General features: G+C 39.5%; 4 protein-coding genes and 1 long non-coding RNA gene across 5 annotated transcripts; 1 reads left to right on the top strand and 4 right to left on the bottom strand.

Moving 5' to 3' along the window:
- Positions 1–15060: 15060 nt before the first annotated feature.
- LOC125107632 (taste receptor type 2 member 43-like) lies at positions 15061–16371 on the bottom strand. Its single transcript, XM_047742911.1, is given in 4 exon segments — positions 15061–15393; positions 15396–15737; positions 15740–16137; positions 16139–16371. Coding segments are annotated over 4 exon segments (909 nt in total). The 5' UTR covers positions 16177–16371; the 3' UTR covers positions 15061–15262.
- Positions 16372–39643: 23272 nt separating this feature from the next.
- Positions 39644–51639, bottom strand: LOC125107279 (uncharacterized). The gene is made up of 3 exons (XR_007129500.1): positions 51507–51639; positions 40769–40771; positions 39644–39655 (listed from the first exon to the last, which is right to left on the bottom strand). It is a non-coding gene; the product is annotated as an uncharacterized LOC125107279 (long non-coding RNA).
- Positions 49618–51277, top strand: SMIM10L1 (small integral membrane protein 10 like 1). Its single transcript, XM_047742228.1, has one exon. It carries the CDS (start codon positions 49887–49889, stop codon positions 50091–50093), a length of 207 nt encoding a protein of 68 aa, XP_047598184.1. The 5' UTR covers positions 49618–49886; the 3' UTR covers positions 50094–51277.
- A 7151-nt stretch (positions 51640–58790) lies between the features above and the next one.
- Positions 58791–59726, bottom strand: LOC125107045 (taste receptor type 2 member 42-like). Its single transcript, XM_047741650.1, has one exon. The coding sequence runs from the start codon at positions 59724–59726 to the stop codon at positions 58791–58793; it is 936 nt and encodes a 311-aa protein (XP_047597606.1).
- Positions 59727–67661: 7935 nt separating this feature from the next.
- Positions 67662–68633, bottom strand: LOC125107516 (taste receptor type 2 member 42-like). The gene has a single exon (XM_047742683.1). The coding sequence runs from the start codon at positions 68631–68633 to the stop codon at positions 67662–67664; it is 972 nt and encodes a 323-aa protein (XP_047598639.1).
- Between the last annotated feature and the right edge of the window lie 3456 nt (positions 68634–72089).

The raw sequence follows: 72089 nt of genomic DNA, 5'->3' as shown, positions 1-72089 counted from the left end.
CCTGTTACTGTGTGTAAGAAATTTTTGCCTATAGAACAGATTACAAAGTCTCTTATATGAAGTGGCTGCAGCAGAGAGGAACGCTGTTTGGAGGTTTTGCTAGACCCCTATAGGAGGATCATAGTGTAAGCCCTTGGGATTTTGGAGCAAAGCCTTGCCATCTTCCACAGCTCACTACTCTCCTTTTGGGAAACAGTTTTTGGCCTGCTACTGGGACTTAGTAGAGACTGAATGCTTAACTATGGCAACCAAGTTATCATGTGACTGAGATTTCCATCACATATGGGTATTATCTGACCCTCTAAACCATAAATTTGGCCAAGGACAGTGACATTCATCATCAAATGGAAGTGATATATATGTGATTGGGCCTGAGCAGGCCCTAAAGGCACAAGTAAGTTACACAAAGAAGTGGCAAATATCTGTGCCCCCCACCCCCACTCTGCTGCACTCCTTCTCTCTCCTGTCTGCACCTATAGCCTCACAGGGAGTTGTCTTCAATCAGTTGCCAGAGGAAGAAAGGACTTGGGCCTGGTTTACAGACAATTCTATCCAATATGCAGATATCACCCCAAAGTGGACAACTGTGGCACTACAACCCCTTTCTAGAACATCCCTGAAGGACTGCAGTGAAAAGAAATCCTTCCAGTGGGCAGAATTCCAAGCAATGTACCTGATTGTATATACCTTTGCTTAGGAGGAGAAATGGACAGATATTCAATTATATACTCATTCATGCATTTTGGCCAGGCGTTTGGCTGGGTAGTCAAGGGCTTGGAAGGAACATGATTAGAAAACTAATGACAAGAAGATATGAGGAAGATGTGTATGGACAGACTTCTCTGAATAGGCACAAAATGTGAAGGTATTTGTGTCCCATGTGAAAGTCCACCAAAGGGTGACCTGAAAGAGGAGGATTTTAAGAATTAAGTGGATAAGATGACACGGTCTATGAATATATCAGTCTCTTTTCTCAGCCACTCTGTTCTTGCCCAATGAGCTCATGAACAATGTGGCCATGGTGGCAGGAGTGGAGATTATACATAGGCTCAGTAACAGGAACTTCTGCTCACAACGGCCACTGTTTAATGTTCAATCTACCAGCAAGAGAGATCAACACTGAGTCCCAGACATGGCATTATTCCCCAGAGTGATCTCCAGAGTAATGCCAGTTATCTGGTGGCATTTTGATTATACTGAACTGCTTCCACCAAGGAAGAGACAATGTCTTGTTCTTACTGGAATAGACAGCTACTCTGGATATGGATTTGCCTTCACTGTACACAATACTTCTGCCAAAACTATGATCTACGCACTTACAGAATGTCTTTTCTACCATCAAGTTATTCCACACTGCATTTCTTCTGATAAAGGAACTTGCATTCATGAAAGGCTTGCATTCATGAATCCCACAGGACCGTAGCAAACAAAGAAGCTGTTGTTAACTGGGTGCACAACCACCTCCTGTGGCCATCCTCCCTGAGCTTTGCACAGAGGGGACAACTCGTCTCCTAGTGATTCCCTAAGAGATTTAATTGCATACTTTCCCAGCTGCTGCCTGATAGGTCAGCTTTTTTTTTTTTTTTAAGATTTTATTTGTTTGTCAGAGAGAGAGAGAGCACAAGCAGGGAGCAGCAGGCAGAGGGAGAGGGAGAAGCAGGCTTCCTGCTGATCAAGAAGGATCCCAGGGCTCTGGGATCATGACCTGAGCCGAAGGCAGACACCTAACTGACTGAGCCACCCAGGCATCCCTGATAGGTCAGCTTCTGTGGTATCTAGAAGGTGTCTAGCTATCTATCTAGTATCTAGGTGCTGAGTGGGATCATCCCAGGATACCAAAAGAGCTGGTGATATTTCCCTGGCATTCCCGTCCCCCCCCCCCCCCCCCACCGCTTGCTCCAACAATAAAAATAAATGGCCAACTTCTCCCTGGAAGGAGTTTGTACACACATCTAGAACTGCAACTTTCGCAACTGCCATCTAAGGAGTTAGCCCTCAAATCATTTAGCTCTGAGAACTAACGGCACCCAGCATTCATGAGTCTCTCAGGATTGCGCAAAACACAGAGATGGATATATTTGGGTGCACAGTCGCTCACAGTAATTATTCCCTCTGGTTCAGCCAGAGTGAGTAGGCAAAAACACCTGGCTTGCAGTTTCTCCCTGATCAGAGTTGGACTGCATATCTCATGTCCTGATGTTCACAGCTGCATATAAAAGTTGGGTTTCCAATTAGCCTGTATTAGGGAGCTAAAGGGGCAAACAATAAGCACTCACCTGGGAACCTAAACAGCCATATGGGTATTTCTCAAGCTTTTGGGACACTGGCAGGTGTTGACACACCCTCATCTACAGGGAGCCCCTATAAAGAAAAGCAACAGCTTGGGCAATCACACAGGTTTGAGAGGCAAAGAGGTTCTCATGCCAGGCTGAGCATGAGTTTCATCTCCTACATGAGGCTCATCTGTCAAAAGTAGGAGAGGTGGCTGTTTTATCTTCTGTGTAAAAACCAACACAGTCAAAGAAAATGAAGAAACAGAGAGTATGTTCCTAAGAAAAGAACAAGATAAATCTCCAGAAACTAACATTAATGAAATGGAGATAAGTGATTTACTACATAGAGAGTTCAAACTCATATTTGTAAAGAGGTTTACTGAGGTCAGGAGCACAATGCAAAAAATAAGAATTAGAACAAAGAGATAGAAAATAATAAAAAGTACCAAAGAGAAATTTAGGAGCAGAAGAATAAAAATCATTGAACTAAAAACTTCAAATAGTTCAATAAGACAAGTAAAGAGGAAGAAAGAGTAGTGAACTCAAACTTCAACAGAGCAGTTGGAGATTCAATCAGAAAAGCAAAGAGAGGGCACCTGGGTAGCTCAGTTGGTTAAGCAACTGCCTTTGGCTCAGGTCATGATCCTGGAGTCCCGGGATCTAGTCCTGCATGGGGGCATTGGGCTCCCAGCTCCACAGGGAGTCTGCTTCTCCCTTTGCCCTTCTCCCCTCTCATGCTCTCTCTTACTATCTCTTTATCTCAAATAAATAAATAAAATCTTTTAAAAAAGAGAGAGAGAAAGAATGAAAAAGAGTGAAGGTAGATGAAGAATCTTAAAGCAAACATAAGAGTAGACAAAAAAGATCATTATATACTGATAAAGATGTAAATTCCTTAAGAACAAATAATAGTTAATATATCTGCACTAAACATCAAAGCATCCAATTCATCACACATCTAGCTAACACAACACATTGTACATCTCAAACTTATACAATGTCATATGTCAGTTATATCTCAATTTTTAAAAAAGGAGCATTACCATGATATATATATGTAAATCCTCAGATGGAAGGGTGGTTTAACATTTGCAAATCAATAAATGTGACATACTACACTAATAGAATGAAAGATAAAAATCATATTATCATCCCAATAGGTGCAAAAACTGCATTTGACAAAATGAAACATTCCTTCACATTAAAAACTCTCAACAAATTAAGTATAAAATGCACAGACCTCAAAATATTAAAGGCCATATATCATAAACCTGTAGTTAATGTCATGTCCAGTGGCAGTTAAAAGCTTTTCCTCTAAGATCAAGAATAAGGCAAGGGACACCTGGGTGGCTCAGTTGGTTAAGCCGCTGCCTTCGGCTCAGGTCATGTCATGATCCCAGTGTCCTGGGATCGAGTCCCACATGGGGTTCCTTGCTCAGCAGGGAGCCTGCTTCTCTCTCTCTCTCTGCCTCTCCCGCTGCTTGTGTGCTCTCCCTCTCTCTTTCTCTCTGACAAATAAATCAATAAAATATTTTAAAAAAAAAAAGAATAAGGCAAGAGTGCCCACTCTTACCAGTCATATTCAAAATTATACTAGAAGCCCCTGCCAGAACAGTTATGCAAGAAAGAAATTTAAAAACATCCAAATAAGAAAGAAAGAAGTAAAATTTCCCATTTGCAAATGACATAATATTATATAGAGAAAATCATAAATAATTCACAAAAAAAGATAGAACTAATAAATTCAGTAAAAATGCAGGAGACCTAATCAATATAGAAAAGTCAGTTATGTTTCTATATTTTAAAAACAAGTTATTGGTCAGGGGGATTAAGAAAAAATCCCAATAATAACAACATCAGAAAGAATAAAATATTTAGGTATAAATTTAACCAAGGAGGTAAAAAAATCTATACTTTAAAGCTATAAACTGATGAAAGATATTAAAGAAACAAATAAATGGAAGAATAGTCTATGTTCATGGATTGGAGGGATCAATAATGTTAAAATGTCCATACCATCATAAAAATCTACAGATTTAATGCAATTCTTTGAAAATTCCAATGGTATTCTTTGCAGAAATAGAAAAAACAATCTTAAATTTTGTATGGAACCACAAAAGACCCTGAAAAGCCAAAACTCTCTGGAGAAAGAAAAATAGAGCGGGAGTCATCACACTTTATTTCAAACTATATTACAAAGTTATAGTAATCAAAACAGAATGATATTGGCATGAAAACAGACACATAGATCAATAGAATAGAGTAGTAAGTGCCGAAATAAACCCATGTATGTATGGAAAAGTAATTTTGGACAATGACACCAAGAACATACCATGGGGCCAGGAAAATCTCTTCAATAAACAGTGCTGGAGAGGTGCCTGGGTGGCTCAGTGGGTTAAAGCCTCTGCCTTCGGCTCAGGTCATGATCCCAGGGTCCTGGGATCGAGCCCCACATCGGGCTCTCTTCTCCGCAGGGAGCCTGCTTCCTCCCCTCTCTCTCTCTGCCTGCCTCTCTGCCTACTTGTGATCTCTCTCTCTCTCTCTGACAAATAAATAAAATCTTTATAAAAAATAAATAAATAAAATAAAATAAACAGTGCTGGAAAAATAGGATATTTACATGCAAAGAATTAAATTAGATTCCAGTCTAACACCATACACAAAAATTAATTCAAAATGGACTAAAGATTGAACATAACTCTGAAGCCATAAACTTCTAGAAAAAAAAATGATAAGCTCCTTGATACTGGTGTTGGCAAAGTGATTTTTTAGATTTAATACCAAACAAAGGCAACAGACACAAAGATAAGCAAATGAGACTATCTCAAACTAAAAATCTTCTGCAAAACAAAGGAATCCATCAACAAATGAAAAGACAACCTATGAAATGAGAGAAAATCACAGATCTGATGAGAGGTTAATATACAAAATATACAAGGCACTCATACAGATTAATAAAAAATAATAATAATCTGGCTTTAAAATGAGCAAAGTTTTTAAATAACATTTTTTTCAAAGAAGACATACAAATAGCTAACAGGTACATGAAAAGGTGTTCAACATCATTGATCAATAGGGAAATACAAATCAAAATCACAATGAGATACCACCTCACACCTGTTAGAATTTCTATTACCAAAATGACAAGAGATAAGTTTTGGGAAGAATGTAGAGAAAAGGGAACCCTTGTACACTTAGTGGAAATGTAAGTGGATAGAGCCACTATGGAAAACAGAATGGAGGTTCCTCAAGAAGTTAAAAAGACAACTACCATGTAATTCAGCATTCCCATTTCTGGGTATTGATCCAAAGGAAACAAAACCATTATCTCAAAGAGATATGTGTACTCCCATGTTCACTGCAACATTATTCACAAGAACCAAAGTATGGAAATAACCTAAGTGTCTGTTAAAAGATCAGTGAATAAAGAAAATGTGGCAAGTATATATACAATGGAATATTATTCTGCATTTAGAAAGAAAGAAATCCTATCAATTGTGACAACACAAATGGACCTTGAGGGCATTACCCTAAGTGAAATAAACCAGACAGAGAAGATAAGTAATGCATGCTATCACTTATATGTGGAATCTAAAAAGAAAAGTTAGGCCCTTTGAAACAGGAAGTAGAAAAGTGGTTGCCAGGAGCTGGAGGTGGGGGAAATGAGGAGAGGTTGCTACAATGGTAGAAACTTCCAGTTACGAGATGAATAACTTCCAAGGATGGAGGATATAGCATGGAGACTACAGTTAATAATACAGTATTGTAAAATTGATTTTCCTAAAAGAGTGGATCCTAAGCTTTTTCATCAAAAAAAAAAGGTAACCATTTGAAGTGATAAATGTACTAATTTACTTGATTGTGGGAATTCTTTCATATAAAAAAAGATCATGTTATACACTTTAAATATATTACAATTTTCTTTTTTTTTAAAGATTTTATTTATTTATTTATTTATTTGTCAGAAAGAGAAAGCACACAAGCAGGCAGAGGCGGAGAGAGAGGCAGGCTCCCTGCTGAGCAAGGAGCCCGATGCGGGACTCAATCTCAGGACCCTGGGATCATGACCTGAGCCGATGGCAGCGGCTTAACCCACTGAGCCACCCAGGCATCCCTACAATTTTATTTCTCAATTTTATTTTAATAAAGCTGAAAAATTTTTAAATAAATAATTTTTAAAAGTCAAAGTAAAGGGTCATGAAAATACTTTCCACACATGATTTCAGAAGGTCTGTGAGCCATAATTGCAATATGTTTTGTGGGAGGCCATGGTAAGGCTTGAGACGAGGACCAAACCAGGCCCTGACTTGTGCCTCCTTTAAAGGCTGAATAGCCGAACAAAAGGCTTAGGTCGATAAAGTCGAATAGCACTGAGAAAGGGTCTGTGCTATGTGTTGTGTGCTCACCTACGTGACTTCCCACATGTTTGCTAGTCAGATAGAAATGATTTGGTCGGGGTCATGAATTCTTGGCTGGTCCTTGCCGTCCTTGCATGGGCTATAGATTACACCATTGTAAGATTGTGCTGTGCTTACATAAACTATGTCTTGAGTGGCCTTGAAGTCAGTACATCTGGCGCTGGAGGGTCTGCTATTGGTGCTTGGGAAATAGATAATGGGAAAGCTTGAAGGATTTTCTGTGCATGTTGCAAACTCTTTAGTAATCAGCTAAAAATAGATGCTTTCTTATGATTGTTTCTGTTAGCTATATAATGCCTCACAGCCTTGAATAAAATTGGCACTATTGGACATCCTCCTTGGTGCTCCTCCTGCCCCCATCTCTTTGTCTCTTAATTTCTTTTCACCATCCTCTTACCCTCACGTTCCTGATCGATTTGTCGCGCCGGCCGCGACAATGTTTCTATTATTCCTCTATTTGAGTGGTACTGTTTGTTATAGTTATCCCTCATTTCAACCCTACATACCACATCTTTGCCAGGAAAACAACTTGTCTTTTAAATTTCTTGATTACCAGATTGAGAAGAGACATAACCAAAGGATGTAGATCATAAGATCCTGGAATTCAAGAATAATGCTGTAACAATAAGACTCTGGTAGATGCTCGGATAGGAATGAGTATATTTCGTTATGTGGGAGGAGCCTGAATCATTTAACAAAGAAAGTAAACTAGGATGGATTGCCTCATTTTCCTGAAATTATTTAATCCTCACTGTAGCTATACCCTTTGGATAGTAATCTTCCAGTAACCTCTACCATGGGCAAAGTGACGGCCTTGTCCCTTGGCTTTGAGTTCAATCATGTAAGATTGCTTTGATGAATTGAGGATTAATAGATGGGACACAGTAAAGGTTTGAAATGCCTCCTCCACACTGGGGTCAGCCCCATCTCGCTCTTCTTCAATCACCATGAGAACATGTCCAGGCTAGTGCACTGCTCCCAGAAGGAAAATGACACTAATGGAGTCAAATTTTCCCAGGAATATCCAACCTAAACTGACAACTACCCAAACTGTACCTGGCTTCCAGATATATACAGAGTTCATTTTTTAAATCATTGAAACAAGGTTCTGGGTGGTTCAGTTGGTTAAGCATCTGTCTTTGGCTCAGGTGATGATCCCAGGGTCCTGGGATTGAGACCTGCATCGAGTTCCCTGTTCAGTGGGAGTCTACTTCTCCTTCTCCTCCTGTGCTCACTCTCTCTCTCTCTTTCTCAAGTAAACAATTAAAATCTTTTTTAAAAAATTTAAATCATTGATGGGGGGTGGGAGGTTGGGGGCACCAGGTGGTGGGTATTGTAGAGGGCACGGATTGCATGGAGCACTGGGTGTGGTGCAAAAATAATGAATACTGTTATGCTGAAAAAAATAAAAAAATTAAAAAAAAAAAAAAAAAAAAAAAAAAAAAAATTTAAATCATTGAAACAGCTATTTCTTTTCATATAATCTGTTTTTCTTGGGCTATTTATAAGATTTTCTCTTGATCTTTGGATTCTTGTAGCATTTAAAGTTAAATTGTTTTTGTTATATTGTCTGAGGTTCAGTGGTTTCTTAATCAAAGGACTGAAACATTTTATTAGTTTTGGGAAAATCTCAGTAATTTCCCACCCATTTTTCTCTCTTCTCATTCTAGAACTCCAGACTGTGTTAGACTCTCACTATAATCTTCATGTCTCTTACCTGTGAGCCTGTATTTTTCCATTTATTTGGTTCTTTATGCTTCATATTGGATAGTTCTCTTCCATTTCCCTAATTCTCTAGCCCATGGTGTCTACTTGGTTATTAAATATTTATATTGAATTTGTCATCTTGATTGCTCATTTTCTTGGTCTTATTGTTTCTGTGATAAGTATAATCACTTGCTCTGCTTCTAAAAGCATCTTTTATTGGGAAACTGAATAAAATACTCATAATACTGTGATCTTAAAGAAAGCTTTTTCCCTTTTATTACTGTTGAGAAGAAAAATGGTAGCAATTACCTTCTTACCCCAAACTTTGACCACAAAATAGAAAATGGCAGTCTAGTCATTCTCCAAGTTGAAAGGAATATGATGTGAGTAGCTTTTCTTGGATGGCAGCTTATCTATTGCTGGATCATCTCCAGAGGCTCTCATTATGGGGAAATTCAAGGAGCAGAACTTGGACCTCCAGATTCTATCAAATAGCAAAATATAATGCATCATCAGAGAGACACCATCCTATTCCAAGACTTAATTTCTCAATAGTCCTTTTACTTCTAGTGTTAGAAATAGGTCTCTGTGTATTTACTTTGTGGTTTTAAAATCAACTGTAAATAATTTGCTCAAGTGAAACACTTAAAGAACACCCAGTTTATAAATGTATTCAGCTTGATTTCAACTTTGCTATTTACTAAAGTAAGTTACCCACAATGATCTTTAGGAAATGACTTAGACATCATCCAACTTACATGTGTAAACATTTCAAATATAAGTCATTAAATGAGATATATAATGATGATGTTGGTGGTGTTGATGGTGGCAGTGGTAGTGGTAGGGGTGAGTGAATGGGAGAATTCTGACAGGTGTTTCTTTATCCAGTTTTCTAAGTGGCAGAGTTCACCGTGATAGGAAAATGTTACCAGTCTTCTCCATGGTCTTATGATACTTACATCATTCTCAAAATCAAGCCTTGTTTGAAAAAAAATCTTACCGACTCCTTAATCAAGAGTAACTTAAAACCAACATATTTATGGTAATTTACTTGCTAGGTTTTCCTTTACTCTTTAAAAAAATTATGGCAAAATGACTTCATGTAAAACAAACATTGCACTTTCCTATGGAGATGTATATAACTTCTATATAATAATAGGGAATCTTTCCTTCATAGTTTTCTAAAGATGTTTATTTATTTATTTGAGAGAGAGAGAGGGCATGAGCTGGCAGGGGATGGGGTAGAGGGGAGAGGGAAAGGGAGAAGCAGACTCCGGCTGAGCAGGAAGCCCAACTCAGGGCTTGGTCCCAAGATCATGACCTGAGCAGAAGGCAGAGGATGTTTAACCAGCTGAGCCACCCAGGCTCCCCTCTTTATATTTTGACAGCATCATTAGCAAACAAAATTCTCCCACCTGCTTATTTGCGTTTCTAGCTACTGTGATTAAATCTGGGTTATTGTATTACAGTAGTCAAAGTCAAAGCACTATATATACACACACATATCCAAACACTACACTGAATATGTATTATGCTTTACAAATTTACCTTTCCATATCCATATCTTTTTTTCTCCAACAAAGAACAAAAAAGAATTATACATTCAATTTGTACATTTTCATCATTTCATAGTATTCTATTGTATCAGGATGCCATAATCTGTTTATCCACTTTATCATAATGAACATTTGTATGACTTCTCAATTTCAACTATTAAGAAAAGTAGTAATGTGCACATTTTTGCATATATATATATATATACCAATGCCCAAGTACCAAACATTCTCCAGTGAATATAAATAGGATTGCAATGAATATGTCTCAGGATACGCATCTTTACCTTCATTACAAAATGCCATACTGTTGCACAAAGTTGTTTTTCCAGGGTTTTTTTTTTTAAGATTTTATTTATTTATTTGACAGACAGAGATCACAGGTAGGTAGAGAGGCAGGCAGAGAGAGAGGGGAAGCAGGCTCCCCACTGAGCAGAGAGCCCGATGTAGGGCTCAAACCCAGGACCCTGAGATCATGACCTGAGCCGAAGGCAGAGGCTTAACCCACTGAGCCACCCAGACGCCCCTGTTTTTCCAGGTTTTAATCCTAGGAGTATCCTATGAAAAATCCCATTGCTTCAGATCCTTGCCAAAATTAGTAACATCAGACTGTTTACACCTTTATATTTATTAAACTATTATTACATGTAATATAATCCTTTTTCTATTATAATTGTGAATTTATCTTAAGTTGGAAAAATTTTGTTATTCTTTTCCCTTCCTATGATGATGACTACAATATTTCTACATATTGCATTTTATATTTATACATTTACTATTATTCTACTGTATAGTTTTATGTCCTTTCTTCTTCATGTCTCAAATAATCTGCTGCTGTCAGCAAGTGTTAGCATAGAGAGAGAGTTCCTTTTTTAGTCACATTGTATCAGGTCACGTTGAGGAAATTGATTAGGTAACAGCATGGGGTAAGGAAAATTTCAGAGCTGTTCAACACCTAAAAGGACCTGATGAAAGGAATGTTGAAATTGAAAATGAACCTACAAGGTCTTCAGTTAAGGTATTTTCCCTTAGAATACAGAAACTTTTGTCAAATTCTATCTATGAAGCTAAATGTATTTGTTTTCTCAGAGAGAATTTAAGCAGCTATAGTAGTCTCAGGTAGCCCTCCCATCTTGTTGTTTCCCAAAACTAGAGAGCAGCCTGAGTGAAAAGTAGCTGAACTCACCATGACAAACATCTTGGCCTGATTGTTATCTCTGTATCTTAAGGAAGATCCAACTTGCTATTGGAGTGGAAATAAGTAAATGGTGAAGAGGAGGAGGAAGGATGTCACCATTTTCATGGCCCTTGTATGGGTCTCTACTGGAGTCCCTCAAGCCCATCAGGTTGAGCTGCAAATTCCTGGTGTCTCACCAAGAACAGAAACAAAAAGAGCAAAGTGGTCAGGAACAGGAGAAAAAGGGAATACATAGGTCAAGGTAGGAAGTAGAAGACCTTTTAAGACCAAAAATTTTACTTATGTCTAAATGCAAAGTCATGTGTCTCTCATGTACTCCATAGGTACTCCTCCACAAGTCACCTTCATTCAGAAGTTAACAGACTATAAGAACAAAGGCCCCAGGGAGAGCACGAGACCCATTCTGTTCTCTCTCCACTTCAGGCTGATGAAAAACAAGTGGGAGAACTTGGCTTTCTCAAGGAAGCAGAAAATGTTAGGCAGGTGGCAAACCAGGGAGTCAGTGACTAGTTACTACCAATGAATAGTAACCACTTTTGCTATTCATTTACCAGTGGCATAGGGATGTGGAGACAGTCCATCATAAATCAGTCAGTCAAATAGTGTTACTCACTGTTGAGTGACTCTGGCCATAGCCAAGCTGGTTAAGGATGAAATCAGTTGATGAGACTTTCCCATTCTTGACCTTTCAATGCAGTTTGCCAGTCCAATGAACCCATTTCCCTACATTCCTGAGATGGCTTCTCCTGCTGCCACTACCACAAAGAGATCTTCAGTCCAGCTCACAGTTCCATGAAAATATTTCCGATGTGGTGCCTCAGTGATGGCTCCATAGCTAAACAGTCGCAGGTTGACATCCACTTGGAGATGTTTGCATCCTAATTCCAGAAAGGACAACCCAAATTCTGCTATGTCATATAGTCTCAGAGACCTTCACAAAAGAATAGTTCATTCTATTGATACTGTGATTCCAGGGCTAAACCAAACAGTTCTGGGAAGAGATATGAAGCTTCATGAATACCCCTCTTATGACTTAGTCAGCTACTACCTAATTTCCAGAGTAAATGCTAATCAATCCCCACTGATCCTTGCACCAGCTGAAAATGTCCATTTGTGCTAATGATTCAAGGGATGAAATCAGGTATGAAAACATGCAAGTATGAGAGATTATTTCCCCCTAAGTTCTACTTTCATATTCCCTGAGTCATTCATTTGAATGCAAAATGTTTTAGAGTTTGAATAGAAATTGCTAGAAAAAATTTCATGTAATTGTTGTCATTGTCACTCATTCTACCTATGAAGGATTTTTATGGATTCAATGTGACTTGTAGGAATAATTTAAATAGTTCAAATAGCACACTCAAGTTCTAGAGCAAATAAGTATAAATAATTAGTTGCATAATATTGTAAGAGCTAAATCAGAAGTTATAAGCAACAAATGCTGGGAATATACATGAGGAAGCTACAGATGCTACAGTGCCGAATCAGCTATGCTTTTATGTGGATAGGAACACTCAGGGGGAACCTGAGTTCTTTAGAGTTTATGAGGAAAGAGAAAAAAAGAGCTGATATTCAAGACAGATACAGTGCTGGTATAAATTATCAAAGTGGCACAAACGAGCTAGACCATGCTTCTAAAGGCAGAAACTGTTTTACAATAACTTATTGGCTATTTTGATTGTAATGGTGCTAAGTGCTCTCCGACAGCCATGTCCTCAACTGCATCTCGTTTTCGTCTGGGCCGAGAGGCTGTACTTCCCAGCTTCCCTTACAGGTGGTTGTGGCCATGTGGCTGAAATCTGAACAAGGACATATGAGTGAAAATTATGTGCATCATTTACAGGTCCATCCCCCCAAAAATCTCCCCATGAACACTCCTCCATATACCTTCTCCTTCACTGCTGGCAGGAATGGGTATGACCCCAAGTCAATCTTAGAAGCTACATGTTAAAGAGGGAATACATTCACTCAGACTGATTCCCAGGAACTGTATGGAGAAGACTCCTTGAACACTACAGTACTGTGAAAAGAGCACTTCCAGTCTATGCTATGTATGAGTCATTTTATGTTTTGGAGCCTATTTGTGACAACTTCTTGTCCACCCAGTCTAATGCCGAAATTGGAATTGAGAGTATGCAGCTTTGTGTAGGTGCATTTGAATAGTGAAGAAACAGAACCAAGAATCCATGCAACCTGCTGATTTTGTGATGGGTTTTGTTTTCAACGGTTTTTCCGCCAAAATATAGTTTATTTATCCATTTCTTTAGTCATTAGCATATCATTTGGACTAACTATTCCATGGGCTGGCTCTATGTCCTTAGGAGTCAGCAGGAAGCAACATAGACATGATCTCCACATTACATTGTTTATATTCTGCTTGGGCAGACAGATGATTAAAAACAAATGAATCAATCCAATGTAGGAATAACTTACCTAAGGTTTCAGTAATGTTAAAATTTCATAATGTAAAGAATTAACATAGATATGTAAATTCAGTTGTTGAATCAGGTAACACATTTCTTTCTTAAAATAGAATTTGTTATTAATAATACATCAACACACTATACCATTATTTTCACAAGATTATAATAAAACAGATGATGAAGACATTCCTTATAATCATTATATAAACAGAACACATACTATTTTAATGTGCAGAAAGGTCATTATGTACCATAATTTTTCTAAAGATTTTATTTATTTATTTGTGAGAGAGAGAGCACACAAGCAGGGGGAGAAGCAGTGTCCCTACTGAGCAGGGATCTGAATGCAGGGCTCAATCCCAGGACCCTGGGATCGTGACCTGAACCAAAGGCAGATGTTTAACTGACTGAGTCATCCAGGCATCCCAACACCATAAATTTTTACTATTTTTACAATGAACATATTCTTAAGACAAAGAAGATGTAAGTCTTGTTATCTGATTAAAAGAAACTTTCGGTAGCAAGAGGGAAAAAATGATGGACAATTCAGAGGTTCAAAGATGAGAATGTTTTAAACAATTTGACTTCAGATCTCAACTTCCGAAAAGGTCTTCTTTCTTCAAAAACTATAATAAACGACTCTCCTAGCTGCATACGGGAACATAGAAGCATTGAAAGCAAGTCATGCTAATTTTTTTCTTCCTTATTCGTATCATAGAACTTGATTTTTTATCCAAGATTTTACCTACTTGTATTAAATCTCATACTCTTTAGCACTGTTTATTGTACACACACATTAAATGTCTCCTAAATATATTTGTCATTCTTGAATTTTATCATGTGCATCTTTTTCTTTTTTTTTTTAAGATTTTATGTATTTATTTGACAGAGATCACAAGTAGACAGAGAGGCAGGCCGAGCGAGGAAGAAGCAGGCTCCCTGCCGAGCAGAGAGCCTGATGCGGGGCTTGATCCCAGGACCCTGGGATCACGACCTGGGCTGAAGGCAGAGGCTTTAATCCACTGAGCCACCCAGGCACCTCATCTTTTTCTTTTTTTTAAATTTCATTTCATTTAATTTTTTTTCAGTGTTCCAAAAATCATTACTTATGTACCACACCCATGGCTCTCTGTTAACCAAAAAGAATTCATGTCGGAATAATATCTACCCAAAACATTCATCCTCAATGTGTGATTTACAATTGAATATCATTACCACCCAAAAGATTGAAAATACAAACAATAAAATCTAAATAATGTGGTATGTATGTGTGGTACTGATTACAATAGGAAATAGCAATGATTTCCTGAGATGAAGTTGTTAGTTCTGAAAAATGCATAAATATAGATCATAAATTTGGAAGACAATACATAGAATGTGTATATGAAATATACACTGCTTCATAATCTTGAGGCATCTCTTACAATATTTTGTATAATTACATTCTTACCTGCAAAAGGTAGGATCTACAGTGCTATGGACTTATTATTACCTTTCTAAGGTATAATCTTTCTTATATTTTTCATAAATACACACACATATACTTTTTGTGACACGCCTAGGTAAAAGACTTTTCTAGATAAAACTTTGGAAATTACTCAATTATATACTCATTAGAAAGAGAGGTAGGAAGTATAAAATGTTATAGATGCCATCAGCTTGTTTTCTCCTGGAAGACATGATGCTCCTCTTACATCCTTTCCTTCAGCCAGTACCTCAGCGGCCACAGAAATGATAGAAAGGCCTCTCTCAGCTTCTTGTTTCCCCAAATCAGGATAAATGAGTGGCTTAAAGGATACAAGATTCCCATAGCCTTGCAAACAGGAGGACTGACTTGTTCGGCAGCCACTTAGAAGTCCAGATTGTGACAGTTAGAGTCAGGAAGTAACCTACTAATAGCAAGAGAAAGGAGATCACAGTCTGCATGGCTCTTATATGGACCTTGGTGCTGGGATCTTGGCATCTGTTACCACCGGATTGCATCTTCTGGAGATGTTTCCACAGGGAAAAGATTAACAGCAGAAAAGATGTCAGGGATATAGCAAAGGGCACAAAGTTTGCTAACATGAATACAGTCATATTTGAAAGGCGTGCAATGTTCACCAATCTGGATTGTCTAGTGATGTTTCCTTCATATTCCTTCATCAGCATTTTCTCATATATGCTACCGCCACAACATGAAAAACCAAAAAGAACAAAGACCCCAACAGTATCACAAGAATTACACTTTTAACTCTCCACTTGAGGTGAAGAAAAATGAAGCTAGAGAAATTGGCTATTTTGAACAAATAAAATATGCTGAGGCAAGTAGCAAGCCAGACACTAAAATGATTGTTTGCCGTCCACACAATATTAACCAGAAGTCTTGTTTCCAATCTAAATAAATCTGGATTCAATACAGCTACATACCAATTTATTAACATTACACAGAGCAAACCGATTCTGGAGATTGCCAGAGCCGTGAGAATTTGATCAGCTGAGGACATCTTTTGTCTCTTGACCCAGTCAATGCAGTTCACCACCACTATGAAGCTATTGGCAAAATTTCCTAGAACAAATTCTGTTTACGAAGATGGAGAAAATGTCAGGTAGCAAAGTCACCATGTCTAGAAAGGAAAACAAACCAAAAGGCCAAGTCTAATGTCACTGGTTGTGGTTCCTTGAATATTCTGACCTTATATTCTATAGGCTGCTGATCTCTGAATGTGCAGGAAAGTTCTTGTTTCTTTTAAATTCTGTGAGCAGGGAGGAGTCAAGATGGCAGAGAAGTAGCAGGCTGAGACTACTTCAGGTAGTAGGAGATCAGCTAGATACCTTATCTAAACACGCAAACACCTACAAATCCAACGGAAGATCGAAGAGAAGAAGAACAGCAATTCTAGAAAGAGAAAATCAACCACTTTCTGAAAGGTAGGACTGGCAGAGAAGTGAATCCAAGAATCCAAAGCGATGGAAAGATAGACCGCAGGGGGAGGGGCCGGCTCCCGGCAAGCGGCAGAGCAACGGAACACAAAATCAGGACTTTTAAAAGACTGTTCCTCTGAGGGACATCGCTCCAGAGGCTAAACCGGGGTGAAGACCATGTGGGGTCAGCGTGGCCTCAGGTCCTGCAGGGTCACAGAAGGATCGGGGGTGGCTGAGTGTCGCAGAGCTTGCAGGTATTAGAACGGGGGAGCCGGCTACAGAGACAGAGCTGAGGAGTGAACTCACAGCTCGGGGTTACCTTGAACCGGTCGCAGGCTTGGTGAGCTCAGAACACAGCCGGAGGCCAGGCAGACAGGAGTAAATGGGTGCTGTTCTCTGAGGGCGCACTGAGGAGTGGGGCCCCGAGCTCTCGGCTTCTCTGGGCCGGAGACTGGGAGGCCGCCATTTTCATTCCCGTCCTCCAGAACACTACAGAAAGCGCTCAAGGAGAAAAAGCTCCCGAAAGCAAACCCGAGCAGATTACTCAGCCCGGCCCCTGGTAAGGGCGGTGCAATTCCGCCTGGGGCAAAGACACTTGAGAATCACTACAACAGGCCCCTCCCCCAGAAGATCAACAAGAAATCCAGCCAGGACCAAGTTCACCTACCAAGGAGTGCAGGTTCAATATCAAGGAGAGCATCGAAATTCCGGAGGAGGAGAAAGCAAAGCACGGAACTCATGGCTTTCTCCCCATGATTCTTTAGTCTTGCAGTTAATTTAATTTTTTTTCTTTTTCAATTGTTTTTTTTCTCTCTCTTCTGCTAAATTTTTTTTAACTTTTACCCTTTTCTTTTTTAAAGTTTTTAACTAGTTTATCTAATATATACATATATATTCTTTTTTATATTTTTTCTTTATTCGTTTTCTTTTTTTAATTGTTTCTTTTTTTTTTTTTTTTCTTTCTGGACCTCTTTTTATCCCCTTTCTCCCCCCTCACGATTTGGGATCTCTTCTGATTTGGTTAAAGCATATTTTCCTGGGGTCTTTGCCACCCTTTTAGTATTTTACTTGCTCCTTCATATACTCTTATTTGGACAAAATGACAAGGCGGAAAAATTCACCACAAAAAAAAGAACAAGAGGCAGTACCGAAGGCTAGGGACCTAATCACTACAGACATTGGTAATATGTCAGATCTAGAGTTCAGAATGACGATTCTCAAGGTTCTAACCGGGCTCGAAAAAGGCATGGAAGATATTAGAGAAACCCTCTCGGGAGATATAAGAGCCCTTTCTGGAGAAATAAAAGAACTAAAATCTAACCAAGTTGAAATAAAAAAAGCTATTAATGAGGTGCAATAAAAAATGGAGGCTCTCACTGCTAGGATAAATGAGGCAGAAGAAAGAATTAGCGATATAGAAGATCAAATGACAGAGAATAATGAAGCTGAGCAAAAGAGGGACAAATGGCTACTGGACCACAAGGACAGAATTCGAGAGATAAGTGACACCATAAGACGAAACAATATTAGAATAATTGGGATTCCAGAAGAAGAAGAAAGAGAGAGGAGAGCAGAAGGTATATTGGAGAGAATTATTGAAGAGAATTTCCCCAATATGGCAAAGGGAACAAGCATCAAAATCCAGGAGGTGCAGAGAACCCCCCTCAAAATCAATAAGAATAGGTCCACACCCTGTCACCTAATAGTAAAATTTACAAGTCTTAGTGACAAAGAGAAAATCCTGAAAGTAGCCCGGGAAAAGAAGTCTGTAACATACAATGGTAAAAATATTAGATTGGCAGCAGATTTATCCACAGAGACATGGCAGGCCAGAAAGAGCTGGCATGATATATTCAGAGCACTAAACGAGAAAAACATGCAGCCAAGAATACTATATCCTGCTACACTATCATTGAAAATAGAAGGAGAGATTAAAAGCTTCCAGGACAAACAAAAACTGAAAGAATTTGCAAACACCAAACCAGCTCTACAGGAAATATTGAAAGGGGTCCTCTAAGCAAAGAAAGAGCCTAAAAGTAGTAGATCAGAAAGGAACAGAGACAACATACAGTAACAGTCACCTTACAGGCAATACAATGGCACTAAATTCATATCTCTCAATAGTTACCCTGAATGTTAATGGGCTAAATGCCCCAATCAAAAGACACAGGGTATCAGAATGGATAAAAAAACAAAACCCGGGACGCCTGGGTGGCTCAGTTGGTTAAGCGGCTGCCTTCGGCTCAGGTCATGATCCCGGCGTCCTGGGATCGAGTCCCACATCGGGCTCCTTGCTTGGCGGGGAGCCTGCTTCTCCCTCTGCCTCTGCCTGCCATTCTGTCTGCCTGTGCTCGCTCTCTCTCCCTCTCTCTCTGACAAATAAATAAAATCTTTAAAAAAAAGAAAAAAACATCTATATGTTGCCTATATGAAACTCATTTTAAACCCAAAGTCACCTCCAGATTTAAAGTGAGGGGGTGGAAAACAATTTACCATGCTAATGGACATCAGAAAAAAGCAGGAGTGGCAATCCTTATATCAGATCAATTAGATTTTAAGCCAAAGACTATAATAAGAGATGAGGAAGGACACTATATTATACTCAAAGGATCTGTCCAACAAGAAGATCTAACAATTTTAAATATCTATGCCCCTAACGTGGGAGCAGCCAACTATATAAACCAATTAATAACAAAATCAAAGAAACACATCAACAATAATACAATAATAGTAGGGGACTTTAACACTCCCCTCACTGAAATGGACAGATCATCCAAGCAAAAGATCAACAAGGAAATAAAGGCCTTGAATGGCACACTGGACCAGATGGTCATCACAGATATATTCAGAACATTTCATCCCAAAGCCACAGAATACACATTCTTCTCTAGTGCATATGGAACATTCTCCAGAATAGATCACATCCTGGGTCCTAAGTCAGGTCTCAACCAGTATCAAAAGATTGGGATCATTCCCTGCATATCTTCAGACCACAATGCTCTGAAGCTAGAACTCAATCACAAGAGGAAATTTGGAAAGAACCCAAATACATGGAGACTAAACAGCATCCTTCTAAAGAATGAATGGGTCAACCAGGAAATTAAACAAGAATTGAAAAAATTCATGGAAACAAATGATAATGAAAATACAACAGTTCACAATCTGTGGGACACAGCAAAGGCAGTCTTGAGAGGAAAATACATAGCAGTACAAGCCTTTCTCAAGAAACAAGAAAGGTCTCAATTACACAACCTAACCCTACAACTAAAGGAGCTGGAGAAAGAACAAGAAAGAAACCCTAAACCCAGCAGGAGAAGAGAAATCATAAAGATCGGAGCAGAAATCAATGAAATAGAAACCAAAAAAACAATAGAACAAATCAATGAAACTAGGAGCTGGTTCTTTGAAAGAATTAATAAGATTGATAAACCCCTGGCCAGACTTATCAAAAAGAAAAGAAAAGGACCCAAATAAATAAAATCATGAATGAAAGAGGAGAGATCACAACTAACACCAAAGAAATACAATTATAAGAACATACTATGAGCAACTCTACTCCAACAAATTTGACAATCTGGAAGAAATGAAAGCATTCCTAGAGACATATAAACTACCACAACTGAACCAGGAAGAAATAGAAAACCTGAACAGACCCATAACCAGTAAGGAGATTGAAACAGTCATCAAAAATCTCCAAACAAACAAAAGCCCAGGGCCAGACGGTTTCCCGGGGGAATTCTACCAAACATTTATAAAAGAACTAATTCCTATTCTCCTGAAACTGTTCCAGAAAATAGAAATGGCAGGAAAACTTCCAAACTCATTTTATGAGGCCAGCATCACCTTGATCCCAAAACCAGACAAGGATGCCATCAAAAAAGAGAACTACAAACCAATATCCTTGATGAACACAGATGTGAAAATTCTCACCAAAATACTAGCCAATAGGATTCAACAGTACATTAAAAGGATTACTCACCACGACCTGGTGGGATTTATTCCAGGGCTGCAAGGTTGGTTCAACATCCACAAATCAATCAATGTGATACAACACGTTAATAAAAGAAAGAACAAGAACCATATGATACTCTCCATAGATGCTGAAAAAGCATTTGACAAAGGAGAGCATCCCTTCCTGATCAAAACTCTTCAAAGTGTAGGGATAGAGGGCATATACCTCAATATTATCAAAGCCATCTATGAAAAACCCACTGCAAATATCATTCTCAATGGAGAAAAACTGAAAGCTTTTCCACTAAGGTCAGGAACACAGCAGGGATGTCCATTATCACCACTGCTATTCAACATAGTACTAGAAGTCCTAGCCTCAGCAATCAGACAACAAAAAGAAATTAAAGGCATCCAAATTGGCAAAGAAGAAGTCAAACTATCACTCTTTGCAGATGATATGATACTCTATGTGGAAAACCCAAAAGACTCCACTCCAAAACTGCTAGAACTTGTACAAGAATTCAGTAAAGTGTCAGGATATAAAATCAATGCACAGAAATCAGTTGCATTTCTCTACACCAACAACAAGACAGAAGAGAGAGAAATGAAGGAGTCAATCCCATTTACAATTGCACCCAAAACTATAAGATACCTAGGAATAAACCTAACAAAGAGGCTAAGAATCTATACTCAGAAAACTATAAAGTACTTATGAAAGAAATTGAGGAAGACACAAAGAAATGGAAAAATGTTCCATGTTCCTGGGTTAGAAGAATAAATATTGTGAAAATGTCTATGCTACCTAAAGCAATCTACACGTTAATGCAATTCCTATCAAAATACCATCCTTTTTTTTCAAAGAGATGGAACAAATAATCCTAAAATTTATATGGACCCAAAAAAGACCTCGAATAGCCAAAGGAATATTGAAAAAGAAAGCCAAAGTCAGTGGCATCACAATTCCGGACTTCAAGCTCTATTACAAAGCTGTCATCATCAAGACAGCATGGTACTGGCACAAAAACAGACACATAGATCAATGGAACAGAATAGAGAGCCCAGAAATAGACCTTCAAGTCTATGGTCAACTAATCTTCGACAAAGCAGGAAAGAATGTCCAATGGAAAAAAGACAGCCTCTTCAATAAATGGTGTTGGGAAAATTGGACAGCCACATGCAGAAAAATGAAATTGGATCATTTCCTTACACCACACACGAAAATAGACTCAAAATGGAGGAAGGACCTCAACGTGAGAAAGGAATCCATCAAAATCCTTGAGGAGAACACAGGCAGCAACCTCTTCGACCTCAGCCGCAGCAACGTCTTCCTAGGAACATCGCCAAAGGCAAGGGAAGCAAGGGCAAAAATGAACTATTGGGATTTTATCAAGATCAAAAGCTTTTGCACAGCAAAGGAAACAGTTAACAAAACCAAAAAACAACTGACAGAATGGGAGAAGATATTTGCAAACGACATATCAGATAAAGGGCTAGTGTCCAAAATCTATAAAGAACTTAGCAAACTCAACACCCAAAGAACAAATAATCCAATCAAGAAATGGGCAGAAGATATGAACAGACATTTCTGCAAAGAAGACATCCAGATGGCCAACAGACACATGAAAAAGTGCTCCATATCACTTGGCATCGGGGAAATACAAATCAAAACCACAATGAGATATCACCTCACACCAGTCAGAATGGCTAAAATTCACAAGTCAGGAAATGACAGATGCTGGCGAGGATGCGGAGAAAGGGGAACCCTCCTACACTGTTGGTGGGAATGCAAGCTGGTGCAACCACTCTGGAAAACAGCATGGAGGTTCCTCAAAATGTTGAAAATAGAACTACCCTATGACCCAGCAATTGCACTGCTGGGTATTTACCCTAAAGATACAAACGTAGTGATCCGAAGGGGCACGTGCACCCGAATGTTTATAGCGGCAATGTCTACAATAGCCAAACTATGGAAAGAACCTAGATGTCCATCAACAGATGAATGGATAAAGAAGATGTGGTATATATACACAATGGAATACTATGCAGCCATCAAAAGAAATGAAATCTTGCCATTTGTGACGACGTAAATGGAACTAGAGGGTATCATGCTTAGCGAAATAAGTCAATCAGAGAAAGACAACTATCATATGATCTCCCTGATATGAGGAAGTGGAGATGCAACATGGGGGGTTAAGGGGGTAAGAGAAGAATAAATGAAACAAGATGGGATTGGGAGGGAGACAAACCATAAGTGACTCTTAATCTCACAAAACAAACTGAGGGATGCTGGGGGGAGGGGGGTTGAGGGGTGGGGTTACGGACATTGGGGAGGGTATGTGCCATGGTGAGTGTTGTGAAGTGTGTAAACTTGGCAATTCACAGACCTGTACCCCTGGGGATAAAAATATATTATATGTTTATAAAAAATTTTTAAAAAATTTAAAATAAAATTCTGTGACCAATGTCAAGGAGGAAAGCACCAGGGTATGCTAATAAATGAGCTCAATGCTGTCTTGATGAAAACCATTGTTATTCCCAAATGGCTAAATTGACGTCCAACCATACACTCTGTGTCCTTGCCATGGTCTGGATTATTTCATAACCGGTGTGGTAGTGAAAGCTGGGGTTACATTTGCTAACATGCAAATAAGGACATATTGTTTTGCAATTTTTTTCCTTGTTTAACCTTTCCATAATTTGCATTCACCAACTTTAGTTGTGAGGTAGTAAAATTTTAAATACCCAATACATAAACAGTGAATGTCCAAACTATTTCATGAAGCTTGGTCATAGCTAGGATCTATAACGCTATGGACTTATTATTATTTTCTTAATGCCAGATTTACATAGGAAGAATTTTACTTTTTCTTTCAAAACATCCAGAAAAGACAATTCTCTCTAAAAACTAGTTGCTGATAACTAATACTTAAAATTTCTTTTATTTACAAGCTCATAAACACACACACACACACAAACTCACACAAATACATATGCATCTCATGAATGGAATTACTGTCCTATAATTTCCAAAATGTAAAATCAGTGTCAGGAGATCATCCCAGTTTAAATCCTACCTTTCTCCCATACAGGCTTCTCAAGCCATTATTAATGGTTATCAGATGTAGCTCTCATGCTTAGGCCCTTGATAAAGTTCTTTTCTGAGTCTATTTTATACTTAAATATTGATATATAATTAAAATATTCAAGAATTTTATAAACATTTTTGGGCATTTCAAAAGAACATTGCCAATTCTAATATTTTCCATATATGAATATTTAGTTTTATTTTCTGTTTAATTCATTTTTGATAACTTATTTTTTAAGATTAATAGATGTTAAAATCAGCCTTTAACCTTGAATTTCATTCAGATTCAGTTTTTGTAGTAATTCAGTTTTGTAGTAACTCAGAAGATCTTGAGTGGGAGTGCCAGGATGAGAAACCTAGATTGTCCACTTCACGTATCTCTGATGTTTGACGTTGTTCTGAAACTCTTCTCTTCCTCAGTATGATCATCAGTAAAATGTGGAGAGTAATGATATCCTTTTCCCGGTGGTCTTTGTGAGGAATTTGTGCACTATCTTCTGTCTTGCTTGTCTGGTACAGAAAGGGCAGGGAACGTTGTTCCTTAGTCATTTGATCAGGTGCTATTTAATACACTTATACTAAAATTAATCTACCATACTTCCATTTAGGAGTAGAATGCAGCAAATTGAAAAAGGAAAGATTCCCTTCTGTAACAAGCGGGATAAGGAGAATAAATTTCCAAGCTTATATTTTAAATTCATCATAAACTGTGCAAGAAGGGAGGACCACCTGAACTAAAATCTGGAATAAAGAGTCTTTTCAGGTAAAGAGATGATCTATATATTCAGTGCAAAATCCCAGCAGGCATTATTTGCAGAAAGTGAAAAACTATGTCTAAAATATATATGGAAATGCAAAACACCCAGAATAGTCAAAAGGATTTTTTTTAAAAAAGAATAAATAAATAAATTTGAAAAAAAAAATCTCAGTTTCCTGGTGCAAAGCTTGCTAGTAAGCTATATTAAGATAGTGCAGTATTGGGGCGCCTGGGTGGCTCAGTTGGTTAAATTTCTGCCTTCAGCTCAGGTCATGAACCTAGAGTTCTGGGATCAAGCCTTGAATCACACTTCCTGCTCATCAGAAAGCCTGCTTCTCTCTTTCCCTCTCCCTCTGCTATTCCCCCCCGCTTGTGTGATCACTCTCTCTCTCTCTCTCCTGTCAAATAAATAAATGAAATCTTAAAAAAAAAAAAAGTGTGGTATTCTCATGCAGATAGACATATGTATTAATGAAACACAATTGAGAGTCCAGACTTATATTTATATTCATGGTCAATTTATTACCAAACCCAGATTGGGCTGCCTGTCACTCAAAAGGCCATAACTCAAGAGATGAGATTTGTTTTGTTTTGCTTTGTTTTCTAAGGTTTTTATTTATTTATTTGAGAGAGAGAGAGAGAAAGTGCACACATGCAAGTGAAGCAGGGAGGGGCAGAGGGAGAGGGAAAGAGGGAATCTCAAGCAGACTGCCTGCTGAGCGTGGAGCCCAATGCAGAGCCCGATCTCACAACCTTGAGCTCATGATCTGAGCTGACATCAGAAGTTGGATGCTTAAACAACTGAGCCACCCAGATGCCCCTCAAAAGAGAAATTTTTTATTGGAAAGAAACGTGAGCTTTATTCAGGAGGCTGGCAACCTGGGGAGAAGGCAGACTCTTGTTCGAAACCAACTCAGAGATTTCTGCCTGGACCAGGGGTTTTTAAAGGAGTTTAGGATAGTTACTCCGCAAAAGGAGTGCAGTGGCCGGCAACAATTTTTGGTTATGTGCAGATTCCATGAGGCCGGCGACACATGTTATCTCCATTCAAGGGGGCTTTAAGGGGTTGTGCTGGTTCTCGTGTCATGATAGGTGAGACGACTTTTTCCTTTCTCAAAGGAGGACAAGGTCTCCAGATACACAGAAGAAGTTCAGTAAAATAATTTGCATGACCTAAAAAAAGAAAAACATTTTGCTAAAAAAAAAAATGCTAGGTTAATCAGGAAGCGGAGGCAGCTTCAAAGAGACTTGCTGGCTGCTGTGACCTGGGGAAGTTCTGGTCCTCAACTCCTCAAGGCCAGTGGCCCACCAATCTCAAGAAAAGTAAAGTAGTCCTTTCACAGATCAAGGGCCTTAAGTCAGTAAGGAAGGAAGGTGTGAACCCTGAAGACCAGCTAGAATGCTGTTACAAATGAATTCAAAAGGTATCAAGGCAGTCAAGGGGGAAATGATCCTTCTTTAGTATCCATAAATGAAGTTGGGACAATTAAATACCCACATTCATAGAGATAAATTTAGACCCTTATTTCATGCCATACACAAAATTAACTCAAAATTGATCATAGATCAACTGATCATAGAACCTAAATGTAAGAAGAACAACTATAAACTTTAGTAAAGAAAAAGAGAAAATTTTGCAAATGTCTGTAAAATTTTGTAAACTTGAATTAGGCAGACTTCTTAGATACAACATCAAAAGCATAATTCATAAAATAAATAGCTAATAAATTGGACTGTGGCAAAATTCAAAATGTTTGTTCCCCATGATGTTCACACCCTGTATAATTCCCTCCCTGCCCTTAAGCATGGGCAGGACTTGTGACTTATTTCTAGCCTACAGAATATGGCCAGCACTAAGGAATGTTGTAGATACTTAAGATCCCCAACCCCTAATTCTGAGATAATTAAAAAGGAGATTATCTTTCAGGGGCTTGAGGTGATCAGGTAAATCTTCAGAAGAGTGGCTGGGCCTCCACTGAGTAAGAGGCTCTTGCTGGCCTTAAAGAAATAAGCAGCCATGCAATTAAGTGTCTATGGAAAGGGCTACACGAAAATGAATTCTACCAACAACCTGGATGAACTTGGGAGTGGATTCTTCTTGTCAAGCCTGCAGATGAGGACGCTATATCATCAAAATGATTATTTCAACTTGGTGAGATCCCGAAGCTCAAAACACAGCTTGCCCAGACTCCTGACCCAAAAAAGCTATGAGATAATAAATGTGTGTTTGCATGCATCCCAATGTTTATAGCACAATATCCACAATATTCACAATATTGTGAGTGTCCACAATAGTCAAACTATGGAAGGAGCCCAGATGTCTGTCGACAGATGAATGGATAAAAAAGATGTGATACACACACACACATACACACACATTGGAATATTACTCAGCCATCAGAAAGAATGAAACCTTGCCATTTAAAGTGACAGAATGAGAGGGTATTATGCTAAGTGAAATAAGTCAGTCACAGAAAGACACATTTCATATGATTTCACTCATATGTGGAACTTAAGAAACCAAACAGATGGAAATAGAGAAAGGGAAGGAAAAATAAAATGAGATGAAATCAGAGAGGGAGACAAACCATAAGAGACTCTTAAGTGTAGGAAACAAACTGACGTTTGCTGGAGGGCAGGTAGGAGGATGGGTTGATTGGGGGATGGGCATTAAGGAGGGCAGATGATGCAATGAGCATCTCATTGTTATATACAACTGATAAATCACTAAATACTACCCAGAAATTAATAATATACTACATGTTAACTAACTTGAATTTAAATAAAACAAAAGAAAATAAAGATATATTAGTAATCATTAGTTTTACAGTTTAATCTCTAAGTTATAAATTATGGAGAAAATCATGATGAAAAAAAGGGAAGAACTGGCATTGTCCAGAGATCAGGTATTTGTATCAGGATGAAACAAGAACCCATTTTTGGATCTTTGGTGGTTGGAAATAGGACCAAATGCTTTGACAGAGCTCACATAAATTGGTGGAGTGTAACTCCCCTGCCCTTCAATATGGGCCTAAGTGGTTTGCTTCAATAAATAGCATGTCCAACTGACACTGGTTAACTTGCCAGGTAAGGTTTAAAAAGCCAGTCATCTTGGGACATCTGCCATTGAAGCCTTGAGTCACGATGCTGGAGGCACCATGTGGAAAAAACAAAGAGAAGCAGAGTTGAGATGCCTGAGCTCTTCCAGGTTGCAGCTGTTCAAGTCTTCCTAGTGCAGGTGCCTGGAAGAGGCCATCACAATGACTCCAGCAGCCTCATAACAGAGTCAGGGCCAGAACCATGAGCTGAGTCACTCCTGAATTCTTGACTCTTAGGAATGAAGAGGAGATAGTGATTATTGCTATTTTAAGCTACTAAGTCTCAAATGATCTGTAACGAAAAGTAGGCACCTAATACAGTGAAGGATAGCTTCTTTTGTGAGATGGGAGCAGAGATTTTTTTTTTTTTGTCAATTTTAAATGTGGTAAATGGTAAATGTTGGAGAGCTGAAGAAGCCAACTACATTGAACAGTTGTCATTCTCTTCAGTCATCCAAAAACTGGATCCTATTATTGGAATCATGCCTTATTCTATTGATCTCTAATTTTAGAGAACTAAATGGAAATACTTTCCCAATCTCCTTGAAAATATGAAAGCTACTGACATGGCTTTTTGATGTGCCAATTAGGCATTTTCTAGAATGTTCTTTCCAAAATGTTTCTGTTTATAGTGTCTACAAGGGAGATTCTCTCAGGAGAGCTACTGGCAGGGGGAGGCCAACAGCCATCCATAGCATTGACACACCTTGTTCCTGTCATCCATTCAGATGCTAGCCAAGGCACTTGGTCCTAGGAAAGGATTTTTCAGTTGTAATTAAGGTCTCAAATCAGTTGATTTTGAGTTCATCAGAGAGGAGGTTATCCAGGAGGGGCCTGACTTAATCCAATAGACTGGGTCATCCCAGAGGCTGAGACTCCAAGCAGCAGAAGGAAAGCAAGCCTGTGAAATATTTCCACATTTGGAACATCAGCAGTCTGTCATTGATGGTCTGCTGAGTCACCTCACAGACATGAAATGGCAGCTGTGCCTGAAATTGCTCTCCCTTCCCTCTGGATCCCTTTTAGTTTCTCTAATGTTTAGGTTACCATCCCCTAAACATTGATGATCACTAAGAAAATAATGGTTTGCATTTCATACATATTCATCTTCCATGTTTTACTTGATTCTAAATTTAAAATAATAGGAATTTTGTGGTCTATCACTGGAAGCTAAAAGGAAAAAAGAGCAAAGACCCCAGAAAAATACTATTAATTTTCCACTTCAACCAAAAAAAAAAAAAAAAAAGGACAGGAAAAAGTAGCTGTCTTCTGGAAATAGAAGATGCTGAGGCAGGTGTCAGACCAGACACACCAGTGGTTGGTCATTATGCAAAAAGAACACCAAATTTCTCAATTTGACCAGTGCTGTGTGGATGTACAGAGAGCACCAGTAGAAGTGAATCAGTCAGTATCATGATCAAGAAACACAGTCTGGTTATAGACAAGCTGTTGAGGATAAGACCAATGAAGCTGATCTTCCTCTCTCTTACCCACTTGATGCAGTTCATTATTCCAATCAATCCATTTCTGCAAATACCTGTTAGGAATTCCACAGTTCTGACAACCCAAAATGTTGTGTGCTTGACATTTCTTCTGAGTGAAAAATTACTATCCCAAATATCACTGTTGATGAATTGATGGATTGAAAACAAATAGTTTTTGTAGCATTTTTTGTTTGTTTGTTTTTATCATGGCTTCCATTTCATTTCAGTAGATGCCAACTTCTATTATCACGTTGGTCCTCAGCAAACATTGGGAAAACCATTTCAGTTCATTTACAGTGTCTTAGTTGGTAATTAATTCCCTTGCCAAGGAATATGGATAATTCTTCTTTTAGTAAAGCCTCCTATGACTTTTCATGTTCTTTTTTAAAAAAAAAGATTTCATTTATTTATTTGACAGAGAGAGGCGATGAGAGCAGGAACACAAGCAAGGGGAGTGGGAGAGGGAGAAGCAGGCTCCCCACTGAGCAGGGATCCCAATGTGAGGCTCAATCCCAGAACCCTGGGATCATGACCTCAGCCAAAGGCAGACGCTTAACAACTGAAGCACCTGGGACATTCAGGGGAGTCAACCAATGAGATGTCTTGGTTTGCTTGTAAAAAGTTAGGGGCACCATGAGATAACCTAAGGGGCACTGCCAAGCTGAGCACCAGCTACCTACAGAGGTATTCAGGCAAAAGAAAGATAATCACCACAGACAAAGACAATCCCTGCTAGAGTACAAACGATTCCCTTTGGGGTGGTGCTGAATTCATTCACGGGGACTGTGCCTTTACCTGTTCAAGCCAAGGATCCATTAAGTTGTCAGCACATAGAGGAAGAAAATCTCCTAGCCTAAAAGAATGAGTTGCTCTAAATACCCTGCAAAGACAGGTGCTGCTGGTAAGAGGTCTTAGAGAATGGTGGGTAGATCTGATCTGAACAATCACGGGAACATGGGGGTGCAAGTATACCAAGATTTGCATAAGAGCTGTGTTTAACTGAATACATACAGTTATAGTTGAAAAAGGTCAAAGGGCACAGGTCGTTCTGGCTGTAAAAGTTGAACTCTGGTAAGAGACTTCTGGGGGCGGAGCACTGATTATAGTTTGCAGTGACATTAGAAAATAAAGAAGAATTAGTCACAGAAAGGACCCAGGGGTCCCTAGGATCATGGACAGATAGAAATCTTGATGACAAATCCAGCAATCTTGGGGCGCCTGGGTGGCTCAGTGGGTTAAGCCGCTGCCTTCGGCTCAGGTCATGATCTCAGGGTCCTGGGATGGAGCCCCGCATGGGGCTCTCTGCTCAGCAGGGAGCCTGCTTCCTCCTCTCTCTCTGCCTGCCTCTCTGCCTGCTTGTGATCTCTCTCTGTCAAATAAATAAATAAAATCTTTAAAAAAAAAAAAAATCCAGCAATCTGAAAGATGACCCCTCCCCGCTTTGTGAAAGTCTGGGAGATATGGATGAGGGCATTACCTTTCCAGACCAATGCCAGAGTGAGGGCAAGAAAAAGGGTAAGAAAAGAGTTCATGTGGGGCGCCTGGGTGGCTCAGTGGGTTAAGCCGCTGCCTTCGGCTCAGGTCATGATCTCAGGGTCCTGGGATCAAGTCCCACATCGGGCTCTCTGCTCAGCGAGAAACCTGCTTCCCTCTCTCTCTCTCTCTCTCTGCCTGCCTCTCCGTCTACTTGTGATTTCTCTCTCTCTGTCAAATAAATAAATAAAAAATCTTTAAAAAAAAAAAAGAGTTCATGCTTAGTTAAAGTACAAAGCCTCAGTCTGGTGTCTTGCGTGGAAATAGTCTACCAACTTCTCTTTGTGTCAGTGTGTTTTAGAGGGCTCCAGCATCCACAAAGGACCAGATGTCAGGTGGAGCCTTGTTCTGCTGTGAGATGAGAATCCAAGGGTCCATACTTTTTCATTTGGTATTAATGTGAGTGGTCAGGAGCTCCTGCTAAGTTTCATTCCAATGAGATTCAAGGATTGTTTTCCTCTGATGACATTTCCAGAGTACCTTGCCCTCAGGTTCCAATCTGGGACCAATAGGAAACTTTGAATTGGAATCTGGGAAGTCTTCTACACCTTGTTAATATAAGTATAGTATAAGTATAAGACATTGAAGTATTAGTATAAGACATTGAAGACTTACAGTAGCTGGTTATTCAAGCAGAATACATCAACAGAATGATGTACAGCCATGAAGCTCTCATTCAGAGTGAGCTTGTTTCCCAAAGCTGGCACTGGGAACAGTCAGCAAGACCAGAGGCAACATCTTATGTCAAGGGAGATTATAATTTGAGGACCCCGTTAATTCTCCCAACCCTGCCCGATGATTGAGGGTGATAGAGATAGTGATAATTCCAAGAACTGTACAAGGCTTTCCTTAAGGTTTGTGTGATCTGCCTAGTGACGTGAATGCCTTGATCCCCAGAAATTGTGGAAGGTATACTCCAAGGGGGAGACACATTTTCTAACAACTATTTTGCTACCGTGAAAGCATCAGCCTTATGGCAGGGGAAGGCTTCATCACATCTAGGAAACACACATACAAGAACTTATCACTAACCCACACTAGGTGGCAATTGAATGAAGTCCAGCTGCAGGTGTTCAAAGGGTCTGGAGGGAGGAGGTTTGAGGCCTCTGGGAACAAAAATAAGATTTCTGGGATTATAGACCTGACAGGTCAGACATTGATGGTAAACTGTTTTGCAATCTTTAGGAGTCTCCCCCTCAATGTTTAGTTATAATTTGAGTCATTTTAAATGCACCATGGGAGGTGGGGGGGGGGGGTAACGGAAAATCAAAAAATTAAAAATCAAAAAATGGGATTTGCCAGGGAGCTGGGAAGAACCAAGCAGCCATCTTGGGCTTCCCATGGTGCTGACTATTCACTGAATTTACCACCATCATATGCCTGGATCATTTTCTGATCTGGAAGCAGACTGTTACCATGTTGCAAGGACATCAGGATGGCAAAAGTCTGGAAACAAGGGGTCATTTTTTGCAGAAGCAGAATGGACTTTGTCCACGTGTGCCACAACCTTTATAGATTCTATTGCATACAAGTTGGCTAGAGCACTTTCCTGAAACTCAGGTTCAGCCTTAATTTGATGATAGCAATTTTCAATAGCACCAAGATCATTTACTTGTTGCCCATTTTTTATTAGGGTCCCCAAGGATGTAAGATCCCCTTTGTTTCCATAACATCCCCAACTCATGGATGACCCCAAAGGCAAACCAGCTATCAGTGTGAATGTTGATAATTCATCTCCTGCTAAGGGCACAGAGCTCTGTTTTTTGGACTGGTTTGGCTTGTCCAGTAGTTCATAATGGTTGGTAATAGCATAGCCAGTTCAGAAATTCCTCTTTCATTTTTACAATATGATTCACCAACAAACAAAATTAGATCAAGATTAGTCAAAGGGGTATCTCAAAAATAAATGAGGATCCACTGTCACCAAAAGAGACATTATTACTCCAGAGTCATGGGGCTGGCTTTCATCAGGTGGGGTAGGGGTAGGATTGAGAATGTTACAGTGTATAAGATGGAGATTAGGTGGTGAAAGCAGAAGGGTCACCTTGATTGCAGAGAAATCTTGAGTCTGTCTAGTGAACAGTGTGTGTGTGTGTGTGTGTGTGTGTGTGTGTGTGTGTGTGTGTGTGTGGTGGTGGGCGGGGCGGGGGGAATTGTAAATAAAGGTCATTTCCTTGGGTTAAATCTGCTGAGGCTTTTACTAACTTTGCAGCTGCAGATGTAGCCTTAAGACAGTTTGGACAGGCCGAGGCATCTGAATTGGGTTGTACGCTCAGAGGCAATAGCTGTATAATCAGTATGTTTAGTGCATTGTTTTTGCATTTGCATTCCCAAAGCTTGATTATCCTCTCCTGTAGAAATCAAGTGAAAGGTTTTAAATGGCCCTAAGGCAGCCGGTTCTTAGAGTGCTGGTGTTAACCTCATAAAAACTTGCTCTATTTGTCTTCCCAAGGAAAGGGCTCTGTAGAGAAAAATTAGGAATCTGCAGTCAGCAGTACCCAGCCGGGCCTAAAACGCCATGAAGCTATCCCTTAGATGTGGGCCTGGGAAATTCTTTATCTTAACTCTTTTTTGAGACAACTGAATTTCTTCAGCCAGCGCTTAGATCATAACCCAGGTAATGAACAGTAGCTGCAGAAAATTGTAATTTTTCTTTGGATACTGCATGTCCCTTTTCAGCTAACTGCTGTTGCAAATAAATGGAATCGTCTGTGAGCACAGCAAGAGATCCTCTGCTTGTTGTAAAAGGGTGGATTTTCCAGACTACTGGAGGGTGCCTAAGTCCTGTTGACCTACTGGGGAGAAAAAAGAAGGTGCCTCACTGGACCCTTGAGGCACGATGGCCCAGGCATACTGTTGATTATTCCAAGTAAAGGCAAACAGTACGGGCTGTTGGGGTCTTAGTGAACCATTTGAGTCTGGTGGAACTTGTAACAGAAGGGCACTGGAGTTTGAGACAGCTAGGAAACTGGGAATAATCTCCTTGTTCATGGCTATCAAGTCCTGGACAAATCACCATCCCCATCCGTTAGGTTTTCGGACATCAAGATTGACATGTTACAAGGGCTGGTCCAGGGAATAATTAGGCCTTTCCTCATTGCTGTGAGACCTTGCATGGCCCCAGGCTTTAATAGATAGTGAGGCAGTTTAGGAAGGGTTTTCATCATATCTATCTGAATTTTATAGTTCCTGTACTTCTTATTCTCTCAATGTCAGTATTAGAAGCAGCCCGCAGGGTTTTTGGGGTTTGGTTTGTTTGGTACCTCATCTATATAGGGGAACTTTATTAGGATTCTTCCTCTTTCATATCAAGAACAGACTGTGCAGAACATAAAAGATCAGATTCAGTTTGACCAGGAAATTCTAAAGTGAAGTTTCCATTAGAAGCAAAGTGCATCAGCTGTTTTAATTTAGAAAGGAGATCTCTACCTAATGAATTAACTGGCACTGGATCACATAGCAAAAAGGAATGCTTTTCAGTAAGAGGTCCCAGAGTCTTCTGTACTAGTTGAAATAGAAACTGTGAACCTTACTAGATACCCCCACTATGGAAATCTTTTTTTGCTGTCCTATGAGAGTGGGATTTAAAGTAGAAAGCATAGCTCCAGAATGTGGCAAGGTTTTCCATTAACTTTAATTTCAGTTTCCCTTTGGCTGTTTAAGGAAATTACTGGTAACAGCTTCACAGAGAATCCTTCCAAGTCCCATCAACCCTGGGAGGGGCCAGTAGAGGAGTCTTCCCCTAGAGGCACTTGAACTGAAGAATTTGCATAGGACCTCTGAGGACAACTTTTTTTTTCCAGTGCCCCAGATTATTACAATTCCAACATTGATCTTTAGGCCACTGTTTTGATGGTAGAGCCCTAGAAGGGGAAAAATGTCTGGGACCAAGGTGTTGTTTTGGATCTCTGGACTTGGAGCTGCTGTAGCTGTAAAGGCAACAATGGCAGATTGGTGTTCAGTCTTACTTGAACTTCCTTTCAAAAGGCTCCCCAGTAGCCATGTGTTCAGTCGAGTTGGTGGCCTCCTATCCTATTCTTTGCCTTTTTATTAGCCCACGGATCTCTGGGGACAATGCATTTACAAACAGAGCACCCACAGCAAGCTGGGTGACCTCATTTATCGTCTGGAATCCAGAAGGCTGAAGGAAGAGCCTCCAGCCACCTCCAGATGCCACAGGTTCATCTTTCTTTTGTTTGCTAGGAATGGCTTTTAAAAAGATTTGCTCCTGTTCTGGGAGCTTTTTCTGATTTATAAAGAGGTCCATGCTGGAGACAGGATAGCTCAAATATCATTCTGCTTCTCACACCCATTTTGGGGCTTCGCCAGGTCCTCCCAACACGTGTGCCAGCTGATAAAGATCTGGCAGCCTGGGGTCCTGGGCTTTGATAAGGATTTCAAATTCTTTTAAAAACTTCTGAGGATCCTGCTTGGTTGAGGAAATTCTCTAAATGTGACCCTTAGTTTTTGTCTTTGACCAAGACGTGAAAGATAGCCGAGGAGGATGGCCTGCCAGCTCAGGTGGTTGTATTTTTAAAGGTCTCTTCAGAGTATCTCTTTAAAGTGTCTCTTCAGAGCAAAAAGGCAGTTCAGATAGAGAATTAGCAGACCCAGATGACCTCAAAGATAGAAGGGTGGAGGGGTGCGGCAGGTATCCTGTCAGTCCTGTCCTCTCTTGTCTTACGTACCTCTTTTGTGTTTTTAATTTTTCTTAGCCTTTCAATAACGAGCCTTTCAATAAAACTATTTTAGAATCTTGAAGCCCTTGGAAGAAGCTTCTGCACACCAATCAAAACAGGCATCCCTCTCTGTTAGCTTCATTTGGGAAGTCTTACTTTCAAGTGCATTTCTTAATGAACAATTTTGTCTAATTGGAATGTTCCCCATATTGGCCATTGTAATTCCAGCTTATTTTTATTAAAAAATTTCCATCTTATTACATGTCTGCAAATTCTGGATCTAAAGTTCTTAGAAAATAAGCTGGCGTGCGAGAAGGTGGCATGCTTGACTCTTTAGAATTTAAGGATCCTAATTGCTAAGAGTTGGGGTTTCTGAACTTTTGTATCAACATGGACAGGACTGGAGGAGATTATGCTGAGTGAAATAAGTCAAGCAGAGAGAGTCAATTATCATATGGTTTCACTTGTGGAGCATAAGGAATCACACGGAGGACACTGGGAGATGGAGAGGAGAAGTGAATTGGGGGAAATCAGAGGGGGAGACAAACCGTGAGAGACTGTGGACTCTGAGAAACAAACTGGGTTTGGGAGGGGAGAAGGGTGGGAGGTTGGGTGAGCCTAGTGGTGGGTATTGAGGAGGGCATGTATTGCATGGAGCACTGGGTGTGGTGCATAAACAATGAATTTTGGAACACACACAAAAAAATTAAATTAAAATAAATTAAATTTTTTTTAAAAAGAGCTGGGGTTTCTTTTTTTTTTTTTTTTTAAGAGATTATTTATTGTCAGAGAGAGAGCCAAGTGAGAGCTAGCAGAGGCAGAGTGGCAGGCTGAGGCAGAGGGAGAATCAGGCTCCCTGCCAAGCAAGGAGCCCGATGTGGGACTTGATCCCAGAATGCTGGGATCATGACCTGAGCCAAAGGCAGCCACTTAACTAACTGAGCCACCCAGGCGTCCCGAGTTTGGGTTTCTTGAAGCCAGACTAATACCTAAAAGGAATGTGCAGTGTAGGGTTAGGGATTGTGGGTATCTTAAGGTGTACCTCATTGCAGTTTTTTGAGGCTGGCAGGTGACCTAGTGTCCATCTAACTTGTGCTATGACCAACCTATTCTACCATGACAGTCTTCTGGAGGTGGCAAGCATTCCAGCAACCTTTAAATGCTTGACGGTGTCCACCAATGTTTGCAGTTTTTTGGCCTCCAAGATCCCTGCTCAAAATAGCCTTTAATCTATACAAAACAAGACAAGCAAATGTGCACCTTAAGACGTTGGCAGTACTGCATCCTGGCCACAAGAAGGCCCTACGCACAGGACCAACACCCTCAGAAATTTGCAGAGCTTTCTCAACTAGAGAATTATAATATGAAAGGCCATAGGCTTGGCTCTGGGCAGACTTTTCTGCCAGCTCAGCTGGGCTCTGATCAAATATGCTCCTGTAACTGGGCCCTGGGAAAATAGGCCAGCTCAGTTGGTTCTGGGCATTACTGTCTGTCAGTGCAAGCTGACCTGTCCTGTAAGGGAAAGTCGGTTAGACTGGTAGCTCAAATGCAAAAAAAGAGCCTCTCAGACCAAGAGGAGCTGACCCAAATCCTCCAAAATGGCAAGAAAGACTGTGAACTCAAAAGATTCGTAGGTACTATGCCCGTGTTTTTTTTCATCCTTGGATGCAGCCAGAAGTTTGCTTCAGATCCTGTCACTGCCATCAAATCTGTTTAAAAAAACAAACTTCAGCCTAGTTTGAAGATCTAATTGGCGTTATTAAATGGTTCATGAATTAGGCAGCATCCCATCTAGCAAATAGACTGGGTTCCAAGGAATCCTACAAAATGGAAAGTTTTAATAGAAGGAGAATGGGGGCAAGAAAGTTATTGGCAAAAGAAAAGGATTGCTCTAGGTGAGGCTGCTTTCTGGGTGGAAAACCAAAGTGTCTTATGCAGAATGCCTCATCTTTCTTTAGGGAAAGACTGGACTCAGTGGGCAGACTGAAAAAGTCCTATCAACCCTGGAAAAATTGCCAAGTGACCGGGTAAAACTACATTTCAGTGGGAAGTTAAAACTACAATTAGGGGCGTCTGGGTGGCTCAGTGGGTTAAAGCCTCTGCCTTTGGCTCAGGTCATAATCCCCGGGTCCTGGGATCGAGACCCACATGGGGCTCTCTGCTTGGCGGAGAGCCTGCTTCCCCCCTACCCCCTCTGCCTGCCTCTCTGTGTACTTGTGATCTCTGTCTGTCAAATAAACAAATAAAATCTTTAAAAAAAAAAAAAAACCTACAATTAGATTGAATATTAAGCCCAAGTTTGTGAACTGAGGTCTAAGTGACACCATTTTGGGTCTGTGGTTTTCTTTTTTAACAGACCGTGTTTCTTAGTCATACTTTCCCTCGTAATTCTCGTAACTGGTTGGTTACCCACCCTCAGTCTTATCCTGTTCCTTCTACAATTACCTTAGAAATCACCTTGAGTTACCAGGTGCTGAATCTCATGGGGCTGACTGCACGCTAGAGTGGCAGCAGGGCCACAACTAGTAAGACTGAGATTGGAGAGTGTGGAATAGGATGTTTGAGACTGAACAGTATAAACAAATCTTCCAGATAAATCTCACAACAGTAAGTCAGGCTCATGTACCAGTCCTATTGTCAGTTAAATATATAGAAAGAAAGATTTTTTGGACATGGTAAACATGCTCAAGCTGGCTGAAATTGACCTGCCAATTAACTACAGTGCATGGATAGATACATATTCTGGAATTTAACCAGTCCTTTTCAGAAGATGTTTACACAAAGAAGCCAGAAATCAAAGGTTTGGATAATCCATGAATATTGTTATCCAAACACATAGATAGATATCATAAGCGATCTATGGTGAAAGATTCAGTGTGTCTTTGCATAAGGAAGTATATTATTCTCCTCTTGCTGCTACAATAATCACAAACAGCAGCTGAAACAATACAAATTTGTTATACCATTCTGGAGAGCAGAAGCTTGAAATGGGTTCCACTGGTCTAAAGCCAAAATGGAATAAAATCAATGTGTAGGCAAGGGTGCATTCTTCCTTCCTGGGTGCTGTAGGGGATACTGCATTCCTTGCTTTTTATAGCCCTAGCACCTGGCTACATTCCTTAGCTCTAGGCCCCTTCTCTTCTTCCAAGCCAGCAATCACAGTACTTTGATTTCTGCTTTCATTTTCCTATTTCCTTCTCTTAATCTCTCCTGCTTCCCTCTTCCATTTAAAAGAACCCTTACGATTACAACAGGCCCACCTGGATAATTGAAGACATCTCCACATTTCAACATCAACTGATTAGCAACATTAATTATATCTGTAACCTTACTGTTCTTGCTATGTAACATGATCATAGGTTCTGGGGATTTAGAATGTGGACACTACTGAGGGGCCATTATGCTGTCTACAACAGAAGGGAGGGAGGAAGGTCATTAAACGTAACAAGGTTAGTATCATTGACAGTGAGTCTACCTACATGCAAAGAATATTGGGGTCATAGGAGGATGCATGTGTGTGATAGAATTCATTTTATTGTTGATATAGAGATTGGGAATGGCTATGCTAATTTTCAAGACTTATCTTTGGGGCTGGCCACAACTGTCATGCTCATCTAAATCTAACCATACAGAAAGCTGCCCCATTCCTGGCACTTTCAGCTGTATAAAAGTCTGGGTTACTTTGCTTTAATTTAAAATTTAAATATCCTGACTACTACAAGAAAATCCACACCCTGCAGTTCCATTTTAACAAGGATTTTGGAACTAGGACAGTTCTAGACTTACATACTAGCCCGAATAGAAGATAAAGTTGAATCTCAATCCTGGCTCTGGCCTTTACAAATTCTGAGTTTTTTTGCTAAGATGACTACACAAAACATTGATAGAACATGGAGACATTTTTGACATTAATTACTGAAATTCAAGATGTAGCTGAATGTGGCTCAGAATTTAAGAATGGCAGGTATTAGGTATTAAAATGCAAGGAAATATATGAAATCCAGACATTAAAAGAAAGTATATGGAGGGTGAGAGGGAGGAACTAGGCAAGGTGACAATGGACTAAGTTCCCACTTGGAGAGGACGTTTGAAGATGGAACATCCCTTCGGATTATATTACCTACTCAGTGAAAAGAAAATAAGTTGAATTTAAATGATAGGTGCTTTTATCATAATGAAACGTATTTATATCATGAGTCTTATTGTAACAGGAGTCTTCCAAAGGTAAAATTCAGAGAAGTAAAGCTAGGAGGGGGGGGAAATACGAACCAAAAAGTGCACATAAAGTGCACATAAAAAACTGCCTGCCCAGGAGTTTCAAGAAAGACAGAGTAAATGGTCCAATAAGACTCCAGTGAAAAGATGAGTGCAACCCATTAAGGAACTAAAACAGAAAGGACTTATTGATAAGCAGAAAATTGTGAGAAGTTTATATATAGGACAGATGTGGGGACTTGTTGGGGAGAGGGGGGAACAGAATTTACAGAATTCCAGAAAAGGTGACAGTGAAATATAAATCCAAGTGGAGCTCTCTATAATCTTTAAGATCTTACTATAGATGGAGAATTCCAAGTAAGAGTAGAAAATTGAGACTCAGGTATGCAAGGACATAAATGTGGCTTAGAATTGCTTTTATGATGTATGGGATGCTACAGTAGATTGCTTAAGTTGGTCTCAAATTCTTCAGCCTATAACAGTGTTGTATCTTCTCACTGTGAGAGGGATGATCTGATCTATTCTTTGACTCTGTGCTCAGCCATGTGATTTGCTTTGGCCAGTTAGATGCTGGCACGTATTTTGTCAGCATTCTTTCATTGCTGGACTTACATCACTGGGGCTTGCATATCAGGCTTTGTTCACCCTTCACTTCTACGATCACCATGAGAAAGTTACGTCTAGACTAGTGAACTGGTCCAGGGAGAAGAATGGAAGATATGAGAAGCCAAGTTGCTCCATCAGGTCCAGCTTTGATCAACTAGTTTCCAGTTAGCCCCCAGACACATAACTGGAAATCTGATGCATATATCTAGGCAAGCCCAGCACAGATCACTGGTCTCCAGAAATATATAGAAATAAACTATTATTGTTGTCTATCACTGAGTTTTGTGGTTGTTACACAATATAAGCTGACTGGTACAAAAATTGGTAGTAGAACCTGGCTATAATAGAACAAAAGCTTAAATATATGGCATTGATTCTGAGGAAACTGATACAAAAGGCTATAAAAACAGTGGCACATTAGGCACTTTTGAAATATTTGCAATTCTATTTTTAAGACAACTTGGAAGACAGAAAATGAATGAAATTAACTTTTTTATCTGAGTGAAGAAGCTGTGAGGCAAAACATTGTAGGCATCAAATGACTGCTCCTAGCTGCCTATTATTTGGTAAGAGATGGACTCCAAAGAAACTGTACGTTTTGCAAAGAAAATTTAGAGAAGACACAGACTATGTAACCTTCAGGTTGCTCACCCTGCAGAATGTATTTTCCATCTTTTAATCTTTCAATCTGGGTAGTTATCTTCTAATTCACTAATTCTTTCTCTTCCACTGTGTCTGACTGGTTGTTAAATTAATTACTTAGACATTGTCCAAATTATGTACATAAACATTTCAAGTACATATCATTAAATGAGGCACATGATGATGATGATGATGGCAGCTAAATGGGAAACCGGTAAATGACAGATGTGATTTTACAGGACTTTCTAAGTGGCAGACTTCACTGTCATAGAACACTTCCCCTTGGCCTTAGGATATTTACACCAGTCTGAGCACTGGGGCTTAGCCTGAAAGAACACCTTCACCTACTACTTCAACAAGGACAACTGAAAACCAACATATTTATAATGATTTACATTCTATTTTTTTCCTTTACAACACTCTAAATACTGTGACCAAAGTAACCTCAACCACTACGTTGCTTTTATTGTATTTTCATACAGACGTATACATCCTCTGTGTAAACACAGAGTAAATTTCTTTCATATTTTAATAGTATCATTAGCAAGCAAAATTCTCCCACCTGTTTATTTGCATTTCTAGCTACTGTGATTAAATCTGGGTTATTGTATTACAGTAGTCAAAGTCAAAGCACTATATATACACACACATATCCAAACGCTACACTGAATATGTATTATGCTTTACAAAATTATGTGTCTTTTCCCTAACAAAGAACTAAAAAACATTACAATTTGTTCATTTGCAGTGTTTCATAGTATTCTATTGTATCAGGATACCATAATCTGTTTATCCACTTTATCATAATGGACATTTGTATGACTTCTCAATTTCAACTATTAAGAGAAGTAGTAATATGCACATTTTTGTGTATATATCCTGGTGCCCAAGTACCAAACATTCTCCAGTGAATATAAATAGGACTGCAATGAATATGTCTCAGAATACGCATCTTCACCTTCATTACAAAATGCCATACTGTTGCACAAAGCCTGAGTGAAAGGTAGCTGAACTCACCATGACAAACATCTTGGCCTGATTGTTATCTCTGTATCTTAAGGAAGATCCAACTTGCTATTGGAGTGGAAATAAGTAAATGGTGAAGAGGAGGAGGAAGGCTGTCACCATTTTCATGGCCCTTGTATGGGTCTCTACTGGAGTCCCTCAACCCCATCAGGTTGAGCTGCAAATTCCTGGTGTCTCACCAAGAACAGAAACAAAAAGAGCAAGTGGTCAGGAACAGGAGAAAGGGAATACATAGGATAAGGTAGGAAGTAGAAGACCTTTTAAGACCAAAAATTTTACTTATGTCTAAATGCAAAGTCATGTGTCTCTCATGTACTCCATAGGTACTCCTCCACCAGTCACCTTCGTTCAGAAGTTAACAGACTATAAGAACAAAGGCCCCAGGGAGAGCACGAGACCCATTCTGTTCTCTCTCCACTTCAGGCTGATGAAAAACAAGTGGGAGAACTTGGCTTTCTCAAGGAAGCAGAAAATGTTAGGCAGGTGGCAAACCAGGGAGGTCAGTGATTAGTTACTACTGCTGCTTCCTGACGGCGCCCGGGAGAAGAATGAGGCATAAACAAGTCAGCTGCAAGAGAAAGGGAGCAGGGGACAACAGCAGAAAAGACAGTTGCCCGGAACACCTCCTCAGTCCCGTTTTTCTCAGCTATAGACATTAATCAACAAAGGAGCCAAAGAAGGCTAATATTAATCATATGCCTTGTAGATAAACAAGAAGGAAGGCAAAATATATCTGGTCAAGCAGTATAAAGTTTATAGTTGAGCAAGCACATTCAAAGGGCTCATTTAATTAGCCACAGGTACTCTCGGGGGGAAGGGGAGATAACGGAAAAATGAAGTAGGCGCCGTTCTGCACTGAGTGAGCCGGGCATCCCCAGCTGCTCGGCTTTAAGGGCATATATCATCCTCTCCCCCAGAGGCCTGTTGCCAGTATATGCTTTTCTTACGGCTGTAGATATCTAAGCCTTGGTAACTAGTACGGTGCTTGGTAACTAGTATATATTCCCTGAGTATATAATTTCTCATGGGTTATATTTTATGTAATACATTGTTCTGAGGGACAGTTACAACTACCAATGAATAGTAACCACTTTTGCTATTCTTTTACCAGTGGCATAGGGATGTGGAGACAGTCCATCATAAATCAGTCAGTCAAATAGTGTTACTCACTGTTGAGTGACTCTGGCCATAGCCAAGCTGGTTAAGGATGAAATCAGTTGATGAGACTTTCCCATTCTTGACCTTTCAATGCAGTTTGCCAGTCCAATGAACCCATTTCCCTACATTCCTGAGATGGCTTCTCCTGCTGCCACTACCACAAAGAGATCTTCAGTCCAGCTCACAGTTCCATGAAAATATTTCCGATGTGGTGCCTCAGTGATGGCTCCATAGCTAAACAGTCGCAGGTTGACATCCACTTGGAGATGTTTGCATCCTAATTCCAGAAAGGACAACCCAAATTCTGCTATGTCATATAGTCTCAGAGACCTTCACAAAAGAATAGTTCATTCTATTGATACTGTGATTCCAGGGCTAAACCAAACAGTTCTGGGAAGAGATATGAAGCTTCATGAATACCCCTCTTATGACTTAGTCAGCTACTACCTAATTTCCAGAGTAAATGCTAATCAATCCCCACTGATCCTTGCACCAGCTGAAAATGTCCATTTGTGCTAATGATTCAAGGGATGAAATCAGGTATGAAAACATGCAAGTATGAGAGATTATTTCCCCCTAAGTTCTACTTTCATATTCCCTGAGTCATTCATTTGAATGCAAAATGTTTTAGAGTTTGAATAGAAATTGCTAGAAAAAAATTTCATGTAATTGTTGTCATTGTCACTCATTCTACCTATGAAGGATTTTTATGGATTTAATGTGACTTGTAGGAATAATTTAAATAGTTCAAATAGCACACTCAAGCTCTAGAACAAGTAAGTATAAATAATTAGTTGCATAATATTGTAAGAGCTAAATCAGAAGTTATAAGCAACAGATGCTGGGAATATACATGAGGAAGCTACAGATGCTACAGTGCCGAATCAGCTATGCTTTTATGTGGATAGGAACACTCAGGGGGAACCTGAGTTCTTTAGAGTTTATGAGGAAAGAGAAAAAAAGAGCTGATATTCAAGACAGATACAGTGCTGGTATAAATTATCAAAGTGGCACAAACGAGCTAGACCATGCTTCTAAAGGCAGAAACTGTTTTACAATAACTTATTGGCTATTTTGATTGTAATGGTGCTAAGTGCTCTCCGACAGCCATGTCCTCAACTGCATCTCGTTTTCGTCTGGGCCGAGAGGCTGTACTTCCCAGCTTCCCTTACAGGTGGTTGTGGCCATGTGGCTGAAATCCGAACAAGGACATATGAGTGAAAATGATGTGCATCATTTACAGGTCCATCCCCAAAAAAGATCTCCCCATGAACACTCCTCCATAAACCTTCTTCCTCACTGCTGGCAGGAATGGGTATGACCCCAAGTCAATCTTGGAAGCTACATGTTAAAGATGGAATACGTTCACTCAGCCTAATTCCCAGGTAACTGTATGGAGAAGGCTCCTCAAACACTGTGAAAAAAAACGGGGCGCCTGGGTGGCTCAGTGAGTTGAGCCTCTGCCTTTGGCTCAGGTCGTGGTCCCGGGGCCCCAGGGTCCCGGGGTCCTGGGATCGAGCCCTGGGTCGGGCTCTCTGCTCAGCGGGGAGCCTGCTTCCTCCTCTCCCTCTCTCTGCCTGCCTCTCCACCTCCTTGTGATCTGTCAGATAAAAAGTTGGATCTTTAAAAAAAAAAAAAAAACACTGTGAAAAAAGCAATTTAAGTCTACATTATGTATGAGTCATTTGGTTTGGGAGCCGACTTGTGACACAATGTGGGCAGGTTTCAAAGCATTTGGATCATGCAGATACAAATTTTGGAGGCTGGAAACATGCAGCGTTCCACGTGCAGTGGCAAAGTCTTCCAAAATGCTACATATAAAAATCTTTAAAGCAGGCCCTGTTTATGTTGTCTTAGCCCTAGTGGAAGTGGTTGATTAGACCTAAAATGTTGTGCTAAAGCTGTTTTTAGCAAGGTATTCCAAGACAAGATGAGAAAGGAATGACACGGTTGGGTTGCAAACAGAAAAGGAAGAGTGAGTTCAGAAATTTGGGGTTTCATAGGTTTGTAAAAATCTCACAGCTCTTGGTCTCAAATAAATAAAACTGAAGAAAAATCCTTAATGGACAAAGGCCCATTAAGATTTTTTAGTTAATCATGGAAACTATTCCTTATAGAAAAAACCAGACCAAGGGTTTAAACTTCTGACATAAGCCCATTACTTCAGATGGCTTCCAGATAGCTTCTACTGAAGTTGAAGTAGTCATGCATAGGTAAGCTAATTAATTAATTGCTTAAGGAAGACATTTATGTAAGGGAAATCTTTGTCTCTGGACATCTGACTGAAAGCAAACAGATTAAACAAAACTTCCTAAATATTTGGGATAATTGTACTTGTTGAGTGTGACAGTGAAATCTGTGATATCTGAATGACATACTGGATTCTAAATTTGTTTATCAGGGAGTAGGCTTGAAATCTGGACCTTGTTCAGGAGCGTTTCTTCCCCAACATCTACTTCAGATGTAGCCAAGGAGAATAATAATTATGAAGACCATCCAGAAGGTGGAGCCAGGAGCCACAGAAAATGAAGAATAAGGGAGTTCCTCCCAGAGCCCAGACACAGGGACTATCAGGAACTTCTCAGCAAAGTCACTGCCAGGGGCTTCCCAGTATCTACCCAGATTTTGTCGCTGCTATGGACAATCGAGAGCCACAGACCCCCTATTCTCTTTGCCAAATGAAAGGCGTTTACTTTGTCCAGCAAGCCTGACCCTAACCATTCATTTTTTGGTTGGAGGTGGAGGATGGAGGAAGGCACCCATTTGTGTTTTCTGTGTTCATTTGTCATCGGACTATGAGGGACACCAACCAGTAATCATGTAGAGAACTGCTTATCACCGCAAATTCCTGGATTCTAAACTGACAGAACTTAAATACAGAACTTTGAGTTGTGTCCCCAGGAAAGGGGTGTGACTTTGTCCCATGAGTGGGGAAAGGGGTACATCTGGTGATTTAAAAACAGGCATGGAGACTGTGGCAGACACAATGAGGCAGACCAAAATCCTTATTTTATTCTTCCTCCTAAGCATGCATAAGACATTCCCCAGCCTTCTTTGCAGTTAGATGTGATCAAATGACTAAGTGCTAGACACTGCAGTATGAGAAGTAATGTGTGAAAACTCCACACCTACCCCATACTGTCCACTCCAAAGACACACACACACACACACACACACACACACACACAGAATACCTCTGGAGCAACCATGGAAAATCAGTTGAAATATCATTAAGATGGTGACAACAGAAAGCTCCTGAATGTCTCTCCTCTCACAGCATATCAAATATGCAGCTACACATGGATCAATTCCCTCTAAGAAAAATGCAGACTAATTGAGTGACTCCTACACACTGGGAAACTTAGAATATATCCACATCAAAACAAGTAGGAAAGGCTGAAACACACTTTCAGCATGAGTCTCACCCCTGCACAGCACCAAACTGGAGGGAACCCCCAACTCCCAGATTATCCTGAAAGAGCAAAAAGTTTAGGCCAACTTTTAACACTGCCAGCCAAGAAATGCTCTCCCAAATCACTTAGCTCTAAGATCTTGTACAGGGCTTGCATCTAGGCCTACAGGACTATATCAGACAAAGAAACAATTGTTAACAGGCATGCTAGCCCTCCCTGCCGTAATCTCTCCCCACCCCCAGACTCAGTGCAGAGGCACCAAGAGAAAACACCGATTTCCAGGTTTCTCCCTAAGAGGAATTTGCAGACTTTCACAGCTGCTGCCTGAGGATATGGCTTCTAATCAGCCTGTATGTTGGAACTACCTATGATCCTCCCAGGAGACTGACAGAGGAGCAGGGCACATCACCCACTGTTTCCTCCCAGATCACTTCAACAATAAAACCAAAGCTCCAACTTCTCACTACAAGCATATCCAGACATCCAGCATCCCAGCTTTTATGACTAGCTCTGGAACTGGCAGGATTCAGCATCCACAAATCCCTGGGGACCACACAAACTAAAGAGGTGGTTCTACATGTGCACACAAAGATTCCCAGTAACTATCACCTCTGCTAAAGCACAAAGTAGGCAAAAACACCCAGCTCTGCTTCTCCCTGATAGGGTTTAGCCTGCATATCTAATGTCCTGACTTCCCAATTGCTGCATGAAGGTCGGACCTGCATCAAGGAGCTGAAGGGCAAAGTAATTAGTTCTCCAGGAGCTTGACTAAGGGACACTGCTGGTCTTCACATACCATCATCTGCTGGGAGCCATTAAGAACAAAGACAGTGGCATGGCAATCACAAAGGTTTGAGTGGCAACCATGAGCTTGGGGTGGGAAGATTGAAAGTTCTCAAATAACCTAATGTATACTTCAAGGAACTACCAAAAGACAAAAACAAAACAAAACAACACCATTAACAAGGAGTATAAATGAAAAGCAGAGACTATACAAACAGTAGGAAAAAACTCAAACAACCACCTGGTTACAAGATATACAAAACTGACAAATCTTAACCCAGACTCAATTAAGAGACAAGGCTCAAATAAATAAAATTAAAATGAAAGAAGACGTATTATACCTGATAACTACAATAGTGAGAATTTGCCAATATAATCCTTTGCAGACCCAGTGGCACTTACCTTTAAACTCTTCCAAAGGATCTTAAGACCAACCAGGTCATTAAACAGTAGTAAATGGGGAGGGGGCAGGGAGCTGCCTGGGTGGCTCAGTCGGTTAAGTGTCTGATCCTTGATTTTGCCTCAGGTGGTTATCTCAGGGTGGTGAGATGGAGCACCAAGTAGGGCAGTTTGCTTGAGATCCTCTCCTCCTTCCTCTGCCCCTCCCCAACCATGCACTCACCCCCACTCTCTCTCTCTCTCAAAAAAAAAAAAAAAAAAAAAGTACTAAATTGGGAATATTGAGTCAAAAAAGGGGGAATAAGCAAGATTAGAAAAGGAAGGTTCAATGAGTACCCAATGGAGTATCAACCAGAAAAATGGTTTAAGATGTGTTACTGCTAACAGCTTACTTACATATGCCTATTAGGCAAAAAAATATGGATCAGTTATTCAAAGGACAGAATAAAAACCAGAACCATGAAAAATATTGGTCCTATTCCACCTTCCACTGTCAGTTTCACCTGATGGAAATCCTTCATCGGCTTTAGAGCATTATTGATTAAGAGAGGGAGTTTCATGACTACTCATATTTGCCCAGTCCTTTCCCACTGAAACAGGACATCTGTTAGTTAGTAAATAGCTGCTATTTGCCCCATGGGCCCAGGAAGAAAGACAGGATTTTCATGGAGTTAAACAGAGCTGGATGTAGGGGGTGGGCTAATAGAGAATGGGTAGAGGAGAATGAATCCACATTGTTTTACATAGTTGGAAATGGAAGATCCAGAAACTTAATGACTTCAGTGACCCTGAATATCTTGATCTATTTATTCTTTTCTCAATTTTCAGAATGGGTAAATTATACTTGTATACTAAAATTAGCACATTTTCTCTTGGTTCGAAGTTGCCATTCATCTTCTATTACAATTCAGAATATTTTCTATTCTCAAATATTCTATTTTATACATTGTCTCAACTGATTGATAATAGTTTTTGTTGTTTTTAAGATTTTAGCGGGAGAAGGAGAAGCCAGCTTCCAGCCAAGCAGGGAGCCCTGGGTTTGATCCCAGAAGCCTAGGATCATGACCTGAGCCGAATACAGCCATTTAACCACTGAGCCACCCAGACACCTCTGGTAATCAGTTCTTTTAAGTGGTGTCAACACAGCATTGCTGGAGTGGTATTAGTATAGCAAAGTAGAAAAAATTCTAGCTGGGAACACGCAATTACATTTTATAAATTTCATGATGGCATGTTATTTGTACCAATCATTATCAGTAGAATATGGAGAAACAGAGGTCCTCTAGGATACATTGACTGTGCTTCAAATAGTCACTACAGCTATTCATGCAGGATGAGATGTGGGATATGTGAACAATGCTTTTTCAGAACTAGATGGTAATTTGGGGATTTTTTTTTTAAAGATTTTATTTATTTATTTGAGAGCGAGACAGTGAGAGAGAGCATGAGGGAGGAGAAGGTCAGAGGGAGAAGCAGACTCCCCATGGAGCTGTGAGCCCGATGTGGGACTCGATCCCGGGACCCTGGGATCATGACCTGAGCCGAAGGCAGTGGTCCAACCAACTGAGCCACCCAGGCGTCCCATTTGGGGATTTTGATCATAAATTACATATCTGAATAATCCCTGAGTGTAGAGATTAAGTTAAAATGTAGATGAGAGAAGATAATGAAATGTGCATCACTTAAACATCAGAAGAGGATGGGGCTATGGGAGATACAATATGACGTTACCCTAAAGTTATTCAGAGTTGAGGTTTTAGTAGTGTTCCAAGCTTTGGGGCCTAGCCATAAGTTACACAGGGGTATCCCCATGCAGAAATGGTAGAAGCTGCCATACCTAATCTGGACTTTTCATGGGTTTACCCGGGTGGGAATGATACTGTACATATGTAACATCCGCCCCCCCCCCAAAAAAATTAAAGTATATGTGTTTCATTTTGTTTTGCCTAAAGGTTTCTGTCACTTGCAATGGAAAGAGTCCTAATACACAGAAAATCCATAGCCTGAGGTTGTGATCCTTTACAGTTGTAGTATGTTATGAACACAGAGACTTTATGTCTGAATTGGTTTATGTAAGGAGTTCACCTGCCCTAATATTAGGGTTAATTTTATGAAATCAAAGGGTGATATTCCTGGCTAATAACCTACATCACATAGCAGACAGACCGGTCTTAAATCTAGAGTTCGACCCTTACAAACTGTGTTCTCTAGGTCAATTCATATTACCTAACTTTACTAAACTTCCTTTCTTCATTTGACAGTGGAAATAATATCTGTTTGGCCGACCATGCATAAGACAATGCGTACGGCATATATACGCATAACCCCTTCCGCACCTGTTTAGCTCCAAGGGCTAAATACCAGTGGGAGCAGCAGACAGGAAGGGGCGGAGCGCCAGCAGCGGCCGTGGCCAGAGCGCCGCTCGGCAGGACACGGAGCCAGCGGGAGGCGCAGGTATGAGCCTGGCGGCTGCGTAATCACCCGAACCCTGCCCCTCGCCGCCCCGGCCGTCGGTCGGAGGTGCACGAAGCCTGTGGTGACTCTCGGCGCTTAACACTGGGGGAGCGGCGACACGAGGTCCATGGCCACCGCGGCGGCTCCGTCTTCCTTGGCCCTCAAAGCCTCCAGCACGGCCGCGGTCCCCAGCTCCTACGGAGTCTTCTGCAAAGGGCTCTCCCGCACCCTGCTCGCCTTCTTCGAGCTGGCGTGGCAGCTGCGCATGAACTTTCCGTACTTTTACGTCGCAGGCTCGGTGATCCTCAACATCCGTCTGCAGGTACACATTTAGTGCCCTTCTTACGCAGCCGACTTCCCGGCCGGGACATGGCCGACTACCAGGAGGCTTGGCGGCGAAACGGAGCTGCGAGCGCAGAGCTCGGGATTCTCGCGAGAGGACTAGAGCGCTCTTTGCGGCTGCGCTGTCGGTCTCTGGTTGAGCGACTGGGCGGTGGCGGAAAGCGGGTAGCGGCTGGAGAGGAAGTCAGCGATTTTCCGGGGAGGGCGAAGAGCTTCAGTTAAGGTCTACGGCAATATTTAAGCTTTGCAACCTTAAAACAAAAACAGAACGAACATGATGCATTATAAAAAAGGAAGGCTACTAAAGTTTTCAGGAAAATTTTAATGTACAACAAACTCATGGTCCAAATTAAAATAAGAAAACATAAATTTCGGGAATATTGGATTGTAAGCAAGACATTGAATGAATAAGAAGCTGAAGATCTTAAAGATATGTGGAAGATAAATACACTTCTTCAACAAGAGAAAACCAAAACCATCAAAAATGTTCAGTGGAAAAGCCCAGCAGTACAGGAAAAGAATCCTAATACCAGATAACGTGAAATGCTGCTGGATTTCGAACAGAGGGTTGGAGTGTAAGAAAGTGGGCTGTCTTTCGGTGTCCCTGTGAGTAGCATGTAGTTCAAGACCTTGGAGCCAACGAGAAGGAAATCCAGTCACAGCCCTAAGCTTGGCTACTTCGTGAATAATATTTAATAATTGTAATTAGTATAAATGATGTTTCTTGTTTTCATCTGTTGAGGTAATACTTAATTGTGGTTACATGTTACCAGCTTTGATAATGGAAAAGTACAGTTTACCAGCAGGGATGTTGAAAGTGGGGAGGGAAAAGTAAATGAAATGATGGTGTCCTTATAAAGTGGGAAGTTGAGAGGTATACAGTTGGTTGTCAGTGGGGAAGGAGGCATTTTATTATTTAAAGAGTAAATGACAAAGGGAGTATGCTATTAAGTTGCTAAAATCATAATCATGTTGTTATAAAAGGAAAGAAAATAGGGGAGAACAGCACGAATTCCTAAGAAATGCCTAAAGATAGCAAGTTAGTTGGAATGCCTCACAAAGGAAAACAGAGTACTGGTGTGTTTGAATATAAAGACGAAATTTATAATCTTTCAGAGTCTGGAGATGAATTGGTGGGCTGCAACTTTTTTAAAAATTAAGGAAATAAATCCGTTATGAGACAGGAAAATTCAGAGTTTTTTAAGAACAGCATTGCAGGGGCGCCTAGGTGACTCAGTAGGTTAAAGCCTCTGCCTTTGGCTCAGGTCATGGTCTCAGGGTCCTGGGATCAAGCCCCACATGGGGAGGGGGGGGTCTCTGCTCAGCGGGGACCCTGCTTCCTCCTCTCTCCCTGCCTGCCTCTCTGACTACTTATGATCTCTATCAAAAAAAAAAAAAAAACCACCACCAACAACATTGCATACTTCAGTGGTGAATAATACTGGTCATATAAAGTCAGTCATGATGTAAATACTGAATACTAATACAACAAGAAATGATTATGTAACATTGGGGGATTGGAGAGGGGAGAGGTGTGTGTAATAGGAAAGAATCAGTCAAGATCTAATACAGAGAAGTCAATAAAAAAAACATTCAAAAACTAGTAAGAAGTGGTTGTCTCTGGAGAAAAAAGGATTACTGTCTTTCATTATCAATCTAACAGTATTATTTTTTTTTCTTAATTGTACATATGTATTTCTCTGATTAAAACTTGTTTTAAATAAGTTTCATTTTTAAAAGTTCCCCCCAGGAGGCGCCTGGGTGGCTCAGTGGATTAAAGCCTCTGCCTTCGGCTCAGGTCATGATCCCAGGATCCTGGGATCGAGCCCCGCATCAGGCTCTCTGCTTGGGAGGGAGCCTGCTCCCCCACCCCGCCCCCCGCCTGCCTCTCTGCCTACTTGTGATCTCTCTCTCCCGGTCAAATAAATAAAATCTTAAAAAATAAATAAATAAAAATAAATAAAAGTTCCCCCCAGGCAGTTGAAATATACAGCACTGGTTAAGAGCCACCATAATAAAATGGGATTGAGTTTTTGTGGGTTTTTTTTTAAAGATTTTATTTATCTGACAGAGATCACAAGTAGGCAGAGAAGCAGGCAGAGGGGAGGAAGCAGGCTCCCCGCTGAGCAGAGAGCCGATGCGGGACTCGATCCCAGGACTCTGGGATCATGACCGGAGCCGAAGGCAGAGGTTCAACCCACCGAGCCACCCAGGCGCCCCTGGGATTGAGTTTTTAAATCAGGCATATCACTGTCAAAATACAAACTATTAATTTCGTGGTTTTAGGTGAATCCATTAATCTGCCTAAAACCCGGTTTAGCTCAACTATTGAAAGATTAAAAATACTTCCTTTGAGGGGCACCTGAGTGGCTCAGCGGGTTAAAGCCTCTGCCTTTGGCTCAGGTCACGATCCCACAACCCTGGGATCGAGCCCCGCATCAGGCTCTCTCTCAGCAGGGAGCCTGCTTCCTCTTCCTCCTCTCTCTCTCTGCCTGCCTCTCTGCCTACTTGTGATTTCTGTCTGTCAAATAAATAAATAAATAAAATCTTAAAAAAAAAATACTTCCTTCGAAGAGTCAGTCTGAGAATTAAAAATAAGCCTGCCTTAGTGCTTGTTATATACACAATAGTATTTGTTCTAACATTATCTCCTTAGCATGTGAGTAAAACTTAAAACATAGAATGCCTGCTTTTTTCCAGTGGAGCTTTTCAGTCCTAAAGGTGATCTGTTAAGGTACTGACCTTGGGGACATATAGCAGAGCCTCCAGAAGGATTTTAAGAGATAAAAGGCCATTATTTGCAGAGGTAAAGATTTATACTATTTGCAGTTTTGTATTCCACTAATGGTGTCCAACCAACAAATACACTCTTGGGTTGTAAACCAAGTGCCCCCTCCGGCACCATGTCTGGCTTTGGGTAATTGTTTCCTACTCTGTCGCTACTTCTTGTCTCCAGTCAAACTCCTAAAGTTTTTTTAAGCACATCTTCTTTCTACTTTCTTTCTCTACTCTCTTCTTTTTCCTTTTTGCCTCTTGTTACTCTACATGTGTTTTAAGGCTGAATTTAGAAGTCACTTTTTTTTATTCTTTTTTCCCAGATTCCCCTGATCATATTAGAGTTCATTTCGTTTACTCCATCTAAGGGCTGTGTTAATACCAACCTCTGCCATTTTCATAGGCTGCCTTATTTTTGCCTAATTGTGCATTAGTTATCAGATGTGAGTTTTGTTTTTGTTTTTATTTTTAAATATCCAAGAGACAGTTTTCCATTAGCCGTGGAATGTTGAGGGACTAGAATGCTTCATTCCGGTGGCTACATTAATATGTGCCTTCAACCTTTTTTCTTCAGCTTCGCCCTTTCTTACACTAAAGAGACAAGGCACTTAAGTCCTTACTGTAGTTCACACCCTCCTGCTATACTGGAAGTTCTGTGAGGAAAAATACTGTATCCTGTCCAATTTTACAGCTCACATAGTATCAGCAGATACAAAGTAGCAACTGAATGAAGGCTCCAGGATTTGCCCTTTATTCTTCACAATTGCTCTTACACCCATTCTATTTTTCTTCCCACATTTATAACTCAGTGAAGTTTCCCAAAGGAGAATCTTGTTTTCTTTGGCTAAACCACTTATTACTCTAGTTTGCAAGTCGTTTTATTCCTCTTAAACCACATTAAGGCAAGGCAACATCAATGAAGGCAACATCAATGAAGCCAAAGATTGTTCATTGCTGTATCCCTTGCCTTAGAGCATTGCCTAATCAACGTAGATAATAAACATAGTTGGATAAATGCCAAATTTGTATTTTCTGCACAAAGTCATTAGTCAAGAAAGGTATAGTTGCCCCTGATACTAAAGTGATCCATTTTATTGCCCATACATCGAGCCTTCTCAGGCCATCATGAATATTGATGGGTCCAGAGACCACTACAGCATGAAGAAGCAGAGAGGTGGTGTAGTTCTCACCAATACAGAAAAAACATTTATGAAGTTTAACTGATAAAAATGATGGGGAATCAGAATCCTGTAACAGTTTAAAAGGGAAATGATGATCATAGTAACATAATAACTTATAGGGAATAAGAACTTTTTTTTGAGGGCAAAAACAATGTGATTACTTGGCTAAAAGAGCTTTTCCTTATTATCAGCATCATTTTTTAATCTTACTGAGCTTTTAATACCAGGAACTGTACAGTTATTTATGTACATGATCTCTATAATTCTCATGTATATCCTATGAGTAAAAACACTTTCATCATCATTTTTCAGATAAGGAAACTGGAATTTAAAGATGTTAGATAACTTCTCCAAGGTCATAGTAATTGGCCAAACTACAGTCAAACCTCGTTTATCCCTACAGATAATTTGATGAGGGATTCAGTTTTTTAATGTATAGGTAGTGCTGAATAATCCTGTTTTTTTAATAATCCTGTTTCTTAAATTTCTTTTTTTTGTATATATATTATTTATTTATTTATTTGACAGAGAGAGATCACAAGTAGGCAGAGAGGCAGGCGGGGGTGGGGGGGGGGGTGTAAGCAGGCTCCCTGCTGAGCAGAGAGCCCAATGTGGGGCTCGATCCCAGGACCCTGGGATCATGACCTGAGCCAAAGGCAGAAGCTTAACCCACTGAGCCACCCAGGTGCCCTGTTTCTAAATTTCAAATAGAAGTACCTATACCTGAGTCATAGTTGGCAATGTCTTTTTTTTCTTCAATATAATTTGAGGGCTTTATATGTTAGAATATAAACATTCAATATAATTTGACTTGTAAATTCAAGCATTTTATACTTTTTGCCATCTAAAGTCATTTGGCCTGTATGTGAGGAGGAACGGGATGGAGGGAGAGAGGACATTACACCTAGGATAGGAAAGGGAACTCTTTACTTCCCTCTAAGGAGTAGAGATTAAGTTAACATGAATTTTGAAACTATCCATCACTGCTCTGAGGAGGCTTATTTAAATTTTCTCTTATAAAGTTTTGCAATCCTATTTTAATGGAGGCTTATCCTGGTGCAGCATTAATAGATTTGATACAGTCAAAAAGAAAATAGGACTTAATACATGGAGACAAAAAGGGGTGGGAACGGAAAGTTTAGGACTATAGGAACAAAAGGAGACAGAGAGAAAACTGCCAGAAACTGAGCCTGGAAAATAGTCTGAAGAACAGACTTGGAAGGTTTCAGGCAAGTGAACCAAGAAAGAAACCCCTGCAATAAATAGAATTTCCGGTAGGGTTCAATTGATTGACATCAGTTGGTTGGATTTATGAGTGTGGGAACTTTCTTGGAATTTTAATGAGAATTCTTCTGTAGCCTATTTTGCCCAGCAAGATTACACCAGACCAAGTCATGGATCTTTGCAACTGAAGTCCACTTCTCCCCCCTCCACTCCACACAAACACAAATCTCAGCAACGCTCTTAGGACAGTCAAAACGCCAAGGACATTACTGAGTGCCTACAACAAATGATAAGAAGAAACTATGGATTTCTTAGCAGCTTAGCTGCAGTACATCTGAGGGCACCCCTGCCAGTTCCTATCCTAATTAGGGATCTGCTGCAAACATTAGAAAATTTTGCCCATCTTCATGGTTTTCAAATAACCAAGTATGTGGATTTATTTGCAGTAAGGTAGTGGAGGGCATCATTGAACAAAGAGAAATGAAGCTTGTTCATATATTGAGTGAAATAGATTGGGTATACCTTTTCGTATTAACCAAATTGAGAAAAAATAAATTGTCACAACCAAAAGGTAAAAAGTGCTAATGAAGTAACTGTGCCTGGAACGTCTTCACTCTGAAATCATAGGCACAGTAATGGAAGTAGGGCCAACAGATAAAAACAAAAACAAAACAAAACAAAAGTTTAATTTGAAAAAAGGGGCTATTTTTCAATAAACTAGTTTTTAATTGATAAAAAGAAAACTTGAAAATATGCCAAACTGAAGTCAAATGAATGTAATTTTAATAGGAGCCCTAAAATTCAGAGGTCAGGTTAGATCTGTATGAAAGGGGAAAGAGGTTATTTTTAAAACTAACTAATTTAAACATGAGGCTAAGGAATAGAGGTACCATAGTGTGCCTTTGTCTTTTGAAGCTTTCCTTAGATTATGACTGGAGTCTCTAACACAGGCTCTTTTATGGAAAGGGAGGTATAGACCTTAATCCCAAAATACCATTTTAATAAGGAGAAGGCAATTCTTAAGTAGCCACTGCCCGGTCTGTAACACAGTCCTCATCTTTTAATGGTCATTTTCTGTGCTTATCAGGAATAGGCACCTGCCTCTTAGAGCTTCATCTCTCCAACATTAGTACATTAGGAGCCCTAAATCCTGTAATTGTAATTGTAATGAGACATTTACTTAATTGTAATGAGACATTTACTACTAAATCCCACTCGTAAGAAGCAAGGGCTGTGCATGGTTGTTTAAATCTTTTTGTTTGAATCTTGGTCATTAAAGAAAATTAACTGACACATGTAGACCTAAAAACTAAAACTAAATATGCTTACTTCTAATAAGTACAAAGTAATCTAACTTTCTTACTAAAAAAGATGTGTTTGAAACCAAATTTGATTCTAAACAATTGCCAGTATGATTATAATTCCACCTTTCCCAAAGTAAGGATAATCCCAGTGACAATCATTAGAAAATTTCTTTCAGTTTTATTGAGATATAATTGACATACAGCACTGTGTAAGCTTAAACAGCACACCATAATAACTTACATATACTGCAAAATGACAACCACAATGAGTTGTCAACCTACCCTCCTATACAGATACCCAGAAAAAGGTATTTTTCCTTGTGATGAGAACTTCTGGGATCCATTCTCAGTAACTTTCAAGAACTTTCAGGATCCACTCTCTTCGCAGCTTTCAAGGTTACCATATAGCAGGTATCAATCATAGTTGTCATGTTGTACATTATATCCCTAGTATGTATATTTCTCATAACTAGAAGTTTGTATCTTTTGATCTCCTTCATCCAATCCACCCCCCCCCCAGCCCCAGGAAATTTCTTATATAGGGTCCAACATAATGAGTGAAGTTAAAAAATCTAAATTTCTGTGGGTGGGTATGTACATGTACCCTCATCTTTATCAGAGCACCCCATAGCACAGCTCCCTAGAGGAAGAGTACACTTTACAAAGCCCTTATGGTTTTTATATTCCCAGCATCAGACTTGACCTACTGCGCCAAAAAAAATTAACTTATAACCTACATATTTTTCAACATTTATTATCTAGTTTGTTTTTGTTTTTTGTTTTCTTGTACAACCAAAAAACTATGGCACTTTAAAACCCTACAACAATTTCTTCATTATTGATAGTTAAATATGTTTAAAATTGTAATTTCTAAAAATTTCTAGATAAGAACATTTTATTCAAAATTGCAATATCATTAGTTGGCACAATTTTGCCACCTGCTGGCCTTAAGATTATGTTCATTTTCAGCTACTTTGATTTCATTTCAATTATTTTATTATAAACGTCAACCCAACAGTATATATACACACAAACATGTTTAAAATTTATACAGATAGGGGTGCCTGGGTGGCTCAGTGGTTAAGCCTCTGCCTTTGGCTAAGGTCACCATCTCAGGGTCCTGGGATCAAGCCCCGCATCAGGCTTTCTGCTCAGCAGGGAGCCTGCTTCCCCCTCTCTCTCTCTGCCTCTCTGCCTACTTGTGAACTCTCTCTCTGCCAAATAAATAAATAAAACCTTTAAAAAAAATAAAATGAAATAAAATTTATACAAATACACAGTATTCTTCTGTAAACTTTCTGTTCTTATCCCTGGTGAGTTGGTTGGGTTTGTCTTCTCTGACAAAGGACACCAGCCTTCATATAATCCTTATGTGCAGACACACACCCCACACAAACTCTGTATCTAAGTGTGATTTTGATCATTGTAAAGTACACATAAAAGTATTCTTACACACTTAAGGATAATTATTCAGTTACTTCTTATAAATTAAGTTGATTTTTCTCTTACTCAACAAAGGTAATGTCTGTTCTAGGTTGGATTCATAATGAGACGCTGTTCCATTGTTTTAAAAGTTGTATCTGTTGTTATATGATGATGACCTTACAGCATTTTTATTCCTTAATTAATTTTTAACTTAATATTGTACAAATATTCCACCAACTTCAACTTGGAAGGGATTTTCATTTCTAAGTAATCATTTTTCTCACATTAGAAATAGTAAATATTTGCCAGCACATATAAAATTAACACATGTCACATGATATATTTTATATTCATATTGTCTCAAAAATAACCTTTTTACTAGCAAGTGTTATAAGGATGATGCTTGCTTTTTAAGTTGATAGGTCATTCCAGGGAAAGTCTGTGATGTTTAATAGTATCTAAAAGAATCCAGTGAGGAAAACAAAGGTTAAAATGGATCTTCAGGGGCGCCTGGGTGGCTCAGTGGGTTAAAGCCTTTGCCTTCGGCTCAGGTCATGATCCAGGGTCCTGGGATCAAGCTCCGAATCGGGCTCTCTACACAGTGGGGAGCCTGCTTCCTCCTCTCTCTCTCTCTGCCTGCCTCTCCGCCTACTTGTGATCTCTCTCTCTGTATCAAATTTAAAAAAATCTAAACAACAACAACAACAACAACAAAAAATGGATCTTCAATGTCTCTTCATTAATTTAATTCTCTTGGGATATAGAAAATTCTGGGAAAGTCTATGAAATGAAAGGTTTCGCTATTTTCAGGTGGTGATTAATATGCCACAGTAGTCCTAAAGCAGTTTTTCTCAACTTGCTGTTTCCCAAAATCAGAATAAATGAGTGGCCTGAAGGAAAAAGAGTTGATAATAATATGACAACCAAATTGACCTGAGAATTCTGCAGCAAAACAAAAACCCAACTTGTTAATAGGATGGAAGAAAAATGAACTGTGGAGAGGAAAAGGAAAGACATCACCATTTTCATGGCCCTTTTATGGGCCTCTGTATTGAAGTCCCTAGAGCAGTTCTGTTGCACATTCCTGGTGTGTCCCCTCAGGGAAAGAAACAAAAGGAGCAGGGAGGCCAGGGACAGAAGAAAGGGGATTAAGTAGATGAAACTGAAAACAATCAAGCTGTTAAGATACAGAGTTTTACTTACATTTAGGGACCAAGTTGAGTTTCTTTCGTGTCTTTGATAGACATTAACCGAGAAATTACTAAATGTATCGATTAATTCAAAGTTGCAAAGCAATAAGAGTAAAGACCCCAGGGGAAGCACGAGTAGCACTCTGCTAATTCTCCTCCTCAGCCAGGTGAAACAGGAGTGGGAGAAATTGGCTATTTTAAAGAAGTAGAAAACACTTAGACAGGTGGCAAACCAAGTAGCTAGGTGATTGCTCAGTGTCCAAAAACTATTAACGAGTTTTGCTATGTTATCAATGGTATAAAGATGCGGCCACACCACCATTAAATATGAATCTAACAGTATTATGCAAAGAAGAACGATTCTGGAGATAGCCAGGCTGGTAAGAATGCAGTCAGCTGATGAGAGCTTTTGACCCTTCACCCAGTCAATGCAGTTAACTAGTACAATGAAACTGTTCCCCAACATTCCAGTTAGGAATCCTCCTGTGGCTGCTATCAGAAAAGCATTTTCAATTCCAGATGGCATTTCTGTAGAAAGAATCCAGAAAGTTGATCCTGTGTCTCAGACTTTTTGGTTGTCAAAATGTTGTGGAATAAAATCCAGTCTGATACTTTTCACTTTTATATGAAAAAGGCTCAGATACTGTCTCACTTAACTTCCCGAAAGATCCTTCTCTTATTCCAGCTGTGGCTCTGAAGTATACACAAGGAGATCCAGTCTCACAGATTTAAATGAAAAACTTTAACATAACTTCCAATGAGCAACTGATTCCCAAATTAAACAGTAAATGTCCCCACTCATCACTGGCACTGACTGCAGTTTTCCACTTGTGAGGACATCCGGAAGAATAAAGTCCAATATGCAAATATGCAAATATGAGACAGATTTCTTTACACTGATTTGCACTTTCCTTTTCACCTGAAAATGCCATTTGGATCCAGGTTTCTTAATTTTAATAGCATTGTCTAAAAATAAACCTCTAATACAGGCATTATTCATTAATTCCATTCAATAAAATCCATAATAGTTCAAATACTATTGTGGATGAAATAAGAGAAGCAACATTAAGGAGCTCACAGAGTATTAGAAAAAGCAACATTAAGTAAACTATGACTATAGAATGTGACAAAAGTTTGACCGCAATGCAACTGCAACTAAGAGGAGAGTCCCACAAAAGTCAACATTCTTCTACATTGTTCTTCTACAACTTCTACAGTCAATAGTTCATTCTGGTTTTATAACGAGAGTGACAACTGGCTTGGATCTTGAAGCTTCTTAGGATTTCTTGAAGAAATAGATACAAAGGAAATTGTTTTCCAGAATGATATAAAAGCGTATGCCAAGGCACCAAAATCGTACCTATTGGAGCTATTACTTTGGGTTTTTGAGCTTTGTTCTCAATAAGTTACTGCCTATTTAATTCTGAATAAGCTCTTGTCAGCTGAGAGGGAAAATATAGTAGAAAAAAAACCTGAAGGGGTAGGGGAGTAGGAGGGAGGTTCTCCTTTTCATTAATTCTGCTTTTGGTTAAAGACTTCATCCCATCAAAAATTGTTACAGTAGGGGCGCCTGGGTGCCTCAGTGGGTTAAGCCGCTGCCTTCGGCTCAGGTCATGATCCCAGGTCCTGGGTTCGAGCCCCGCATCGGGCTTTCTGCTCAGCGGGGAGCCTGCTTCCTCCTCTCTCTCTGCCTGCCTCTCTGCCTACTTGTGATTTCTCTCTGTCAAATAAATAAATAAAATCTTTTAAAAAAAAATTGTTACAGTAAAATAGTTTGTTTTTTTTTGTTTTGACAAACATGTAACTTTAATACAATGATCTTTCAGTCTTGACGGCAAGATTATCCCTCTTTTCTAGAGAACTCTAGGTATATACATGGGTGCATGTATATATATACATACACATTAATTATTAATCAATTATTAATATAGTAATAATATATATATATTTTTTGCAATCCTATTTTTTTTATTTTATAAACATATATTTTTAGTAATAATATATATTGATGCCTATGAGCCAACCCCAGGGATTCTGACTTAATTGGTCTGGCATATATTGTGGACACTCATTAAGAATTCCTTGATATATGCCTTAAAGGACCTTCTAAACCCAGACAAAACTCTTTGTACCCACAAGCCATAAATCTATGAAGATTCTCCAGGAATTAGACAGGAATTTTGCCCACTTGCCCTCCGACGATGCATTCCCCGTTCAGCCAGTTTTGACCCTGGCAATAAATTATCTGTTTTGTATTGGTCTCAGACTATCAGTGGTGATGCTCTAGCTTACCAGTGCCCGAGGCTCTCAACTGGGTCCTCACTACTCATGTGGGCCCCCACAGACTTGTCCCCACCAGAGTCCCACACAGCCGAGGTGTGGCTGTGGTAGAGTAGGCACTTAGCTGGGTGTCATCAGGATGCCTCAAGGCCAACAAAGGGGGAGTCAAGGCCCATTATCAGGAAAGTTAGCAACCTGTCCTGGCAGAATTGCACAAACAAAGCTACAACGAGCCATATCAAACCCAACAGGCCCAAGAGTAAGAAGGCCAGGGGCCCTCACAAATATGGGAGAAAAGGTGCAGAACCCTGCTCCCCCCCCAAAAAAAATTCCATCCCCAAATAATGAATAATGCACCCCTTAGCTAACACTGTCAATGAAAGATAGAGACCCACACCCAGGGCACAGCTCTCCCTTGAGCTGGCGCACTCTCTAGTTCAAGAGTGTACCCTCTCTCTTTAATAAACTCTTCACTTGCACTTCTCAACCCTGTCTGGTCTGTCCTTAAATTCTTTACTTCTGATGAAAGTAAGAGCTTCCGGCAACATCCCAGGAATGAACTGGGCGGATGGACGGTCTTCGCCCAGGAGCAGTTGGATTGACACTCTTCTTCGTTCTTACTATGATTTACCTCAGCAACAACCAGCAGGGAATGTAAAAAAAAAACCAAAACGGGGTTTAGGGGCGCCTTGGTGGCTCAGCTAAGCTTCCGCCTTTGGCTCAGGTCATGATCCTGGGATCCTGGATCCAGCCAGGCATCGAGCTCCCTGCTCAGTGGGGAGACTGCTTCTTCCTCTCTCTCTGCAAACCCCCCCCCATTCCCACCCTCTCCCACCCCTCTCATGCTCATACTCTCTCTCTCTCTCTCTCAAATAAATAAATAAAATCTTTTAAAAAAGAAAAAGGAAAAACAAGGTTATTATTCACAAGTCCTGGAGGATGCATGGAGCAAGCCTAGGACCACATAGGGAAGTCATGAGGAGCTGAGAGGAGCACAGACCTGGTGTTCTGTTTTTATTTACATTGGGAGTGGGTGCCTAGGATTTTACAAGCTCATACTTTACTCGCAAATTTATTTTATTTTTAAAATCTTATTTATTTGAGAGAGGGACAGCTAGAGCACACGCATGAGCAGGGGGAGGGGCAGAAAGAGAACGAGGCTCCCCTCTGAGCAGGGAGCCCAATGCAGGAATCCATCCGAGGACCCTGGGATCATGACCTGAGCCAAAGGCAGACACTTAACCAACTGAGACACCCAGGCACCCCTTTAGTGGTGAATTTAAAACATAACATTGTTAACTAGGACTTGGGAAGGGAAAAGTGGGGTCATGCAAGCAGTCAGTTATCTAGGTTACTCAGGGCTCTCTAAAAGGAGAACTTCATGGGTGGGAGTGGCCTGGCTTCTTAACCCCATGTTCTCCTGGAAGCTGTGTACGCAGCTCGCAGTATGTTTTTCAAGACAGATGTCTCTTAAATGGATATCTTGGCAATCAAAAACTTTTTACTTCGGGCATGTACACCACATAATCTTAGCTAACATGTACCTCTCTGATGACCTTAAGCTCCGTGAGAGAAGGGACTGTTTTGTTGTCAACTGATCTATTCTAATTCCTGGAACACGGAGGGCCTGGCAAATAGTAGGCCCTCACTAACTATTTGTTAGGTGAATGAATGCTGACTTGGTATTAACCTTATTGGGAGCACAGAAAAAGGGAAAATGAGTAAGACTTGACTGTGAAACTAGTATAAGAACAAGAAAAGAAAGCAACTCTTTAAAACTGGGGAAAATGTCTTAAGATATGAACCCATGCACAATTTCTGTTACTAACCCTTAAATAACAACACTGCTCTCCAGCCATCCTGGCTCAAACCAGAAGTCATACAGAGTCCTAAATCCTTGCAGGAGGTGGGGGCCTTTGACCTTCTCTTCACGGAAGAGACTACTTCCAGTGGAGGGAGTTGGAGATGGATTGAAAACTCTGTATTTGGTGGCAGGAAACCAAGAAGACTATAGAGATCACTGATGTTTTCAGAAATGCTCTGCCTGGTGTAGAAGGCTAACTGACAGTAGGGCTCCATTGGTAGACATGGTTCAGCAGGGACAGAACCCACGTAGCAACAAGTCAGCCAATAGACGCTTAGTCATTACAGAATACTCGAGTTCATAGTTACACTGAAGAAGAGACGCAATCAAAAGGATTTAATAACAAGGATAAAAATCACAAGTGCTATATGCTATGAGTGGAATTCAAAGTCCAGGCTCCCATTTCTAAAAACCTGCATAACTACAAATTTGTCTCTGCTCCTGGGTTGAACTGCCTTAATATTCTTCATTCTTAAAATGGTTGCATCATACGCCATAAAGAAAAAGTCTTGTTGTATATGTAAATATAAGGGATATCATTCCAAAATGTTTGGGCAGATAACAATCAAATTTATGTATATGCTGCAGGGACAATCCAAAATACCTAGTCTAAACTTCCAACGATGAATACAATTTAAATCAGAAAATCTATGAATATTGATTTTATAATTATCAGTTGAAAAAGTGACATTTTTCCTAAGGAGAAAATACACTCAGAAACCTACTTTGGCCTAAGTCAAATGGGAGTACTACTTATGTAGTGATGAACTACTGCTTATGTGAATGTAAATACAGATGATACAACTGAGTGTTTTTGGACTTCTGTCATTTGGCTTGATTTCTCCCTGTTCCCTCCCTGTGTCTGTGACCTCTCCGGTGGGGGACGGGGTGTAGGGAACATACCTAGGTTTTCAGTTTGGCTCTTTCCATTGCCTTTCCCTCCCCATGGCCATAGGTTTACATCCCCTAATAGCCTCAGAGAAGGCAGCAACATATGTTCCCCTAGCTGTGATGCTCTCTTGTAGACTTTTGTTTCACTTAGCATACGCCTTTAATTTTCAAAACTGAAGACTATAGGCTTTGTTTGCTTGAGTGTTTGTTTGTTTGTTTGTTTGTTTTCCCTCAAAATCCTTAGAGGGCAGATATCCCCAATGGCTCTTCCTCATGACAAACCTAAGACAGGGCCAGTGTAATTAACCTCCGCAGAGGCAAACACTGGTCTCATGCTTAAAGTAAGACTGGCTGGGCATTTCTATAGTCTTCTGAGGCTGCATTTATATTGGTGGGGGGACAGAAGGTAAAATTTAAAAAGCCGTAGTCTACAATACAGGATTTAGTGGACAAGGGATATGTTTTGTATATGTTTTTCAAATTCTTCAAACTTTGCAAATCAATTTGTTCTTGTGAAGATTGGTCTTAAGGTTCTGAATGGGACATAGATAACTCTAGACAACATATCTAGGGTCTCAAATGACAGAATTGCGACAGACTGTGTGATGGTGCTAATGTCCTATAAAAGTGTTCCTGGCTCAGAGGAGATGGGGTCTAATCAAGATATTGCTAGGAGAAGCCACCCACTGACAACAGACAAACCACCCGAGACACTGAGGAAATTCATGTGCCTTTCTCTGAGATCTACCTGACAGACACATTCACTAGAGTTCAAGAAAAATGTCTTGCTGTGCTTGGTTTATGTCTTATCAGATGCCTCCAGTACTAGACCTAAGGATCAGAGACAAGACTATTTCAGCAATAGAAGTTATTTGTTCCCTCCTATAAATCGCCTAGGTGGACAAAATGAAACAAGCAGTGATTACACCAGATTTTTCTAAAAAGGATTTTTATTTATTTATTTGTCAGAGAGAGAGCACAAGCACAGGGAGCAGCAGGCAGAGGGAGAAGCAAGCTCTCCCCTGAGCAAGGAGACCTACATTGGACTCCATCCCAGGACCCTGTGATCATGACCTGAGCCAAAGACAGATGCTTAACTGACTGAGACACCCAGGTGTCCGTACACCAGATTCTTTAAATGAACATTTATCTGGTGGGTAAGAAAGATAGTTAACGAGAAATCAGTGACAATCTCCATCAGTGAATTTCTCCAACTTTGGTTCCAGAGTAGAATAGAATTACCAGTATTTCTTCCCCAGGTTGTATGAGACTGGCAATACACGTGTTGGGAGTGGCTCTTCCTGGCTGGTGGTTCAGCTGTTACTGAGTCCCCCACAAAGTCTCTTGTTATGGGGAAAGTAGAGGTGCAGGGCTGAATCTCACTTGCTATTCAAATATACAGATTACAATACGTCAATTGCAATAACCCCAGCCCATGACCCTGTCTTCTCTTACTAGTTCTTTGCTGTACATTTTTGTCAAGAACAGGGCCCTGTTCCTTAGAGTTCCATCTCCCTCAGTTTGTTGCATTAGCATGGACTTAGTCCTAGTTAAACACTGACATACCCCTGAGGCCCACTTATTAGAAAAAAGAGCTGTTCATAAATTGGTTCGATTACTTTATCTTGCCTACCAAAGAAAAGTTTAATAATTTGGTTACCATCTTATAAAGAGTATGTGATTATCTTTAAGTCATGCATATGAAAGGATATCAAAAACAAAACAAACTCAATATCTGAATACAAATGTTCATTTTGCTCAATTTGCATATTCCCTTTTACCAAGGCCAGATAATTAAAGTGACAATACTGTTAGTGCCCAAAATAATACACATACGTTTTCTTTGGTAAAACATAAATTACTTCGTAAAAAGAGTAAAAAGTTTCTTATCATTAAAACCATTATCCACATCATTATTGTTACTGATACACAGAAGCACCACCGAGGCTAGACGTGTTTGCAGTTTAGTTTTCTACATACGGTAAGACAGGACAGGGAAAAAATGTTAATAATTCTTGCATCATTCTCAGCTTCAGGACACTGCGCTAGAGCAGTGCCCATACCTATGGCTCCCTCAAGATTGATTTACAACCCGCACATTTATCATCATTTAATTACACCTTCCTGTTACTTTAACACAATCTAAAGAATACATCAAAGGTAAACCCTAAGAAAGAAGTCTTCATTTTTTAAATATTTTTTAATAAACATATAATGTATTATTAGCCCCAGGGGCACAGGTCTGTGAATCACCAGGTTTACATACTGCACAGCACTCACCATAGCACATACCCTCCCCAATGTCCATAAGAAGTCTTCATTTTTAAACAATTCCATTATACATACCTGCACAGCCTCTGTATGATATAACCTATACCATCATATTCAAAATTTTATAGTAAACTTTCCCACCTTTAACCTTATTTACAATTTGTCATTACCTTATCTAAATTTAATTATAGTCATAACAGCACCATATACATATGCTTCAACATTTACACCAAACATACGGTGTTTTTATAAATTTTGCTTTCTATGCCTTCCTTATTTGTTTCTCTAAGAACTCTAGTAATCAGACTGCAACAAAATATATGTGCACAAACACAAGCACAATCATTCTCAAAATGTAATTATGGTCTTTTCATAGTTGCAATGAGTGTGATGTTAAATTATGGAATAATTTTTGTATTTTTAATTCTATTACATAGCATGATAGATATATCAATATCTACACTCTGAAAATAATATTGTATATCCTGGAATTTAGCAAAATTAATAAGTGCCACTTTTGGCACTTATTACATCAAAATTACAAAATTACTTTGTAATTACAAAACTACTTATCACATCAAAAATTCTTATGATTTGGGATTTCAAATTAAGATTAGCATTATAAGCATGAGTTCCCAGTTTATTTTATTTTGCACTGTGACTATTATTTCCCAACATCTTGTTCCCATATTATCTACAAGATAATGACAACAATGAAAAGCTTTTTCATAAAAAAAAAATTAGACCTTCAAGCTATGAGGTCATGTTTTTCCCATCTATGACTTGCGTTGTTCAATTAACTTTCTTGTCAAAATGTTATAGTTCATCTACCTAGTGAAGTTTGTAATTTATCTCAATTTCTAAAACACGACATGCCTCTTACCCCCATACAAGTTATAATTACATACATCTGTTGCATATAAAATTAAATAATCTACGTTCTCTTTGAAAGGATATTTGAGATTTTAAAATATTGGTAACCAATGTTTTAAATAAAAGTGAATACTTTTAAATTATATTGGCTGACCATGTGTCAGTTATCACCAAAAGCAACCTGTTTAGGGAAAATTTCAATGATGTTCAACAATATTTAAAGGAACTTCCCCCAAAAAAGCCAGCTGAAGTGAAATTGATTCTCAGATGCCTCAGTCTTCATCATTGGAAAGGCTCTGGAAGGTTTATCTGTAAAGATGAAATTGGTTTTTCTCTTTTCAGGGAGCTTTTAAGATACCACAGAACATTCAAGGCTGTCTGTCTTAGCCTGCTGTTTCCCAGAATCAAAATTAATGAGTGGCCTGAGGGAAAGATGTATACAGCCAACATGATAAACTTTACGCTCTTGTTGTTCCAAAATAAAAAAAGGATCCAATTTGACAACTGTATGGACAAAAAATGAACTGTGAAAAGGAAGAGGAAAGATACCACCATCTTAATGGCCTTTTTATGGGCCTGCATGCTGAAGTCCCTGGAGCCTATGGAGTTGAGCTTCAAATTCCTGATGTGTTTTACCAATGACAGGAATAAAAGAAGCAATGAGGTCAGGGACAGAACAATAGGAATGATATAGGAAAAACTAAGAAGAACTAGGGTTTTAATATAAGAAGTTTTACTTTCATTTATATGCAAAGTCAGATTACTTTCATCCATTGCATGGATATTCAAGAAGAAATCATTAAATGTTTCTAGCAATAGAAGGTCAAACAGTAGAATGAACAAAGAAAATACAAGAATTGCAAGAACCACTCTGTTCATTCTCCACCTCAGCCAGAGGAAAAGGGAATGGGAGAACTGAGCTATCTTAAAGAGGTAAAAAATGCTTAGGCAGGTAGTAAACCAGATGGACAAATGATTAGTTATTCTCCAAAGCAAAGTAACAGGTTTTGCTAGTTTATGAATGGAATAGAAAGGTGGACTTAGTCCCATCATAAATGATTCAAACGATGACACCAACAGCTGCGAGATTCTGGAGATCGCCAAGCAAGTGAGGATGAAGTCAACTAAAGAGATCTCTCGGTTCTTGACCCATTCAGAGCAGTTTACCAGTCCAATAAACACATTCCCCAACATTCCAATTATGAATTCTGCTGTCGACAGTGTGAGAAAGATTATATCCAATCCAGCTAACATTTCCACAGGAAAAGGAAATCCAAATTTCTAGTACAGTGTCTCATTAATAAATTTATAATCAAACTCTTTCAGAATAGCATCCATTTCTGGTAGTTATCTTCACTGCTGCCCTTACTGCAATTCCAATCTTAAGCAGGACCTCCTGCTGTTGGATATGTCTCATACACATATATATTTAAGGAAATCTTTCTGCTTTAATTGTAACGCCAATCTTAATCCAGTAAGATCTGCTAAAGTGTATCATCTCACAGTTTCATGAAGATGTTTTTATTTATCTGAAAGGGCTACTAATTTCCAAACCAAACAGTTTGTGTTCCTATTTATGGTTGACAAGGATTCAAATTTTCCACTTGAGGTACTGATTACAAGGTTAAAGTCAAATTTGTTAGTATGTAAATATGGGTCAGATTCTTTTCCACTGATTTGTGAAAAAATCACCTCACCTGAAATACTACACCATTTGGATCCAAATATTTTAGTTGTTTTTCATAGAGAGCTCTGAAATAAGCTAATAATAGTCTAAATCTCAATAATCTAGACTAAGATTTAGTTATAATTCAGTGAATATGTCTTGAGTGCCTGCTCTAGGTCAGACCCATTTCCAAATTGCAGTGTAGTTTGCTACAAAAAAAAAGCATTAGGAAAGCCATAAAATAGTGAAAACACAGAAAGAAACAATAAGAAGAATAAAACGTAATGTGAACACAAAAAAGGTAAGTACAAACATTACTGTTGGGGAACGAGAAACATGGGACATTTGCCTTGGATTGTATAGATAATTAGAATTTCATGAGGGAACTGCTAAGTTATATTCTGGACGGATCAAACAATATACGAAAAGACAGCCAAACTCAAACTACTTTTCTGAAATTAAAGTCTTCTCACTGATAATTTATTGTAATTACAATCTAAATGTTCTTCAGGTATCTCTGAGTGACATGTCCACAATTAAACATAGTCCCCAGTTATGCTCTTTATCTTTGTACTTGTTCTATTTGTTTTGGCCAGAGACACAATGCTGTCCATTTAGCCTTAATAGACAGAAAGTGGGTAAAAAATCATTTCAGATTAAATAAGGAAAGAGTAAACAAAAGTATCTGTTCTATGTATTCTGGAAACAAAGATTTTGACAGAAGCCATCAATTTATAAAAGAAATGACCTCAAAGTTACAAATTTTGTGCCTTGTTGGCAGTAAGTGTTTGGGTGTTGTCAGACCATATCCAAAATAATAAATGAAATCATTAAAAAAAAAAAAATACTTGGCCCTTTCAACGTTACTGTCACACTCCTGAATTAAATTCTATTAATGTTTTAAGTGTGTATATCAAGAACAATGATATATAATGAACAACTGGTAAATTATTTTGTATGACAAAAATTTTAATTTAGGACAAATATTTAAAATTATAGGAAGAAAGAAAAAAGGGAGGGAGGAAGGGAAGGAAGGAAGGAAGGAAGGAAGGAAGGAAGGAAAAGAAGGAAGGAGTTTATTGGATTTAGCAAGTCTGAAGGAAAATAAAGAAATTTGGTAGTGGTATTTTCAAGAGGAGAATGATAGCTTTGACCAGATTTGTCCAGAAATGGAGAGAAATTCATGGCTATGAGAAGCATTTAGGAGGTAGAATTAGTCTCGGTGATGGATTTGGAGCTATAGAAAGGAAGAGAAGCCCGCACATTCAGGCTTCTTTTGTACCTGGATGCATGGAGTGTTGGGACCTTAGGGAATCCCTGGAGGGGGAGTAGGTTTAGAAGCAAAGTGGGGAGACAGAAGAAAAGTTGGAAGATGATCAGTTCTGTTTTGAACATTTTTGGAGTATCTGTAAGTCATCCAAGTAGAAAGATGGGGTAGGCACTTGGGTATTTGTGACTGCAGCTCAGAAAAGAAGTTTAGGTTATTAGCAGAGATTTGAGAATCATCAGCACATACTTGATCCCCTAACAAGTGATGAGCTCCAAGACCTTGAGGAAGACCAGAGGATGAAGAAACCAAAGACAAAAAGCAGTCAGAGTAGGAAAACCCAGAGACTAAGGGTTTTGAAGCAACCAAGGACAAAGAGTGTTACAAAGAAAGAGTAACCATTACTTCCTGATATTAACAAAAGAGTCTCTTATCAGGAGGTAGTAAGGAGGTCCTTAGTATAGAAAGAATAGCTCTAATGATTAGAAGCCAAACTGCTATGTCAAAGAGATCCCAAAAATGAAGCATTAGAAAACCAATTAATGTAATCAGTGCATTAGCAGATTAAAGGAGAAACACCAGGAAGAAAAGTTTAATATAAACCTACATTTATTCACAATAAATGTTCTTAGCAAACTGGGAATAGAATGCTATATGCTTTTTCCTGATAAAAAGTTTAAAAAAAAGTTATGTTAAAAAACCTGGAGTAAATATTGTACTATGGATACACTAAATTCATTCCCCCTGAGTTTGGGACCAAATGAGCTAAAAACATCTCACTATGTCTGTTTTTTGGAGGTTTCCACCAATCACAATAAGGCAAGAAAATGTCATAAAAGATATAAAACGGTAAAGCACAAAACAAAACTGACCTTATTCACAGATGAAAATTGATACTGCACAGAAAATCCAAAAGAATTCTTTAATACATTGTTAAAATATCATCCATTTACAAGGTTTCTGGACACATAAGAAATGTGCAAAAATCCATTCCATTTCTTCATACCATCCACAAGCAGTTAAAAAGAAATATTCTTTTAAAAAATGAAATTTCTGTAACCTCAACAAACATCCAGCATCTAAGAATAAATCACACACACACAAAAGTATGCAACACCTTTGTGGAGAATGTTAAAAAGTCTGAAATGACTTTAGCTGTTTTTTAGCCAAGATGTATTAATTACACACTAGATAGAATCAAAGTCTCTAGATTTTTAAAAAAAATTTAAACCATTATTATTCACATCTTCCCATTTTAGGTATGCATCCAAGGACGTTAAATTCTCTGCCTTCAGTGTTGAATTACTAATATTTCCTGCTGATGTCTAGGTCATGAATTTGTCTCCATTTGAAAAGCAACCAGTTCTAATATTGTATGGGCAGTACATATCTCCACGAATAATCAATTCTCCTCCTTTCATCTAGTCCAGTTACTTGTGTGTGTGTGTGTGTGTGTGTGTGTGTGTGTGTGTGTGTGTGTGGTTTTTAGCTGTACTATAGAATGCAAGTTTCCATGTAGGAAATAAGGGTGAGATAATTTCTTGTTTGCTAGTGTGCAAATACAGACTGATATTCTATCTTTTTCTTTTTTGCATTTTCTTTGCCTGACAAATTTGTGACTGAATCTTTAGCTATGGAAGATAATCTAAAGCTATTTATAGTTATCAGACTGTGGTTAGGATAATGAAAAGTAAAGCAGATGCTAGACCTTACAACTGGAATTTTCTTCTACAGTACCTTAGTATTCATTGAAAGTGCCTGGATCCAAATAATGGGT

The sequence above is a fragment of the Lutra lutra genome, chromosome 8 (assembly GCF_902655055.1).
Source record: "Lutra lutra chromosome 8, mLutLut1.2, whole genome shotgun sequence".
NCBI classification, from domain to species: Eukaryota; Metazoa; Chordata; class Mammalia; order Carnivora; family Mustelidae; genus Lutra; species Lutra lutra.
Note: the sequence above shows the minus strand (reverse complement) of the source record. Positions and strands in the feature narration are given on the sequence as shown.

Coding starts and splice junctions, on each gene's coding strand:
- LOC125107516 (XM_047742683.1), bottom strand. CDS start 68,633: ATGTTAGCTGGATTGGATATAATCTTTCTCACACTGTCGACAGCAGAA.
- LOC125107045 (XM_047741650.1), bottom strand. CDS start 59,726: ATGCCATCTGGAATTGAAAATGCTTTTCTGATAGCAGCCACAGGAGGA.
- SMIM10L1 (XM_047742228.1), top strand. CDS start 49,887: ATGGCCACCGCGGCGGCTCCGTCTTCCTTGGCCCTCAAAGCCTCCAGC.